The 70,775-nt window shown below is 44.9% G+C and overlaps 18 non-coding genes across 18 annotated transcripts; 4 read left to right on the top strand and 14 right to left on the bottom strand.

Moving 5' to 3' along the window:
* Nucleotides 1-12,181: 12,181 nt before the first annotated feature.
* LOC135032770 (U1 spliceosomal RNA) lies at nt 12,182-12,344 on the bottom strand. The gene has a single exon (XR_010228249.1). It is a non-coding gene; the product is annotated as a U1 spliceosomal RNA (small nuclear RNA).
* A 152-nt stretch (nt 12,345-12,496) lies between these two features.
* On the bottom strand, nt 12,497-12,658 carry LOC135032804 (U1 spliceosomal RNA). Its single transcript, XR_010228283.1, has one exon. It is a non-coding gene; the product is annotated as a U1 spliceosomal RNA (small nuclear RNA).
* Nucleotides 12,659-13,332: 674 nt separating this feature from the next.
* LOC135032772 (U1 spliceosomal RNA) lies at nt 13,333-13,495 on the bottom strand. The gene has a single exon (XR_010228251.1). It is a non-coding gene; the product is annotated as a U1 spliceosomal RNA (small nuclear RNA).
* Nucleotides 13,496-13,647: 152 nt separating this feature from the next.
* LOC135032807 (U1 spliceosomal RNA) lies at nt 13,648-13,809 on the bottom strand. Its single transcript, XR_010228286.1, has one exon. It is a non-coding gene; the product is annotated as a U1 spliceosomal RNA (small nuclear RNA).
* A 675-nt stretch (nt 13,810-14,484) lies between these two features.
* LOC135032775 (U1 spliceosomal RNA) lies at nt 14,485-14,647 on the bottom strand. The gene has a single exon (XR_010228254.1). It is a non-coding gene; the product is annotated as a U1 spliceosomal RNA (small nuclear RNA).
* Nucleotides 14,648-14,799: 152 nt separating this feature from the next.
* LOC135032802 (U1 spliceosomal RNA) lies at nt 14,800-14,963 on the bottom strand. The gene has a single exon (XR_010228281.1). It is a non-coding gene; the product is annotated as a U1 spliceosomal RNA (small nuclear RNA).
* A 674-nt stretch (nt 14,964-15,637) lies between these two features.
* LOC135032783 (U1 spliceosomal RNA) lies at nt 15,638-15,800 on the bottom strand. The gene has a single exon (XR_010228262.1). It is a non-coding gene; the product is annotated as a U1 spliceosomal RNA (small nuclear RNA).
* A 152-nt stretch (nt 15,801-15,952) lies between these two features.
* Nucleotides 15,953-16,116, bottom strand: LOC135032790 (U1 spliceosomal RNA). The gene has a single exon (XR_010228269.1). It is a non-coding gene; the product is annotated as a U1 spliceosomal RNA (small nuclear RNA).
* Nucleotides 16,117-16,788: 672 nt separating this feature from the next.
* LOC135032773 (U1 spliceosomal RNA) lies at nt 16,789-16,951 on the bottom strand. The gene has a single exon (XR_010228252.1). It is a non-coding gene; the product is annotated as a U1 spliceosomal RNA (small nuclear RNA).
* A 152-nt stretch (nt 16,952-17,103) lies between these two features.
* LOC135032811 (U1 spliceosomal RNA) lies at nt 17,104-17,265 on the bottom strand. Its single transcript, XR_010228290.1, has one exon. It is a non-coding gene; the product is annotated as a U1 spliceosomal RNA (small nuclear RNA).
* A 674-nt stretch (nt 17,266-17,939) lies between these two features.
* Nucleotides 17,940-18,102, bottom strand: LOC135032814 (U1 spliceosomal RNA). The gene has a single exon (XR_010228293.1). It is a non-coding gene; the product is annotated as a U1 spliceosomal RNA (small nuclear RNA).
* A 152-nt stretch (nt 18,103-18,254) lies between these two features.
* LOC135032788 (U1 spliceosomal RNA) lies at nt 18,255-18,418 on the bottom strand. The gene has a single exon (XR_010228267.1). It is a non-coding gene; the product is annotated as a U1 spliceosomal RNA (small nuclear RNA).
* Nucleotides 18,419-38,378: 19,960 nt separating this feature from the next.
* LOC135032786 (U1 spliceosomal RNA) lies at nt 38,379-38,541 on the bottom strand. The gene has a single exon (XR_010228265.1). It is a non-coding gene; the product is annotated as a U1 spliceosomal RNA (small nuclear RNA).
* A 152-nt stretch (nt 38,542-38,693) lies between these two features.
* Nucleotides 38,694-38,857, bottom strand: LOC135032793 (U1 spliceosomal RNA). The gene has a single exon (XR_010228272.1). It is a non-coding gene; the product is annotated as a U1 spliceosomal RNA (small nuclear RNA).
* A 3,115-nt stretch (nt 38,858-41,972) lies between these two features.
* On the top strand, nt 41,973-42,136 carry LOC135032809 (U1 spliceosomal RNA). Its single transcript, XR_010228288.1, has one exon. It is a non-coding gene; the product is annotated as a U1 spliceosomal RNA (small nuclear RNA).
* Nucleotides 42,137-42,288: 152 nt separating this feature from the next.
* On the top strand, nt 42,289-42,451 carry LOC135032780 (U1 spliceosomal RNA). The gene has a single exon (XR_010228259.1). It is a non-coding gene; the product is annotated as a U1 spliceosomal RNA (small nuclear RNA).
* Nucleotides 42,452-43,122: 671 nt separating this feature from the next.
* LOC135032796 (U1 spliceosomal RNA) lies at nt 43,123-43,286 on the top strand. The gene has a single exon (XR_010228275.1). It is a non-coding gene; the product is annotated as a U1 spliceosomal RNA (small nuclear RNA).
* A 152-nt stretch (nt 43,287-43,438) lies between these two features.
* Nucleotides 43,439-43,601, top strand: LOC135032816 (U1 spliceosomal RNA). The gene has a single exon (XR_010228295.1). It is a non-coding gene; the product is annotated as a U1 spliceosomal RNA (small nuclear RNA).
* Nucleotides 43,602-70,775: the final 27,174 nt, after the last annotated feature.

Here is a 70,775-nt window from a genome sequence, read left to right on the forward strand (position 1 = left end):
GTTCTCCATAGTCTGTCTCTGTGGCTCTGCTGCCTGGCATGCCTACTCTTTCGGAGACTGGCTCCTGTGATCTGAGCTGCCTGAAGGTTACTACTGTGCTACTGTGTGTGTGTCTCTCGGTATAAGTGTGTGTAATTATGTGTGTCTCAGTATGAGTCTGTGGGTGCCTCTGCCTCAGTATGTGTGTCAGTGCGTGTGTGTCTCTCAATATCAGTGTGTGCCTCAGTATGAGTGTGTGTGCCCCAGTGTGAGTGTGTATTTGTGTGCCTCAATGTGAGTGTACGTGTGCCTCTGACTAAGTATGAGTGTCAGTGTGTGTGTCTCAGTATCACTGTGTGTGTGTGTCTCAGTATGAGTGTGTGTGACTCTTCCTCAGTATGAGTGTCAGTGTGAGTGTGTCTCAGTCTCAGTTTGAGTGTGTGTGTGCCTCTGCCTCAGTATGAGTGTCAGTGTGTCTCAGTATCACTGTGCGTGTCTCAGTATCACTGTGTGTGTGTGTGTCTCAGTATGAGTGTGTGTATGCCTCTGCCTCAGTATGAGTGTCAGTGTGTCTCAGTCTCAGTATGAGTGTATGTGTGCCTCTGCCTCAGTATGAGTATCAGTGTGTGTATCAGTATCACTGTGTGTGTCTCAGTATGAGTGTGTGTGTCTCTCTGTCACTGTGTGTCTCAGTATGAGCGTGTGTGCCTCTGCCTCAGTATGTGTGTCAGTGCGTGTGTCTCTCAATATCAGTGTGTGCCTCAGTATGAGTGTGCCTCAGTGTGAGTGTGTGTTTGTGTGCCTCAATGTGAGTGTACATGTGCCTCTGACTCAGTATCACTGTGGGTCTCAGTATGAGTGTGTGTCTCTCTCTGTCACTTTGTGTGTCAGTGTGTGTCTCAGTATCACTGTGTGTCTCAGTATGAGTGTGTGTGTGTGTGTGTGTGTGTGTGTGTGTGTGTGTGTGTCTCAGTATGAGTGTGTGTGTATGTGTGTGCCTCTGCCTCAGTATGAGTGTCAGTGTGAGTGTGTCTCAGTCTCAGTTTGAGTGTGTGTGTGCCTCTGCCTCAGTATGAGTGTCAGCGTGTCTCAGTATCACTGTGTGTGTGTGTCTCAGTATGAGTGTGTGTATGCCTCTGCCTCAGTATGAGTGTGTCTCAGTCTCAGTATGAGTGTATGTGTGCCTCTGCCTCAGTATGAGTATCAGTGTGTGTCTCAGTATCACTGTGTGTGTCTCAGTATGAGTGTGTGTGTGTGTGTCTCTCTATCACTGTGGGTGTCTCAGTATGAGTGTGTGTGCCTCTGCCTCAGTATATGTGTCAGTGCGTGTGTGCCTCAGTATGAGTGTGTGTGCCTCAGAATGAGTGTGTGTGTGCCTCTGCCTCAGTATGAGTGTCAGTGTGTGTCTCAGTCTCAGTATGAGTGTATGTGTGCCTCTGCCTCAGTATGAGTATCAGTGTGTGTCTCAGTATCAGTGTGTGTGTGTGTGTGTGTGTGTGTGTCTGTCACTGTGGGTGTCTCAGTATGAGTGTGTGTGCCTCTGCCTTAGTATATGTGTCAGTGCGTGTGTGTCTCTCAATATCAGTGTGTGCCTCAGAATGAGTGTGTGTGTTCCTCAGTGTGAGTGTGTGTTTGTGTGCCTCAATGTGAGTGTACATGTGCCTCTGACTCAGTATCACTGTGGGTCTCAGTATGAGTGTGTGTCTCTGTCACTGTGTGTGTCTCTGTCACTGTGTGTGTCTCTGTCACTGTATGTGTCTCAGTATCACTGTGTGTGTCTCAGTATGAGTGTGTGTGTGTGTGTGTGTGTCTCTCTGTCACTGTGTGTGTCTCAGTATCACTGTGTGTGTCTCAGTATGAGTGTGTGTGTGTGTGTGTGTGTGTGTGTGTGTGTGTGTGTGTGTGTGTGTGTGTGTGTGTGTCTCTCTGTCACTGTGTGTATCTCAGTATCACTGTGTGTGTGTGTATCAGTATGAGTGTGTGTGTCTCCGTTTCACTGTGTGTGTGTCTCAGTATGAATGTATGTGTGTCTCTGCCTCAGTATGAGTGTCAGTGTGTATGTCTCAGTATCACTGTGTGTGTGTCTCAGTATGAGTGTGTGTGCCTCTGCCTCAGTATGAGCGTGTCTCAGTTTCAGTGTGTGTGTGTGCCTCTGCCTCAGTATGAGTGTCAGTGTGTGTGTGTGTGTATCAGTATGAGTGTGTGTGTGCCTCTGCCTCAGTGTGAGTGTGTCTCAGTCTCAGTATGAGCGTGTGTGCCTCTGCCTCAGTATGTGTGTCAGTGCGTGTGTGTCTCTCAATATCAGTGTGTGCCTCAGAATGAGTGTGTGTGTGTTCCTCAGTGTGAGTGTGTGTTTGTGTGCCTCAATGTGAGTGTACATGTGCCTCTGACTCAGTATCACTGTGGGTCTCAGTATGAGTGTGTGTCTCTCTCTGTCACTTTGTGTGTCAGTGTGTGTCTCAGTATCACTGTGTGTCTCAGTATGAGTGTGTGTGTGTGTGTGTGTGTGTGTGTGTGTGTGTGTCTCTCTGTCACTGTGTGTGTGTCTCAGTATGAGTGTGTGTGTATGTGTGTGCCTCTGCCTCAGTATGAGTGTCAGTGTGAGTGTGTCTCAGTCTCAGTTTGAGTGTGTGTATGCCTCTGCCTCAGTATGAGTGTGTCTCAGTCTCAGTATGAGTGTATGTGTGCCTCTGCCTCAGTATGAGTATCAGTGTGTGTCTCAGTATGAGTGTGTGTGTGTGTGTGTGTGTGTGTGTGTCTCTCTATCACTGTGGGTGTCTCAGTATGAGTGTGTGTGCCTCTGCCTCAGTATATGTGTCAGTGCGTGTGTGCCTCAGTATGAGTGTGTGTGCCTCAGAATGAGTGTGTGTGTGCCTCTGCCTCAGTATGAGTGTCAGTGTGTGTCTCAGTCTCAGTATGAGTGTATGTGTGCCTCTGCCTCAGTATGAGTATCAGTGTGTGTCTCAGTATCAGTGTGTGTGTGTGTGTGTGTGTCTGTCACTGTGTTTGTCTCAGTATGAGTGTGTGTGCCTCTGCCTTAGTATATGTGTCAGTGCGTGTGTGTCTCTCAATATCAGTGTGTGCCTCAGTATGAGTGTGTGTGCCCCAGTGTGAGTGTGTATTTGTGTGCCTCAATGTGAGTGTACGTGTGCCTCTGACTAAGTATGAGTGTCAGTGTGTGTGTCTCAGTATCACTGTGTGTGTGTGTCTCAGTATGAGTGTGTGTGACTCTTCCTCAGTATGAGTGTCAGTGTGAGTGTGTCTCAGTCTCAGTTTGAGTGTGTGTGTGCCTCTGCCTCAGTATGAGTGTCAGTGTGTCTCAGTATCACTGTGCGTGTCTCAGTATCACTGTGTGTGTGTGTGTGTGTCTCAGTATGAGTGTGTGTATGCCTCTGCCGCAGTATGAGTGTCAGTGTGTCTCAGTCTCAGTATGAGTGTATGTGTGCCTCTGCCTCAGTATGAGTATCAGTGTGTGTATCAGTATCACTGTGTGTGTCTCAGTATGAGTGTGTGTGTCTCTCTGTCACTGTGTGTCTCAGTATGAGCGTGTGTGCCTCTGCCTCAGTATGTGTGTCAGTGCGTGTGTCTCTCAATATCAGTGTGTGCCTCAGTATGAGTGTGCCTCAGTGTGAGTGTGTGTTTGTGTGCCTCAATGTGAGTGTACATGTGCCTCTGACTCAGTATCACTGTGGGTCTCAGTATGAGTGTGTGTCTCTCTCTGTCACTTTGTGTGTCAGTGTGTGTCTCAGTATCACTGTGTGTCTCAGTATGAGTGTGTGTGTGTGTGTGTGTGTGTGTGTGTGTGTGTGTCTCTGTCACTGTGTGTGTCTCAGTATGAGTGTGTGTGTATGTGTGTGCCTCTGCCTCAGTATGAGTGTCAGTGTGAGTGTGTCTCAGTCTCAGTTTGAGTGTGTGTGTGCCTCTGCCTCAGTATGAGTGTCAGCGTGTCTCAGTATCACTGTGTGTGTGTCTCAGTATGAGTGTGTGTATGCCTCTGCCTCAGTATGAGTGTGTCTCAGTCTCAGTATGAGTGTATGTGTGCCTCTGCCTCAGTATGAGTATCAGTGTGTGTCTCAGTATCACTGTGTGTGTCTCAGTATGAGTGTGTGTGTGTCTCTCTATCACTGTGGGTGTCTCAGTATGAGTGTGTGTGCCTCTGCCTCAGTATATGTGTCAGTGCGTGTGTGCCTCAGTATGAGTGTGTGTGCCTCAGAATGAGTGTGTGTGTGCCTCTGCCTCAGTATGAGTGTCAGTGTGTGTCTCAGTCTCAGTATGAGTGTATGTGTGCCTCTGCCTCAGTATGAGTATCAGTGTGTGTCTCAGTATCAGTGTGTGTGTGTGTGTGTGTGTGTGTGTGTGTGTGTGTGTCTGTCACTGTGGGTGTCTCAGTATGAGTGTGTGTGCCTCTGCCTTAGTATATGTGTCAGTGCGTGTGTGTCTCTCAATATCAGTGTGTGCCTCAGAATGAGTGTGTGTGTTCCTCAGTGTGAGTGTGTGTTTGTGTGCCTCAATGTGAGTGTACATGTGCCTCTGACTCAGTATCACTGTGTGTCTCAGTATGAGTGTGTGTCTCTGTCACTGTGTGTGTCTCTGTCACTGTGTGTGTCTCTGTCACTGTGTGTGTCTCAGTGTCACTGTGTGTGTCTCAGTATCACTGTGTGTGTCTCAGTATGAGTGTGTGTGTGTGTGTCTCTCTGTCACTGTGTGTCTCAGTATCACTGTGTGTGTCTCAGTATGAGTGTGTGTGTGTGTGTCTCTCTCTGTCACTGTGTGTCTCAGTATCACTGTGTGTGTCTCAGTATGAGTGTGTGTGTGTGTGTGTGTGTGTGTGTGTGTGTGTCTCTGTCACTGTGTGTATCTCAGTATCACTGTGTGTGTGTATCAGTATGAGTGTGTGTGTCTCCGTTTCACTGTGTGTGTGTCTCAGTATGAATGTATGTGTGTCTCTGCCTCAGTATGAGTGTCAGTGTGTATGTCTCAGTATCACTGTGTGTGTGTCTCAGTATGAGTGTGTGTGCCTCTGCCTCAGTATGAGCGTGTCTCAGTTTCAGTGTGTGTGTGTGCCTCTGCCTCAGTATGAGTGTCAGTATGTGTGTGTGTGTGTGTATCAGTATGAGTGTGTGTGTCTCAGTCTCAGTATGAGCGTGTGTGCCTCTGCCTCAGTATGTGTGTCAGTGCGTGTGTGTCTCTCAATATCAGTGTGTGCCTCAGAATGAGTGTGTGTGTTCCTCAGTGTGAGTGTGTGTTTGTGTGCCTCAATGTGAGTGTACATGTGCCTCTGACTCAGTATCACTGTGTGTCTCTCTCTGTCACTTTGTGTGTCAGTGTGTGTCTCAGTATCACTGTGTGTCTCAGTATGAGTGTGTGTGTGTGTGTGTGTGTGTGTGTGTGTGTGTGTGTGTGTCTCTCTGTCACTGTGTGTGTGTCTCAGTATGAGTGTGTGTGTATGTGTGTGCCTCTGCCTCAGTATGAGTGTCAGTGTGAGTGTGTCTCAGTCTCAGTTTGAGTGTGTGTATGCCTCTGCCTCAGTATGAGTGTGTCTCAGTCTCAGTATGAGTGTATGTGTGCCTCTGCCTCAGTATGAGTATCAGTGTGTGTCTCAGTATGAGTGTGTGTGTGTGTGTGTGTGTGTGTGTGTGTGTGTGTCTCTCTATCACTGTGGGTGTCTCAGTATGAGTGTGTGTGCCTCTGCCTCAGTATATGTGTCAGTGCGTGTGTGTCTCTCAATATCAGTGTGTGCCTCAGTATGAGTGTGTGTGCCTCAGAATGAGTGTGTGTGTGCCTCTGCCTCAGTATGAGTGTATGTGTGCCTCTGCCTCAGTATGAGTATCAGTGTGTGTCTCAGTATCAGTGTGTGTGTGTGTGTGTCTGTCACTGTGGGTGTCTCAGTATGAGTGTGTGTGCCTCTGCCTTAGTATATGTGTCAGTGCGTGTGTGTCTCTCAATATCAGTGTGTGCCTCAGAATGAGTGTGTGTGTTCCTCAGTGTGAGTGTGTGTTTGTGTGCCTCAATGTGAGTGTACATGTGCCTCTGACTCAGTATCACTGTGTGTCTCAGTATGAGTGTGTGTCTCTGTCACTGTGTGTCTCAGTATCACTGTGTGTGTCTCAGTATGAGTGTGTGTGTGTGTCTCTCTGTCACTGTGTGTGTCTCAGTATGAGTGTGTGTGTGTCTCTCTGTCACTGTGTGTGTGTCTCAGTATCACTGTGTGTGTGTATCAGTATGAGTGTGTGTGTCTCCGTTTCACTGTGTGTGTCTCAGTATGAATGTATGTGTGTCTCTGCCTCAGTATGAGTGTCAGTGTGTATGTCTCAGTATCACTGTGTGTGTGTCTCAGTATGAGTGTGTGTGCCTCTGCCTCAGTATGAGCGTGTCTCAGTTTCAGTGTGTGTGTGTGCCTCTGCCTCAGTATGAGTGTCAGTATGTGTGTGTGTGTGTGTGTGTGTGTGTGTGTGTGTGTGTGTGTATCAGTATGAGTGTGTGTGTGTGCCTCTGCCTCAGTGTGAGTGTGTCTCAGTCTCAGTATGAGTGTGTGTGCCTCTGCCTCAGTATGAGTGTATGTGTGCCTCTGCCTCAGTATAAGTGTCAGTGTGTGTGTGCTCCAGTATGAATGTCTGTGCCTCTGACTCCGTATGAGTGTCAGTGTGAGTGTGTCTCAGTCTCAGTATGAGTGTGTGTGCGTGTGCCTCTGCCTTAGTATGAGTGTCAGTGTGTGTGTGTCTCAGTATGAGTGTGTGTGTGTGTGTGTCTCTCAGTATGTCCTTTGTCGCCTCCTTTACAGAAAGTGCCCTAGTGGTCCAGTGGTTTATGTGTCTGCCGCCTAATCCCACTGTCACTGTGGGACCAGCACCAGCCTGTGATCCTACTACAGACTTTTTTTTACTTTGTCCTACAGAGCTACGGAACACCTGTAGGTCCATAGGCTGTGATGGATGCTGACTGATTGCTTCTCCATCTGATGGTTTCTCCTCCTTACAAGTAGGTAGTGGAGTTTTTTTTTCCATGTGTCATCTGTAGCTAATGTGAAACTACATTTCCCAGTATGACCTGCTTCTTTTTAGCAGGATATGCTGGGACTCGTATTTCCACATTGGCTGGGGGGGCACATTTCCCTATATTTGCAAATAAAAACTGTTTGTTAATGCACCAACATAGTATATCACCAGATATATAGTGTATGGCTGAACAAGACATCCGTACCTGTTGCTTAGAAAACGCATTTGTCAATTTGTCGTGTTCTATTTTTTTGCCATACAGTATATTAGTACTGAAATCTAACTGCACACACTAAAAAAAGGTGCTGCCCGACAACGCTCAGAATCCCGATGCCGGAATCACAAGAGTCAGCATACTGAATGTAAGTGTGCTGGGGAGGGTAGTTAGGTTGCAGGGGGGAAGTTAGGGTTAGGCTGCAGGAAGGGGAGGGAAGGGGAGAGGATTAGCATACTTTCCAACGAGGTGTTGGGATTCTAAGCGGCAGGATCCCTTTCCCAACCTGCTGTAGGGTGTATTCTCTATGCAGCCTGCAACATTTTTTATACGTTATAATCCAATCCGCGGGACAGTGGCATAGGGTAAGCATTACCGCCTCAGCACTCAGGTCATTAGTTCAATTCCTGGTCATGGCCTGAATGTGCGGAGTTTGCATTTTCTTTTTGTGTGGGTTTCCTCTGGGTATTCCTGTTTCCTCCCACACTCCAAAAACATATGGGAAGGTTATGTGGATTTGTCTGTGTGTGTTTTTATTTTAGGGAATATCACTCTCATTCCAGTGGGACAGGGAGTGATACGAATTCTGATGTTGTTATGTGTACAGCGCTGTGCAAATTAGTGGCACTATCTAAGTAAACAATAACAATAGTTTTGATACTTTAAGATAGGGCCTTGCACACATGTTGGAGAAGCCATCACATTTTCCCTTTGTACTTAGCAGGAGGACATTAATTTGCTGTTCTGTCAATAATAAAGGGGTAAATGCAAATTATGTACTGGGGAGCAAATGTGTATGTTTTTTTATTGTGTGGAGGCCAAAGTGTTTTTTTCCTGAAAGGGGCCAATGTATTTGTTATACATTTTCCTGTGGATGCCAATGTGTTTTATTTTTTCCTGTGGTGCCCAATGGGGGTGGTGGGGGGGGGTTGGGGTTTGGGGAGGGGGGCGGAGGGAGGGAGGCTGAAGTTTTGCCTAGGGTGCCGAGAAACCTTGCACCGGCCCTGACTACATCACTGACCTTTCTATAACCATCACTGCATTACTGACCCCTCTATACAGTACACTGACCTCTATATACCTGCTAGTACATCCCTGATGCCTATATTCCCTAAGCTAAATCCCTGACGCCTCTATTCCCTACGCTACATCCCTGACGCCTCTATTCCCTATGCTACATCCCTGACGCCTCTATACCCTACGCTACATCCCTGATGCCTCTATTCCCTACGCTACATTCCTGATGCCTCTATAACCTACGCTACATCCCTGACGCCTCTATACCCTACGCTACATCCCTGACGCCTCTATACAGTACAATGCATTACTGATCCCTCTAGACCATACATCCTCATTACATCAGAGAGATAGTGAAACACTGGAAAAAATAAGGATAAAGTGGACTACAGAAACTGATGCTCTAAACAAAGGAGAGAGAGAGAGAGAGAAAAGCACAAGGGAAAGTGGGCAATCGGAACACCATAGAGAGAGGAGAGATAGAAATGCCTGAAAAAGTAAAGGGGGTTGGGTATGGCATCCGGCGCTCTGGATTCCAGCAGTCACATGATACCTAATCCTAACCCTCTGGGGGGGTGGCGGATAGGGCTAACCATCAGGGGGTGGCAGCTAGGACTAACCCCCCCCCCTCCTAGTGCCTTCCCTAACACCCGCTCCCCCGGTCCTAACCCTCCCTCCAATACTCGCCTTCGGGATGTTGGCTGTCTGTGTGCCGGCACCAGTCTCCCAAGTGGTGTCAGGATTCCAACATCGGTCAAATGACCGCCGGTATACCGTCTGCCGGGATGGTAAATGTATCCTGAGGACAGGTAGTGAGTGTGGAGGGATAGGTGGTTCAGTAAAATGTAACAGCTCAAACTGCGATCATTCACTGATAAATTGATTTATAGCTCTCCCTTTTTAACCATTGCAGTCATAAAAGCAATGTTTTTTAAACTTTTAAATAAAGCTTGTTAGCATCCCCAGCACACTGTATATGCTGGGAGATGTAGTTCTCAATATGAAAACATTTAATTACTGTATGAACTCTAATTCCCCAACTGAAACCTCTCACAAACACACACTCCTAAATCTAGTACACACACACACACACACACACACACACACACACACACACACACACACACACACATTTCCCCAGTACTGACTCTCATCACTTCCACACACTGACAACTCCCTCCTGCTCCTCTCCCCACTGACACTGACAGCTCCCTCACAGTCACACACATCCTCCACCCCCCCACACACACACTGATGGCACACATGCACAAATCCCCCCCTCCTCGACACTAACTGTCACGGACTGCTTGGGCAGCAGGGGGCAGGCTCTGACTTGAAGTGCTGAAATTCAACAGCTCTCTCGAACTTGCAAGGCATGGCTGTGCAGCTGTCTCCAGCCATCTCCTTGCCCACTGTGTAATTTGTGGCGTTCTCTGATGTTCCCCGCTCTGCCTCTACAACCGGCACATAATGTACAGCAGTGGTGACTCCTGAGTATGGGCCTGGAGAACTCCGCCTACCGGGGGGTAGGGATTAATAATTTCAAAGGGGCAGAGCTAGGAGTGAAGCAGTGGACAGCAGTTGAGGGGCGTTTCAAACTGTAACAGGGTTGGGACAATTTCAGTATCCTTCCCTCACCGTCTAATTGGTCAGTCCCACGCTGATTGCCATAGCGCCCTTTCGAGACTGCAGAACTCTATCCCTTAGCCACGGTTGGCACAGCTGGATGGTGCCCCTGGCAAGTGCCATCCTGGCCAAGGGGTAGATACGCCCCTGAGGGTCAGGGCCAGCAACAGAAATCTCGGGGCCCAGTGCACTGATATCTCTGGGGCCCCCTCAACCCCCCCTTAACTTGGCAGAGGGATCTTTAAAAAAAATGGAGCCTTTGACTCGGACCGTCAGTGAGGCCGGCAGGTGGTTTTCATACTGGGCTATCCAGCTCTTCGGTGGCGGTGGCAGGGACATTCAGAAAAGGGCCAGCACAGCAACATGCATAATAATGGCAATACAGTATGGACCACAGGGACTGGACAAAGTGATGGGGTAAAAGGAGGGGGGAGGGTTTAGTTGGCCTGTTAATTGTTTTCCTGCTTAAATTGAGCAGTTGGTGGATACACTTTAAAAAGCAATATTGGCACTGTGGCCCCATTATTTCTGTTCTTAATACTTGGAGCCCTGAACAAGTGTCCCCTTTGTCCCCCCTGTCACCGGGCCTGTTCAGGCGTTACCTATGGAGAAGCTGCGACATGACATCCTAGGACACGATACTGCACCATGCATCACCATTATATTTCAGTGTGCCTTGTCAATATTTAAATCTTGTTCTGTGTGACGTGAGTTGTAAATGGTTGAAAATCTCTGTGCTACAGTATCGTCACCATGTAGTTATAACAACACCGCAAAACCACCAAAAGACGTGTTTTGGTAGAGGGACTGCTGGAGGGGCCCATTGGGGCCCCCAGTTTGCTACCCCACCCCAGTATACCTGTGCTGTAGCCAGTGGAAGGGGCACTATCTTCCCTGTGATCTCTTCGGGAAGATGGTGCCGCACATAGAAAGCAAAGACTCTGGCTGCACTCTCCTGCCCTCGCTCTAAGCAAGGTGATCGGGCCACAAAAGGACCCCTGTCGGACCCCGGCCTGTGGGCCACAAAAGGATGCATTGGGGGCGGCATGCGGCCCATGGGATTGACACCCCTGCCCTAGAGTATCAAAATTTGTTTCACGGCACCCCTAGGCCAAAGTTTTTTTTATTGAGAAATTCAGAAAAAAATATAAAATTAAGTAAATTGTGTTTATAGCATGTCATCCTCAGGTTCAGTTATGTTGTGAGGGAATGGTTTTGCCAATTTAATAAAGTATAAATAATTTTAATTGGTCCTGGACCACCAAACTATGCTACCAGTGCAAGAACCCCAGTTTGGAAACTACTGCCATAAAATAAACCTTTTTTGTTTTTTTTAAACTACATGTAATACACCTTAGATCTCAGTTCCTAAAAGGTTTTAAACCCGTGCATACAGTAAACTACACATATTTAAAAATCCTACACCGGGCACAAGTGCTCACGGGCCAATTTCATGGCAGTCTCGGATAGGAGGGCATTGTGGATTCACCAAGGGAATGCTGATGCTGACTCCAAGAAGAAAGGGAGTCTCTTCCCTATGAAGGTGAAGCCTTGTTTGGCGACGACCTAATTAATTTGGAAAACACAGGGGTCAGCATACCCAGAATGCAATGAATGAACCTCACCCTGGGAGAACAATCTTCATGACCATGGTATCTCCTATGCAAAATAAGTATGATTTGGGATAGGGCTGGGGAGGAACGCTGCTCAGGCACATCTCTGTCAAGTAAAGGAGATTCAACTGAGGCAGCACAAGGGAACTCTCATCTGGGGACAACAACTGCAGGGAGAACACATAATTTCAGATTAACATGGGAGGGCAGAAGGCTGCCTAATACTGAAGCACCCCCAAACAACAAACCAAATGCAACAACTAGTGCAAGCATTCCTGGGGGAAGGCCTGCAGCAGATGGATTTGCATATGGTGATGTCATCCAAGCAGTGGGTCAAAGTTGGCTTCAACCCTCGTCTGCATATGAAAAGAGAAAAGGGGCGTGCAGGGCATAGCGGCCTTTTGCGGTGCTTGGATGACCCCTAGTTCGCATTAAACACCCCCACCCTCCTTCGGTGTGGGGCTCATGTTGGCAATGCCCCAGCCCTTGAAGCATTCAAGCTGATTTCTTGCAGCAGCTTGGCACTGTAACAGCTCCAGAGCTGCTCTGTAAGGCAAGTAAAAGGGTGTGGGCCCTGCAACACTACCTGTAGTTCGCATTGTCCGTTGGAAGGCACAAAGTAAGCAGACAGGAGGAGAAGTCAGGATAGTGCACAAGGGTATAGAAGGGAGGGGCTCAAAAAAAAAGAAGTGGAAACAGACAGCAAACTAGGCTGGAGAGAGACCTGAGACAAAGAGATCTGAATTAAATGAAAGCCGACCAGGGGAAACACAAATTATGCAGTCAAGTGTCCCACATTTGGGGAAATCACAGGAGCAGCACACCCAGAGTGCAATGGGTGAGCCTTGCCCTGGGAGAAGCACCTTCCTGATCATAGTATCTCACCTGACAGGTAAGTAGGAGTTGCGCTAGAGCTGGGGAGGGTCGCTGCTCGGGCACCCCCCTGTCAAGTGAAGGAGATCCAACTGAGGAAGCACAAGGGAACTCTCGAAAGAAGAACAAGGCTAGAGGAGGATCTGAGACAAAGAAATCTGACTGTTACCAGAGCTGACCAAAGGAAAGCACAAACAGTCCCCCACTACCACAAATAATGCAGTCGAGTTTCCCACATTTGGGGAAATCACAGGGGTCAGTATACCCAGAATGCAATGAATGAACCTCACCCTGGGAGAACAATCTTCATGACCATGGTATCTCCTATGCAAAATAAGTATGATTTGGGATAGGGCTGGGGAGGGCCGCTGCTCAGGCACATCTCTGTCAAGTAAAGGAGATTCAACTGAGGCAGCACAAGGGAACTCTCATCTGGGGACAACAACTGCAGGGAGAACACATATTTTCAGATGAACATGGGAGGGCAGAAGGCTGCCTAATACTGAAGCACCCCCAAACAACAAACCAAATGCAACAACTAGTGCAAGCATTCCTGGGGGAAGGCCTGCAGCAGATGGATTTGCATATGGTGATGTCATCCAAGCAGTGGGTCAAAGTTGGCTTCAACCCTCGTCTGCATATGAAAAGAGAAAAGGGGCGTGCAGGGCATAGCGGCCTTTTGCGGCGCTTGGATGACCCCTAGTTCGCATTAAACACCTCCACCCTCCTTCGGTGTGGGGCTCATGTTGGCAATGCCCCAGCCCTTGAAGCATTCAAGCTGATTTCTTGCAGCAGCTTGGCACTGTAACAGCTCCAGAGCTGCTCTGTAAGGCAAGTAAAAGGGTGTGGGCCCTGCAGCACTACCTGTAGTTCGCATTGTCCGTTGGAAGGCACAAAGTAAGCAGACAGGAGGAGAAGTCAGGATAGTGCACAAGGGTATAGAAGGGAGGGGCTCAAAAAAAAAGAAGTGGAAACAGACAGCAAACTAGGCTGGAGAGAGACCTGAGACAAAGAGATCTGAATTAAATGAAAGCCGACCAGGGGAAACACAAATTATGCAGTCAAGTGTCCCACATTTGGGGAAATCACAGGAGCAGCACACCCAGAGTGCAATGGGTGAGCCTTGCCCTGGGAGAAGCACCTTCCTGATCATAGTATCTCACCTGGCAGGTAAGTAGGAGTTGCGCTAGAGCTGGGGAGGGTCGCTGCTCGGGCACCCCCCTGTCAAGTGAAGGAGATCCAACTGAGGAAGCACAAGGGAACTCTCGAAAGAAGAACAAGGCTAGAGGAGGATCTGAGACAAAGAAATCTGACTGTTACCAGAGCTGACCAAAGGAAAGCACAAACAGTCCCCCACTACCACAAATAATGCAGTCGAGTTTCCCACATTTGGGGAAATCACAGGGGTCAGCATACCCAGAATGCAATGAATGAACCTCACCCTGGGAGAACAATCTTCATGACCATGGTATCTCCTATGCAAAATAAGTATGATTTGGGATAGGGCTGGGGAGGGCCGCTGCTCAGGCATATCTCTGTCAAGTAAAGGAGATTCAACTAAGGCAGCACAAGGGAACTCTCATCTGGGGACAACAACTGCAGGGAGAACACATATTTTCAAATGAACATGGGAGGGCAGAAGGCTGCCTAATACTGAAGCACCCCCAAACAACAAACCAAATGCAACAACTAGTACAAGCATTTCTGGGGGAAGGTCTGCAGAAGACGGATTTGCATACAGTGATGTCATCCAAGCAGTGGGCCAAAGTTGGCTGGAACCCTCATCTGCATATGAAAAGAGATTAGGGATATGCAGGGCATGGCGGCCTTTTGCGGCGCTTGGATGACCCTTCGTTCGCATTAAACACCCCCACCCTCCTTCGGTGTGGGGCTCATGTTGGCAATGCCCCAGCCCCTGAAGCATTCAAGCTGATTTCTTGCAGCAGCTTGGCACTGTAACAGCTCCAGAGCTGCTCTGTTATGCAAGTAAAAGGGTGTGGGCCCTGCAGCACTACCTGTCGTTTGCATTGTGCATTGGAAGGCACAAAGTAAGCAGACAGGAGGAGAAGTCAGGATAGTGCACAAGGGTATAGAAGGGAGGGGCTCATAAAAAAAAGAAGTGGAAACAGACAGCAAACTAGGCTGGAGAAAGACCTGAGACAAAGAGATCTGAATTATATGAAAGCCGACCAGTGGAAACACAAATTATGCAGTCAAGTTTCCCACATTTGGGGAAATCACAGGGGCAGCACACCCAGAGTGCAATGGGTGAGCCTTGCCCTGGGAGAAGCACCTTCATGATCATAGTATCTTACCTGGCAGGTAAGTAGGAGTTGGGCTAGAGCTGGGGAGGGTCGCTGCTCAAGCACCCCCCTGTCAAGTGAAGGAGATCCAACTGAGGCAGCACAAGGGAACTCTCGAAAGAGGAACAAGGCTAGAGGAAGATCTGAGACAAAGAAATCTGACTTTTACCAGAGGTGACCAGAGGAAAGCACAAACACAGTCCCCCACTACCACAAATAATGCAGTAGAGTTTCCCACATTTGGGGAAATGACAGGGGTCAGCATACCCAGAATGCAATGAATGAACCTCACCCTGGGAGAACAATCTTCATGACCATGGTATCTCCTATGCAAAATAAGTATGATTTGGGATAGGGCTGGGGAGGGCCGCTGCTCAGGCACATCTCTGTCAAGTAAAGGAGATTCAACTGAGGCAGCACAAGGGAACTCTCATCTGGGGACAACAACTGCAGGGAGAACACATATTTTCAGATGAACATGGGAGGGCAGAAGGCTGCCTAATACTGAAGCACCCCCAAACAACAAACCAAATGCAAGAACTAGTGCAAGCATTCCTGGGGGAAGGCCTGCAGCAGATGGATTTGCATATGGTGATGTCATCCAAGCAGTGGGTCAAAGTTGGCTTCAACCCTCGTCTGCATATGAAAAGAGAAAAGGGGCGTGCAGGGCATAGCAGCCTTTTGCGGCGCTTGGATGACCCCTAGTTCGCATTAAACACCTCCACCCTCCTTCGGTGTGGGGCTCATGTTGGCAATGCCCCAGCCCTTGAAGCATTCAAGCTGATTTCTTGCAGCAGCTTGGCACTGTAACAGCTCCAGAGCTGCTCTGTAAGGCAAGTAAAAGGGTGTGGGCCCGGCAGCACTACCTGTAGTTCGCATTGTCCGTTGGAAGGCACAAAGTAAGCAGATAGGAGGAGAAGTCAGGATAGTGCACAAGGGTATAGAAGGGAGGGGCTCAAAAAAAAAGAAGTGGAAACAGACAGCAAACTAGGCTGGAGAGAGACCTGAGACAAAGAGATCTGAATTAAATGAAAGCCGACCAGGGGAAACACAAATTATGCAGTCAAGTGTCCCACATTTGGGGAAATCACAGGAGCAGCACACCCAGAGTGCAATGGGTGAGCCTTGCCCTGGGAGAAGCACCTTCATGATCATAGTATCTTACCTGGCAGGTAAGTAGGAGTTGGGCTAGAGCTGGGGATGGTCGCTGCTCAAGCACCCCCCTGTCAAGTGAAGGAGATCCAACTGAGGCAGCACAAGGGAACTCTCAAAAGAGGAACAAGGCTAGAGGAAGATCTGAGACAAAGAAATCTGACTTTTACCAGAGGTGACCAGAGGAAAGCACAAACACAGTCCCCCACTACCACAAATAATGCAGTCGAGTTTCCCACATTTGGGGAAATCACAGGGGTCAGCATACCCAGAATGCAATGAATGAACCTCACCCTGGGAGAACAATCTTCATGACCATGGTATCTCCTATGCAAAATAAGTATGATTTGGGATAGGGCTGGGGAGGGCCGCTGCTCAGGCACATCTCTGTCAAGTAAAGGAGATTCAACTGAGGCAGCACAAGGGAACTCTCATCTGGGGACAACAACTGCAGGGAGAACACATATTTTCAGATGAACATGGGAGGGCAGAAGGCTGCCTAATACTGAAGCACCCCCAAACAACAAACCAAATGCAACAACTAGTGCAAGCATTCCTGGGGGAAGGCCTGCAGCAGATGGATTTGCATATGGTGATGTCATCCAAGCAGTGGGTCAAAGTTGGCTTCAACCCTCGTCTGCATCTGAAAAGAGAAAAGGGGTATGCAGGGCATGGCGGCCTTTTGCGGCTTGGATGACCCCTAGTTCGCATTAAACACCTCCACCCTCCTTCGGTGTGGGGCTCATGTTGGCAATGCCCCAGCCCTTGAAGCATTCAAGCTGATTTCTTGCAGCAGCTTGGCACTGTAACAGCTCCAGAGCTGCTCTGTAAGGCAAGTAAAAGGGTGTGGGCCCTGCAGCACTACCTGTAGTTCGCATTGTCCGTTGGAAGGCACAAAGTAAACAGACATGAGGAGAAGTCAGGATAGTGCACAAGGGTATAGAAGGGAGGGGCTCAAAAAAAAAGAAGTGGAAACAGACAGCAAACTAGGCTGGAGAGAGACCTGAGACAAAGAGATCTGAATTAAATGAAAGCCGACCAGGGGAAACACAAATTATGCAGTCAAGTGTCCCACATTTGGGGAAATCACAGGAGCAGCACACCCAGAGTGCAATGGGTGAGCCTTGCCCTGGGAGAAGCACCTTCCTGATCATAGTATCTCACCTGGCAGGTAAGTAGGAGTTGCGCTAGAGCTGGGGAGGGTCGCTGCTCGGGCACCCCCCTGTCAAGTGAAGGAGATCCAACTGAGGCAGCACAAGGGAACTCTCGAAAGAAGAACAAGGCTAGAGGAGGATCTGAGACAAAGAAATCTGACTGTTACCAGAGCTGACCAGAGGAAAGCACAAACAGTCCCCCACTACCACAAATAATGCAGTCGAGTTTCCCACATTTGGGGAAATCACAGGGGTCAGCATACCCAGAATGCAATGAATGAACCTCACCCTGGGAGAACAATCTTCATGACCATGGTATATCCTATGCAAAATAAGTATGATTTGGGATAGGGCTGGGGAGGGCCGCTGCTCAGGCATATCTCTGTCAAGTAAAGGAGATTCAACTGAGGCAGCACAAGGGAACTCTCATCTGGGGACAACAACTGCAGGGAGAACACATATTTTCAAATGAACATGGGAGGGCAGAAGGCTGCCTAATACTGAAGCACCCCCAAACAACAAACCAAATGCAACAACTAGTACAAGCATTCCAGGGGGAAGGTCTGCAGAAGACGGATTTGCATACAGTGATGTCATCCAAGCAGTGGGCCAAAGTTGGCGGGAACCCTCATCTGCATATGAAAAGAGAATAGGGGTATGCAGGGCATGGCGGTCTTTTGCGGCGCTTGGATGACCCTTAGTTCGCATTAAACACCCCCACCCTCCTTCGGTGTGGGGCTCATGTTGGCAATGCCCCAGCCCCTGAAGCATTCAAGCTGATTTCTTGCAGCAGCTTGGCACTGTAACAGCTCCAGAGCTGCTCTGTAAGGCAAGTAAAAGGGTGTGGGCCCTGCAGCACTGCCTGTAGTTTGCATTGTGCATTGGAAGGCACAAAGTAAGCAGACAGGAGGAGAAGTCAGGATAGTGCACAAGGGTATAGAAGGGAGTGGCTCAAAAAAAAAGAAGTGGAAACAGACAGCAAACTAGGCTGGAGAGAGACCTGAGACAAAGAGATCTGAATTATACGAGAGCCGACCAGGGGAAACACAAATTATGCAGTCAAGTTTCCCACATTTGGGGAAATCGCAGGAGCAACACACCCAGAGTGCAATGGGTGAGCCTTGCCCTGGGAGAAGCACCTTCATGATCATAGTATCTCACCTGGCAGGTAAGTAGGAGTTGGGCTAGAGCTGGGGAGGGTCGCTGCTCGGGCACCCCCCTGTCAAGTGAAGGAGATCCAACTGAGGCAGCACAAGGGAACTCTCGAAAGAAGAACAAGGCTAGAGGAAGATCTGAGACAAAGAAATCTGACTTTTACCAGAGCTGACTAGAGGAAAGCACAAACACAGTCCCCCACTACCACAAATAATGCAGTCGAGTTTCCCACATTTGGGGAAATCACAGGGGTCAGCATACCCAGAATGCAATGAATGAACCTCACCCTGGGAGAACAACCTTCATGACCATGGTATCTCCTATGCAAAATAAGTATGATTAGGGATAGGGCTGGGGAGGGCCGCTGCTCAGGCACATCTCTGTCAAGTAAAGGAGATTCAACTGAGGCAGCACAAGGGAACTCTCATCTGGGGACAACAACTGCAGGGAGAACACATATTTTCAGATGAACATGGGAGGGCAGAAGGCTGCCTAATACTGAAGCACCCCCAAACAACAAACCAAATGCAACAACTAGTGCAAGCATTCCTGGGGGAAGGCCTGCAGCAGATGGATTTGCATATGGTGATGTCATCCAAGCAGTGGGTCAAAGTTGGCTTCAACCCTCGTCTGCATATGAAAAGAGAAAAGGGGCGTGCAGGGCATGGCGGCCTTTTGCGGCGCTTGGATGACCCCTAGTTCGCATTAAACACCTCCACCCTCCTTCGGTGTAGGGCTCATGTTGGCTATGCCCCAGCCCCTTAAGCATTCAAGCTTATTTCTTGCAGCAGCTGGGCACTGTAACAGCTCCAGAGCTGCTCTGTAAGTGCTAAAACACACGAGGCGGCTGTCGCCGCCCGGCAAACACACGGCCGGCTTTTAACTGCTGCCGTGATGTAAAGACACATGCAGCGCAATGTGTCCTTACACACGGCACGGTGCCGGCCCAGCTGCCGGGTAACAGCCGGGACTCACCACTGAATAGTCCGGCTGCCGGCCCGTGCTCCTGCCGTCTGTCTGATTCAGTGTATAAGCACTGTCAATGAGTGCTTACACACACAACAGCTATTCGCCGGGAACGATGTGTTTCCTCACCCATACATCACATGGTTTATTGATAAAAACACTACAACCCGCCCACATCAGTGCACTCACTGCAGGCGTAGTTTGGAGAAAATGGCAGAGCTAGATATTGACACTGAGAGACTGATTTCCTTGGTAGAAATCAGACCAGTTTTGTGGGATAAAACTCTTGAAGTTTATAAAGACAGAAATGCCACCAGAAAGGCTTGGCACGAGCTTTGCTGTGATTTGAAAGCTGATTTCAATGAGCTTGCTGAGAATGATAAAGAACTGTTTGGTTAGTATTTGATTTATTGTTTCGATTTATAATACAGTTGTGTCATTTATATATATATATGTCTATGTATATGTGTGTGTTTGTGTTCTTTTCGGACTCAGTACATTTTTCTAATCAACTTTCTATTGGGCCAAACTGGGAATACTTTTTTGTTGTAGTTTTCTGTGTCAAGCAACTGTGCACCAGTGCCGTAACTAGACATTTTAGCGCTGTGTGCAAAAAACAGCATCAGCGGCCCCCACACTTATGTAATATAAGGGCAGTGTGCGCCGCAGCCGTTCCAAAAAATATAGGGTCATGGCTTCATGGGGAAGGTGTGTGGCCACAAAAGAATCCCAATTCATACTACGGTGCACAGTAGTCTCTATTATTTAAATTACACCGCACAGTAGCGCCACTACACCAGGTAGAGCCCCTTTTACACAGTACGGCTGATAGATTCCCCTTTTTACACATTACGGCAGACAGAGGGGGGTCATTCGGATTTGATCGCTCACTAGCAACTTTTGGGTGCGCTGCGATCATAGAGTCGCCGCCTATGGGGGAGTGTATTTTCACTTGGCAAGTGTGGGAACGCCTTTGCAGCTGAGTGGCCCCAAAACAGTTTTTGCAGTTTCTGAGTAGCTCTGGACTTACTCAGCCACTGCGATCACTTTAGTCTTTTTGGTCGTGGAATTGACGTCAGACACCCGCCTTGCAAACGCTTGGACACGCCTGCGTTTTTGCAAACACTCCCAGAAAACGGACAGTTGCCAACCATAAACACCCTCTTCCTGGCAATCACCTTGCGATCGACTGTGCGAATGGATTCTTCGTAAAATCTATCGGCCAGCACCGATCCTCTTTGTACCCGTAGGACGCGCCTGCGCATTGCAGTGCATATGCATGCACAGTTTGGCCAAGTTTTAACATGATCACAGCGCTGCAAAAATTTCCTAGCGATCGAACAACTTGTAATGACCCCTAGAGTCCCCCCTTTTACACATTACGGAAGACAATCCCTGTTTAAGCACATTACGGCAGCCAGTCCCCCTTTTCACACATTCTGGCACACAGGATTTCCCTTTTTCCACATTACGGCAGCCAGTCCACCTTTCATACATTAGGTAAACAGGAGAGAGAGAGAGATAGATAGATAGATAGATAGATAGATAGATAGATAGATAGATAGATAGATAGATAGATAGAAAGATAGATAGATAGACAGACAAATAGCAGCGCTATGTAATTGGTGGCAGCGTCACATGCAGCTGTCCCTCTCCTTCCGCATTGGCTGGCCGCCGCCGCTGTGAATGCTGGGATGAGGGAGGCGCATCCCAGCATTCACAGCGGCGGCGTCCAGACAATGCAGAAGGAGAGGGACAACTGCAGCAGCGCCACCAACAATTACACTGCGCTGCTGCAGCTCCAGAGTCCCCCTACTCCTCCCCTGCCCCCGGAGCTGCTCCTCTCCGGCGGCAGCACACGCACACAGGCGGCTTGTAGTGACTCATTACAATGCCGCTGATGACTTACCGACGCCGGAATCCCAACAACACAATGCCGACAGGGGTGGCGAGCGGAACGCAGCCCCTTGCGGGCTAGCTTCGCTCGCCACACTGCGGGCACGGTGCCTCGCTACGCTCGGCACACTATTATATTCTCCCTCTATGGGTGTCCTGGACACCCACGGAGGGAGAATATGTTGGGATTGTGGCAGTTGGGATTCCGTCGGCGGTATCTTGACCGCATCCTACATATATATATATATATATATATATATATACACACACACCAGGGCCGTAACTACGTGTGTGCCAAGGGGGCTTGGCACACAGCGCAGTTGCCCTGAGGGCGCAACGGCCAGCGGCATGTAATGAGTCAAATTGACTCATTACATGCCGCCGAAGTCTGCGCCGTGCGCCCCGCTGTGTAGGGAGAAGAGGACCAGCGCCGGGCAGCGGAGAGAAGGAGGAGGAAGGAGGGGGAGCAGTGAGCCGCAGCAGCGCTATTTGATTGGTAGTAAGCGCCGCTGCAGCATCCCCCTCTCCTCCTGTATTGGCTACCCGGCGCTGCTAAGGATGCTGGGATGCGGTTTCCCAGCATCCACAGCAGCGCCAGGCAACCAATACAGGAGGAGAGGGGGATGCTGCAGCGGCGCTTACTACCAATCAAATAGCGCTGCTGCGGCTCCCTGCTCCCCCTCTTTCCTCCTCCTTCTCATCTCACACAGCCTGCACCGAGAGGAAGCTGCACGAGGAGCCTGTCAGCGGGGAGAAAGTAAGTATATTCTCTCTCTCTCTCTCTCTCTCTCTTGGTCACCGTCTGCCGCAATGTGTAAAAAGGGGTCCCGTCTGCCGCAATGTGTAAAAATGGGGACTGGCTGCCGCAATGTGTAAAAAGGGGGCCTGGATGCCGCAATGTGTAAAAAGGGGGCCTGGCTGCCGCAATGTGTAAAAAGGGGGACTGGCTGCCGCAATGTGTAAAAAGGGGGACTGGCTGCTGTAATGTGTAAAAAGGGGGACGCTGTCTATTGTAATGTATAAAAGGGGCGCTACTGTGCAGCGAAATTTGAATAATGTAGATTACTGTGCACCGTAGTATGAATTGCTATTATTTTGTGGCCACGCACCCTTCCCCTTTAAGCCACGCCCCTATAAATTTTTTGCGCACGTTAGGCGTGCACTGCCCCTATCTTACATTGGGGGGGGCGCCACTATCGTTTCTTGCACACAGCGCTAAAATGCCTAGTTACGGCACTGACACACACATACACACACACACACACAATGTACATCCACCGTTACTCCCACTAAAGTCCGTACCGGCCAGGTGCTCACCCAGGTAAGATACCTCACAAATACACTACGAACTCGGGTGCCACTCAAGGGTCTCTGCAGTTAGTACAACAGACAGTGGATCTTGTAAATCAACGTTTTGATTTAATGACTAAATCGTCATCAGGATGTGAAACTGAGGCCGATTTAGACATGAAATGGAAACGTTGATCTACAAGATCTACTGTCTGTCGGACTAACTGTGCAGACCCTTTAGTGGCACCAGACTTCGTTGTGTGTGTGTGTATATATATATATATATATATATATATATATATATACATACATACACACACTTACAGGTAGTTCGGTACTCAGATGCACGCAAGTTACCCTGATATCCTGGCCTGGTCCAGCATGTACTAGGCTTGAAAAGTGATCAATTGTAGAAGTGATGGCACTCAGAGGCTTTTGGGAACACAAAGGAATTTATTCACAAAGTAACATGAGGCAGCACATCTACGTTTAGGTGCACAACGCAACATCTTCGTGATTTATTAAACAAAAGCACAACACAGATGAGCGACATTAGTATGGCAACTTAAACAATTTTAAGGTGCGCACAAATTGTGCATAAAAAAACGCACATGTAGAACAGTGACTTTGCGGGTATATAAGGTATATATGCAATACTCAGTTTGCACACATATCACTTGTTGCTGACATTGTGCATAACCAAAACCAAAACTGGGGAGCACCACGGGTCATTGATGTGACAGGTGAACGTCATCAAACAAGGTGCGGGAGGACTGTGCGAAACACGACTGGGGCCCAGCTGACCATAAATCTCCTGTTGTGTTTACATTTTTAGCACAGTTTAATGAAAATGACTACAGTCAGATTTTTGACATTTGCCAGGACACAGCTCCAATGTTTGTTACAAAGTATTTGGCAAATATTTGTCTGACGTTGTTTGCGGTCATGCCTCCTCGTGCTGTGGGTTCACGTTGCCAATCTTCCAAGCCTGTTATTGATGTAGTGTCCTCAATCTGAAACCCATCTCTAGCCCTAACAAAATTATGGAGAATTATACAAGTCTTGACAATGTCAACGGCAAAATCGGGATTGACATTAATTGGTCTATGGAAAATTCTCCACTTATTAGTTAGAATGCCAAATGAGCATTCCACATATCTACGGGCTCGACTCAGGCGGTAGTTAAAAATTCTTTTGTCTTGCGTCAGGTTTGGCCCACCATAAGGTCGGAGTAGATGCTTATGAAGTGCAAATGCTTCGTCACCCACAAACACATATGGCACTTTAGGACTTTCTGTTCCTGGTAGACATTTCTCGTCTGGAAGTTGGTGTGTGTTTGTTATAATTGACCTCCACAGACTAGATCTTTTCCAGATAGCAGAGTCGCAGTCTTTACCAAAACTTCCTATATTCACGTAGACAAAGCGGTATTTGGAGTCTGCAATGGCCATTAACACTACAGAATAGTAATCTTTGTAATTGAAGTACATTGAGCCGCTGCTGGATGGACAAATTAGTCGGATATGTTTGCCATCTAATGCCCCTATGCAATGTGGGAAGTTTGCGTTTTTCTCAAAATCAGCTGCTATCGATTGCCAGTGTTCTTTTGTAGGTGTAGGTAGGCATTCTGATTGCATGACTGACCAAATGGCTCGGCAAACTTCTTTAATTATCTGATTTACAGTTGAAATTCCAATTCGATAACTATAGTGTAGATCAGTAAAAGTGCACCCACTTGCCAGATATCTGAAAAGAACAAATGCAAACTATGAGTAATTGGTCAGTAGGTCTTTGGTAAACATTACAAAATGTAAAACATTTATATTGTTATTGAATGATATTGTTCTAGGTAAAGAAGTCATGAGAAGATGGAGCAATATTCGAGACTCCTTTGCAAAGTCTTTCAAAAAAATCGAAGAAAGCAAGAGATCTGGAGCTGGGGCAGTGAAGCATAGGAAATATGTGTTTCATGACCAGATGCAATTCTTAAAAAAATTGTATGTGTGTCGGGATACTGAAGAAAATTCACTCTGGAGGATGTCATACCAGATAACCCAGTTGAAGATGCTGTGAGGGAAAACTCAGTTCCTGAAAATGAGCCCAAAAATACAACAGAGACTCTACTAACACCAGCAGCCAGTGCCACACATGGTGGTTTTTCGACCACAAACACGCCGCCGTAAGCCAGATGAAGTAGAATTAAAACTGCTAAAGGCTCTGGAACCTGAAAAGCCAAATCGTCATATATCTTTCTTTCAGGGGATCATGCCTGCTTTAGAGAAATTAGACGAAGATGAAATATTACAGTTCCAAATGGGGGTTCTTCAACTGATTTCTAATATAAATCAGCAGAAGCGGAGATCCTTGCAGCCTTCGCCCCTGCCTTATCAGTCTATGCCAATGCACCAAACACTATTGCAAGCAATGCCTCTACAACAACCTTATGGCCAAAATCCTATGCAACAAGCCCAACCTCCGCTAACATCTCAATTGTACCCACATTTTGGAAACATGCCTCCAATAAATAGCCCTCAAAGTTGTCCCTCTCAAACTCCATCCCCTGCACCGTCTTCTGGTTCATACAGTTCCGTGGACTTTTCATCACTGCACCCATTATAAATACCAATCTAGCCCTGATTCAACCAAATTTGTTACAAATCACACACATGGTGCATAACACATGCAATTTAATTTCCACCGTTGGCTGTTTGTTACATTTGTTACCTAATGTTTTGGATATAAGTTAATTGCAAATATTGCTCATACTTTAAATATGTCCATTTTCAGTGTGAAATAAAAACATTGTACTTTCAAATGTCTTTGATTTACTTACCTCAGTGTAACTGCTAACATTTGAACAGGTGGAATACAATTTTGCATTGTAGTGTTCTCATGTTGAATATGGGCTCTCAGCCGCATATGTAATTCGTCAAAAGATGACAAGGACATGCGGAAATAATTGAAGAATTTATTCTCATCTGCTCTTAGGTCTTCAAATAGTGAGTTGAATGTATTCAGTTCATCTCTTCTTAAGTTTATTGGGTGAACCTGATAAAGCTAAATATTTATCTTATTTAAAACCCTTTAAGAGGTCTAAGAACACTGTACGCTATTGACGTATGGAGTACCGTAAGGGTACGCACGTTGCGTAACAATCGCTTAGCCGTAGTCGAGACGCTCAAGCGTCACGTTCGCTTACGGCCAAGAGATCACAGGCAGGCACGCTATTGGCTGCCGACTAACGTAATGATTCGCTATAGCGATGCGAACGCTCGGGACCACGAGGAGATCACCAGCGGCGCAAACGCTCACAATGTTAAACCCTTATAACTATACCATAAAACAGTGTATTATGCAGTAAACCTTGGTGTAGAGATAGAGTGTGGATGCAACACAGTGTAACCTTATTAACTAAAAAGCGCTCTGAGAATACTTAACACTATAAGAAATACACAGATACCGTGCTTAGGGTCTAACGCCTTATATGAATGTTATACTTGAAAAAAGAATAATACAATACAAGTCATACACTACAATATAACATAGACTAACTAACCAGATAACTACACAGTAAAATACAATACAATACAATTACGTTTTAAGGGAAAATGAGAGAAAAAGGAGAAGAGAGAGAGAGAGAGATATGGCCCATAATAACGAGAAAGACAATATGATTGCGGAGAAAACTTACGCACAAAGGGAACGATCGCATGCGCCTCTGGACATCCAGCTCCCGATTATCAGCAATGAGAACCGTTGAAGAGTGAGAGCTGGATGTGGTCGGCTTGTCTATTTATGCCTCACACACAATACAATTCAATGGTCCCTACAATCTCATTGTTCATTGGACACAGGAATTCCTCTTCGCATTATAACAAAAGGTCATAGGTTGATTCATACAGGTGGGCTGTGACAATTTCCAACTGCTCAGGTGGGTGGGAAACTAGGTTTCCCGCCGCATGGATAAGTAAGTGCAAATAATAGTAAATGGACATAAACTTCTTATGTCCATAACTATTCGCACGAGCGATTAATCTGTTTCAAACCAACACCGGAATATTGCTAATTAAATACTCTTCCGATGGATACTAAACACCACTGTATTACTCCTGTCTGACCCTTCGTATCAAACAAAGAGGGATCTCTCTGTCCATGAACATGCTACATTAACCAAACTTTCAGATTCTATCAAAGGGACCATTATCTACAAAATACATTATATAGTTAAAATATGTTATGAACGAGTCGCCCGCTAGACGCACACGAACTCTACCGTAAATGCGCATACCGTGCGCCTGCGGGTGCCCGCAACAGCGAGTATGCGCACGCACGGGAGAGCGCACGCATGCGCAGCAGGGACACATATGAGGTGCAAATATGGCAGTGTGCATCGTGATATTTTTCTGACTTTGACAGTCCACCCTTTGGCAGTCAGCAATAACTGCCACTTCCTAAAACATTTCAAAAAGAGAAAAATATATGTCATGTGTAAATATTTCTATGGTTGGGTAGGGGAGGAGAGGAGGAGGTGAGAAAAGGGTATGACCTAGTGAGATAGCAGAAGCATGTGTGTATGAATCCGTGTTTTGGGGGGTCATGTATCATCGTGCCGTACGTGTTTTAAATCAAGCTACGAGGTATTGCGAAGTATACATTTGAATTCCTTCTTATCCCGTGGTACGGGTCTGTGGATGGGCTGTCAAACTTTACCGAGCTCTCTTCGGCTTTTGGTTGCAACAAAATGGGGAGCACATTTTAGTTGATGATACATGAATGGGGGGGATATGTGATTGCTGGTATCTGTGCCTGTATTCCCTATCGACTATGTGTGTCATTACCTGAAGGTTGTAGAGATGAAGATAAGACATAATTATGGTAAATGCAGTGGTATTCTATGTCAGGTTAATGAACATTTGTCGGTTGAAGTCTTGTTCGGTGTCTGTTGAATGCAGTCTTCTTTGTGCTTTTGCCAAAAGGCGTGGGCAAAAAGCTTTGTCAATGTCCATAGACTTACAAAAAGTGTTGGGCTAGCGTAATTTTAAAATTTCTAGGGAAACTGGGGGTCTATGGCATAGTTCATCAAATCTCTGTGTATAAGGTTGTCAAAACTTCTTCTTTAATCCACCAGTTGTCTGTATACAGGATCATCAAATTCCTCGTCAAACGTAGGTCTTTTTACCTTGGAGAAACCGGAAAAACAGGTGAAAGAAACGGACCGTATAATCGCATTTTCATCACATCATTGTTTCTACAGTTGGGTCATAAATCAAATCCATTGGAATTACAATTTCCTCACTCCTTAGACTCATTACCCTGGTACTACGTTTGCACTTCATTAAAGCCTGACCGCATCTAAATATCAAACCAATCGTTATGACAACACCTAAGATACATAGGAGAAACTTCCCTACATCCATTATGACTCCTTGAGCCCATTCTCCTAAACCAGAGAACCAATTTTGCGGGTTCAACCATGACACCCAACTAGTCAGCTCATTACTCACAGCAGCAAGGGTGAGATTGTGTCTCCTGCGGAATTCCCATTTTAATTGGAGAATGTCGTCCATCTTTTGGTCTATGACCTCGACCGGGTCCTCGGTACTATTTGTAATATATGTGCAACATTTCACGCCGTACTGCGTTGCCAGTGTGACACAATATCCACCTGTTACTGCTGTGAGATAATTGAGAACCATTCTATGCTGAACTAGTTCTGTTTTATAAGCTTGAAGTTCTCTTCCAGTATACCTAAACGTGTCATCATACATTTCTGTGATATTATCTAACAAATTTGCAAGCGCAGAGATGTATCTATAGTTCAGCACTCCTCTAGCGGTGCGAGTGATATCTAACGCGATTAGAAACTGAATCCCGGTGGATTCATGGATCATGTCAGAGGCCGGATGCTCTGTTCTTTCTATCAGGTGCCGTTTAACTACGTGCTCATAATGAGTATGAGTATAAGGAGTTTGGGCACCACGGTGAATATCTTTCATTTTGGCATGTGATACAGTCATTACTTCAGGCAGTACTTTTCCAATATAACACAATCCTTCAGAGTTTGGGGCAAGCCACTTATACGCCTTCCTCCCGCATATGAAATATGCATCATCGGGGAGAACATATGGGACGGAGTAGGACATAACCATATTACACATCTTCCATGTGAAATCTCCTAACCCTAATTCTCCCATCTGTCTAGTACACGTACCAGTTTGTACGATATGTGCACAGTATCCTGGTGATACCTCTCCAACTCTCGTAATCCTATTTCCTAGGGTATACCTATATCGGAAAGACTTTTCTCTACTGGCTATGTGGCGTATAAGCTCTGTATCTGTAGGCATTCTATCTGCCCTATATGAAAGGGTCATGGTTTGGTTACTCCATGACACTTCCCAATTTCCCGGCTTTCGGGGATTGGTAATGTTAAAACATATTAGGGATCTATCCACATGATATTGGTGGAGCTTCAAACTAGGAGGACTGGAGATATTAAACCTCCTATCCACCGGTCTCCCACCCTTTAGCTCAAGTACCTCCCCTACCGTTAAAGGAAATGGTACTAGTCCTGATTTGCTATGACCTTGAGGTACTTGAGAGCATACCCAACAATCTGTTTGATTTAACACACTACCCACTAAGGAGTGATAGTCACTCAAGGGATGCCGGTCCATGTGGATATTAAAACTGGATTGGCATTTCTTGATGCACCCATCCTCAACTACATTGTCACAGAGCCTACAGATACAGTTTTCTTCAGCTAACAATCCTTCACAATTCCTTCTATTGTCAATGCTATCGGATCGTTTTCTGATACTCGCCTTTACTTGTTGGTTAAGTTGTTCTTGGAAAACTACGCCTCCATCTCTGTCATCAGAACCCATTCCAGAACCTCTCTCGACCTCCATGGTACTCTCGCCGGAACAGACTGCTCTGGTCAACATCATGGTCAACAGGAAAATCCGGATCACAGTCTCTTGAGGCAAGTCCATCTTAGGAGGAAACGAAGAAGAATGAGAAGGGGGAAAAATAATTTGAGGGAGAGGGGATGGGAAGTGGAGAAAAACAATAAAAGGGAACAGGGAATCGACAACTGCTTTTGATCTTGTGATTCTCGATGCTCAGGTGCCGCCTCAGTCCTCCTGGAACAGACACTCCAGTGATACAACTTCCTCTACCGTCTGTTCCTTATCACGGGACCTCTCTGGATCAGCAACCTTCTTACAATGGGACAAATGAACCCAAGTCTCTCTCTCGGCAACTTTCAATGCTGTAGTGCTAGTCAATAAGACCTGGTATGGTCCTTCCCATCTGTCAATAAGGCAACCTGAGCGTAGAAAATTTCGTATCATTACATAATCCCCAGGTTCAATGTCATGACAATTACTATCTGGCAAATCAGGAATCACTAACTTCAAATTATCATTTTGATTCCTTAGCTGTTTACTCATGTTAACCAGGTACTTTACAGTCACTTCATTGTTACACTTCAAATCATCCTGAGGGTTAATCATAACATGCGGTTGTCGACCAAACAAGATTTCAAAGGGAGACAGATTAAGAGGGGACCTGGGAGTGGTTCTGATGCTGTACAGTACAATGGGTAAAGCTTCTGGCCATGTCAATCCTGTCTCTGCCATAACTTTGCTCAGTTTATTTTTAATAGTGCTGTTCACTCTTTCCACCTTCGCACTCGCCTGTGGACGGTATGGAGTGTGCAGCTTGCTATCAATTCCCATCAACTTACACATTCCTTGAAAGACATCACCTGTAAAATGGGTACCCCTATCACTTTCGATTATTCTAGGGATACCATATCTACATACAAATTCCTGCACAATTTTCTTAGCAGTAAACATAGCGGTATTTGTGGCCGCAGAAAATGCTTCGACCCAATTTGAGAATACATCTATACAAACAAGTACATATTTCGAATTTCGACAAGGGGGTAATTGAATAAAGTCAATCTGTATTACCTGAAAAGGACCGCCTGTAGGTGGGATATGAGATGGTTCTGTTGGTATTGCCTTTCCGATATTCTTTCTCAGACAGGTAAGGCATGACATTGCTCTCTTACTTGCATGAGATGAAAATCCTGGGGCGCACCAATATGCTCTTACCAACTTGCACATTCCTTCCTTGCCCAGATGAGTCAGCCCGTGAGCTGCCTCAGCTAAACATGGAAGATATGCTCTGGGGGCCACCGGTTTACCTTGTCCATCTGTCCAGAGTCCTGAGGACTCCTGGCCATATCCCTTTGCCTTCCAGACTGCCTTTTCCTGTGTGGAACACAAATTTTGCATCTCACACAACTTCTGTGTGTTGATGGTATTAAATACCATCAGTTGTGTGGTGTCTGTCTGTCTGGGGGTACCAGCTGCTAATTTAGCAGCTTCGTCTGCTCGGCTGTTACCAAGTGATACTGGGTCTTGGCTATATGTGTGTGCTTTACACTTGATAACAGCCACTCTGTCGGGTTCCTGTATCGCTGTTAGAAGCCTTTTGATGTGAGCTGCATGCGCTACCGGTGTACCAGCTGCCGTCATGAAGTTTCTGAGGCGCCATAGGGCTCCGAAATCATGGACTACCCCGAATGCGTATCTAGAGTCGGTGTAGATATTGGCTGATTTGCCCTTAGCCAATTCACATGCTCTGGTTAGGGCGACCAGTTCAGCAACCTGGGCTGAGTGAGGTGGGCCTAGCGGTTCCGCTTCTATGGTGCCTTGGTCATCTACGACTGCGTATCCAGTACACAAGTCTCCCGAGTCTGACTGTCTGTGACAACTACCGTCCGTGTAGAAAGTTAGATCTACATCTTCCAGTGGGTTGTCACTGATGTCAGGCCTTGCGGTAAAATTTTGGGTCAAATATTCCATACAATCATGTGTGTCCTCCTTTGTATTAAATTCTCCTTCCCCACCACTCTCATCCTCCACCCTTTGTGCCTGTCCAGGCACACCTGGGAGATATGTTGCAGGATTTAATGCACTGCATCTCCTTATGGTGATGTTTACGGGGGCCATTAGTGCCAATTCCCATCTTGTAAACCGCGCTGATGAGACGTGCCTGGTTTGGGCAGAATTTAGCAAGGCTGACACTGCATGTGGTGTATGAATTGTGAGGTTGTGACATAGCACTACATCTTCGCTTTTCGTTACTAGCAATGCTATCGCAGCAACGCTTCGCAAGCATGTGGGGAGGGATCGCGCTACCGTGTCTAGCTGAGCGCTGTAGTATGCTACTGGTCTGCTGGCATCACCGTGCTTTTGGGTTAGGACGCCTGCTGCGCAACCAGCGCTTTCTGTTCCGTACAGCTCAAAGGGTTTCCCATAGTCTGGCATACCTAATGCTGGTGCCTGCGTTAGGCACTGTTTAAGTCTCTCAAATGCCATCTCAGACTCGTCTGTATGCGAAATCCGATCAGGCTTGTTTGAGGAAACCATCTCCTGCAAAGGTAATGCTAGAATGGAAAATCCTGGGATCCAGTTACGGCAATACCCACACATTCCTAAAAACGTTCTGATCTGTTGCTGGGTTTGTGGCAGAGTCATGTCTCTAATTGCTTGAATTCTATCAGCGGTCAGGTGTCTCAGTCCTTGTGTTAGACAGTGTCCCAAATACTTTACCTTAGTTTGGCATAATTGCAACTTGTCTTTGGAAACCTTGTGTCCAGTGTCTGAAAGATGAAACAGGAGCTGTTTCGTATCCTTCAGGGATGCTTCCAATGAATCAGAACACAGTAGTAGATCATCCACGTACTGTATTAATACTGATCCACTCTCTGGTTGGAAAGACTGTAAACAATCATGCAAAGCCTGGGAAAATATACTTGGACTGTCTATGAAACCTTGTGGTAATCGGGTCCATGTGTATTGGACTCCTCTGTATGTAAATGCAAACAAATACTGGCTGTCAGGGTGCAGAGGTACCGAAAAGAAAGCGGAGCAGAGGTCAATAACAATGAAAAATTTCGCAGTGGGAGGGATTTGCATAAGGATGACAGCTGGATTTGGCACTACGGGGAACTGACTCTCAACTATTTTGTTAATCCCCCTTAGATCCTGCACTAGCCTGTAACCCCTCCCCCCACTCTTTTTAACAGGGAAGATGGGACTGTTGGCAGTGCTGGACGTTCTTACCAGGATGCCCTGTTGTAGCAAGCGCTCTATTACTGGGTAAACTCCTAACTCCACCTCTGGCTTCAGAGGGTACTGTGGGATTTTTGGAGCTATCCTACCATCTTTTACTTGCACAACTACTGGAGCTACGTTTGCCATCAATCCAGTGTCTTGTCCGTCTTTAGTCCACAGTGACTCTGGTATCTGGGATGTCATTTCTTCTACTTGGGATGGAGTCCTATTTGTCATAATGGTATGTGACATTAATTTTGATGGGGAGTCTAACATGTCTCGCACTTCCTGAGCGTGATTCTCAGGTATGTCCAAGAATACACCTTCAGGAGTACAATAAATGACGCACCCCATTTTACACAATAAGTCTCTTCCCAGGAGATTAGTCGGTGCCGATGCAGCCAGCAAAAAGGAATGCTTGGTATGTAAAGGCCCTACTGTGATCTCGGCTGGTTTGCTAACAGGGTAGTGCTGGACTACTCCCGTTACTCCCATGGCTGGAATTGTCTTACCAGTGGTTCTCATGCCCACTGTCGAATTTATCACTGATTTGGCCGCCCCCGTATCTACAAGGAAGTTTAATGTTTTACCAGCTACATTAATTGCAATTTCGGGTTCACTCCCAAGACTTGCAATCAATTTTACTGGCTGCAGATTACAGGTATGGCCACACCCCTATTGGGTATGGTGACCTCCCTGAATCCCGCTGGCAGCAACTACTTGTGAAGGGGTTAAATGGGAACTACCAGAGGCTTGCCAGTCTCTGTTCGGGGGGTATCTTTTTGTTTCCCCTGCATGTGGCTCATAACTCCGTTTCTGCGGACTCTGCTCCCAATGTCGTGTGTCGTGTCGTTGTCTAGGGGGTTGATATGAGTTTTGTGAATGTTTCACTCTACAGCAGGCATTCCCAACCACTCTCCTCAAGGCACACCAACAGTGCAGGTTTTAGTGATATCCAGGCTGCAGCACAGATGGTTAAATCAAAATAACTGAGCTACTAATTAAGTCACCTGTGCTGAGGCCTGGATATCACTAAAACATGCACTGTTAGTGTGCCTTGAGGACCGTGGTTGGGAATGCCTGCTCTACAGTCTCGTGCCATGTGTCCCTGTCTATGACAAGAAAAACAAGTTACCACATTTGACTTACCCACAGGGTTTGGTGATTTATACAAAGGCTGCCTTGTGGTCAGGGCCTGTATACTTACGGCCATTAACTTATCACCTTGTGATTCCCTGTGTCTGGTGATATTCCGATCGTGATCCACAGCTGCCTCTCTCAAAGTAGCCACCGACAGACCTCGCCAACATGGTTGCGTGGTCTGTACCCTTGTCTTTAATGTCTCTTTTAAACCATCCATCAGTACAGATACTGCTACTTCTCGATGGTTTATGTTTGTTTTAATGTCCTCTATACCTGTGTATTTTGCCATATCTAGTAATGCCCTGTGAAAATAGTCTGCAGCAGTTTCTGACTCTTTCTGTTTAATGGAGAAAATCTTGTTCCATTTAACTACTGCTGAAAAATACTCCTTTAATTGTAAATTTATTCTTTTTACATTATCTTTGTTGTACACATCTGTAAGAGGTACATCCTGATCCAATCCACAGTCAGCTAAAAATTGAGCTGCGTCGACATTGGAGGGTAAACATGCCCTCAGCAATATCTGCCAGTCTTTGTTATTGGGCTCTAAAGTGTTCCCTAGGTCTCTGATGTATTTCTGGCAGGCAACTAAATCTTTCCTAGGGTCAGGGAATTCGGACACTATGGTTCTTAATTCCATTCGGGAAAATGGGCTGTACATGGCAATGTTCCTAACAGGAGTGATTCCTGTTGTGTCAGTTTTCCCATTTGGCACTGCTATTACCCTAACAGGATTAAGTCTACTAACATCATTCTGTGTAGATTCTACAGCCTGTGGTGAAATGGTTTCAGCATAGTGTATGGTGCCGTACTTACCCGTAGATACGACCTCACCTGTCCCTCCGCTAGGGGCCTTTGTTACTAATCTTAAGGGTTGGGCCGTGCCTACTGTTGTTTCTGATATGGTGGCTGCTAGAGAGAGCGCTGATATTGTTGCCGATTCGTCCTCTTGATCACACTCCTGGGGAAAGTTCAAAACAGGGTACAACTTGCACGGGTTAGTACTTGCATTGGTTAACTTATTAACATTTACGCAGTTGCTAAGTGTTTGTTTGTTACACCCTAATGCGTCATTCTCCGCAACCAATTTCTCTCCCGATATGTATGGTGGCGGCGGGGCCGTGGCTATCAATTTCTTGACAGGATTAGATCCCGCCGCCAGAGCCAATCCTCTCTGTATTTCACCCTCCTGTTGCCATAACTGCAAATAATCATAATGTTGGATTCGTCTCTTTGTTGATTTAATGAGACATATCCTCCTCCTTAAATTTTGTAACACTTCTGGGCTAAAGCTACCTACTCTTGGGAATTTCTCCCCGTCATGCACAGTCATTCTCTCCCATTCATCACATAAAACCTCTGTGTGTGAACCATATTTTTCACACATTACGTACCTTGCCGACCCGACTGGTCGGTTTACTGAATCAACCCGAACCGAGGTTGATCGCCCCCTTCCTGAACAATTGGCCCCCATAACTTGCAGGCGTTGCTTTCACCACCTCTGACCTTCAATCAGGGTCTTCAGCGAACCCTTACAATAACCAAAATGTTCACGATAGGCTGACGGTGGCGGTTTACCGAGTACCCCACTCACTCGCCCACGCCGACCAATACGACCTACACACTGCCCTAGTGCTGGCGTACTCGACCCAGGGCCCCTATGAACCTTCGTTTACTGGAACATGTGAGTGTGTTCCGCAGAGCATTGACCCTTTCCAGTAACTGTTGGTTGTTGGACAATTCCTGAGTGACCAGCGAACTTCCCTTCAGAAAATAAAAAATTACACAAATCACGTCAGAATGTACAAATAGTTTTATAACCGGTTGCGTACACAAATGGTACTGGTCAGATTAACTAATGCACACAATTACGTGCGGTACAATCGTTCAGCACATAAGCAACTAATCTTATGTACTGAGCGACCAGTGGAATCGAAAATTTCGGCTGCGAATTCCTTCAGCCAGAGCTTTATTGGCCTATATGGGTTTTGCACCAACCCCCTGGGTTGTGCCCTTTTCTCTTATTTATAGCGGACTTCTTTGTCTGCTGTACCTGGACCTCCTGGTCTGTTCTGGACCTCCTGGTCTGTGCTACAGTATGACCTCCTGGTCTGCTATACTCTACTGCTCAAATTTTATATTTAACAAGGGATGCCTCCCTCGCCACCATGTACGACACTTACATGCATGTACCTCTGCGAGAACTCGACTTCTTGTGGTTCAACCTTGAAAATTGTATAAACTTATATATACAAAAACACTCACTCACCACATATATACTTTTGTTTCTATTTCTATTTCTGCGCAGAAATTTTCTTTAAACCAGATGTGTTGTGAATTTGGAGAAGGATCTGTTAGTCTAAATTTCGGACACTAAAATAAACTTGCGCCATTTATCGCGTTCCCACCTTTTCGCCTGTTAAAATAACACTACCGTGTGATTTGAGTTACGTGAGCGTGCCCGGATGCTCCGTTTGCGTAATATACGCTGCGTGCGTCGGCCTTTGAGTTGCGTACGCGAGTCTCACCCTTTGTTAGAGACACGTGTACGCAAAGCAAATCTCCACCGTAACACAACTAACACGTTTATCAATGTAGATGATCCTCGATCGTCTACCACGCACCACACCAATCTCTCCTTGTACCTTTAGGTAGAGTTGCGTGTGTGCTTTTACACTTTATCCCTTAATATATTACTTTTACACTTTAACTATGAAATAGCGACAAATCTCTCTTAGCACGTTTTATCAATTATAAAATGGCAAACAGGAGAGTGATATGAAAATACACGAATGAAAAAGAAATGCAGATATGTGCGTGCGTACGCAAGACAGAAATAAACAGTTTTAAAAGACACTAGCTTTTGTTCTTACCTCCGGTTCCGGATTCCTTCAGCACCCTTTACTAAGCGAAGCAGACGCTTAGCCAGACAGCACTACGGGGAATATGATCTCCCGCCCTTTGCTGATGGATAATGTCTGCTGAAATTACCTAGCAGAGATATGTGAAGGACGGACGAGCCGCCAATTGATAAAGCTAAATATTTATCTTATTTAAAACCCTTTAAGAGGTCTAAGAACACTGTACGCTATTGACGTATGGAGTACCGTAAGGGTACGCACGTTGCGTAACAATCGCTTAGCCGTAGTCGAGACGCTCAAGCGTCACGTTCGCTTACGGCCAAGAGATCACAGGCAGGCACGCTATTGGCTGCCGACTAACGTAATGATTCGCTATAGCGATGCGAACGCTCAGGACCACGAGGAGATCACCAGCGGCGCAAACGCTCACAATGTTAAACCCTTATAACTATACCATAAAACAGTGTATTATGCAGTAAACCTTGGTGTAGAGATAGAGTGTGGATGCAACACAGTGTAACCTTATTAACTAAAAAGCGCTCTGAGAATACTTAACACTATAAGAAATACACAGATACCGTGCTTAGGGTCTAACGCCTTATATGAATGTTATACTTGAAAAAAGAATAATACAATACAAGTCATACACTACAATATAACATAGACTAACTAACCAGATAACTACACAGTAAAATACAATACAATACAATTACGTTTTAAGGGAAAATGAGAGAAAAAGGAGAAGAGAGAGAGAGAGAGAGATATGGCCCATAATAACGAGAAAGACAATATGATTGCGGAGAAAACTTACGCACAAAGGGAACGATCGCATGCGCCTCTGGACATCCAGCTCCCGATTATCAGCAATGAGAACCGTTGAAGAGTGAGAGCTGGATGTGGTCGGCTTGTCTATTTATGCCTCACACACAATACAATTCAATGGTCCCTACAATCTCATTGTTCATTGGACACAGGAATTCCTCTTCGCATTATAACAAAAGGTCATAGGTTGATTCATACAGGTGGGCTGTGACAATTTCCAACTGCTCAGGTGGGTGGGAAACTAGGTTTCCCGCCGCATGGATAAGTAAGTGCAAATAATAGTAAATGGACATAAACTTCTTATGTCCATAACTATTCGCACAAGCGATTAATCTGTTTCAAACCAACACCGGAATATTGCTAATTAAATACTCTTCCGATGGATACTAAACACCACTGTATTACTCCTGTCTGACCCTTCGTATCAAACAAAGAGGGATCTCTCTGTCCATGAACATGCTAAATTAACCAAACTTTCAGATTCTATCAAAGGGACCATTATCTACAAAATACATTATATAGTTAAAATATGTTATGAACGAGTCGCCCGCTAGACGCACACAAACTCTACCGTAAATGCGCATACCGTGCGCCTGCGGGTGCCCGCAACAGCGAGTATGCGCACGCACGGGAGAGCGCACGCATGCGCAGCAGGGACACATATGAGGTGCAAATATGGCAGTGTGCATCGTGATATTTTTCTGACTTTGACAAACCCAATAAAGAGGCTTATGCCTCTGTGCTCGTCGGCGACGATATAACAACCACAACGCAATAATACGTTTGCGATCCATGTGATAATGCTGCTCAGTCACACACACACTGTGAAATGCTGCTGCTGCTGCTGCTGCACATGCCTACTTCATCCCAATTTAGAACCACAGCATTAAAACCGGCTAAAAGCTGTTGCATGTGAAAGGCTCAGCCGGCCGGCAAAAAACCGGACAGCTTTTGTCCGGCTTATTGCCGTCCGGCCAAAACCGGGTAGTGTGTTACAGCCCTTAGGCAAGTAAAAGGGTGTGGGCCCTGCAGCTCTACCTGTAGTTCGCATTGTGCGTTGGAAGGCACAAAGTAAGCAGACGGGAGAAGTCAGGATAGTGCGCAAGGGCATAGAAGGGAGCGGCTCAAGAAAAGAGAAGTGGAAACAGACAGCAAACTAGGCTGGAGAGAGACCTGAGACAAAGAGATCTGAATTATACGAGAGCCGACCAGGGGAAACACAAATTATGCAGTCAAGTTTCCCACATTTGGAGAAATCACAGGAGCAGCACACCCAGAGTGCAATGGGTGAGCCTTGCCCTGGGAGAAGCACCTTCATGATCATAGTATCTCACGTGGCAGGTAAGCAGGAGTTGGGCAAGAGCTGAGGAGGGTCGCTGCTCGGGCACCCCCCTGTCAAGTGAAGGAGATCCAACTGAGGCAGCACAAGAGAACTCTCGAAAGAAGAACAAAGCTAGAGGAAGATCTGAGACAAAGAAATCTGGCTTTTACCAGAGCTGACCAGAGGAAAGCACAAACACAGTCCCCCACTACCACAAATAATGCAGTCGAGTTTCCCACATTTGGGGAAATCACAGGGGTCAGCATACCCAGAATGCAATGTATGAACCTCACCCTGGGAGAACAATCTTCATGACCATGGTATCTCCTATGCAAAATAAGTATGATTTGGGATAGGGCTGGGGAGGGCCGCTGCTCAGGCACATCTCTGTCAAGTAAAGGAGATTCAACTGAGGCAGCACAAGGGAACTCTCATCTGGGGACAATAACTGCAGGTAGAACACATATTTTCAGATGAACATGGGAGGGCAGAAGGCTGCCTAATACTGAAGCACCCCCAAACAACAAACCAAATGCAACAACTAGTACAAGCATTCCTGGGGGAAGGCCTGCAGCAGATGGATTTGCATATGGTGATGTCAGCCAAGCAGTGGGCCAAAGTTGGCTGGAACCCTCATCTGCATATGAAAAGAGAAAAGGGGTATGCTGGGCATGGCGGCCTTTTGCGGCGCTTGGATGACCCCTAGTTCGCATTAAACACCCCCACCCTCCTTCGGTGTGGGGCTCATGTTGGCCATGCCCCAGCCCCTGAAGCATTCAAGCTGATTTCTTGCAGCAGCTGGGCACTGTAACAGCTCCAGAGCTGCTCTGTAAGGCAACTAAAAGGGTGTGGGCCCTGCAGCACTACCTGTAGTTCGCATTGTGCGTTGGAAGGCACAAAGTACGCAGACGGGAGAAGTCAGGATAGTGCGCAAGGGCATAGAAGGGAGCAGCTCAAGAAAAGAGAAGTGGAAACAGACAGCAAACTAGGCTGGAGAGAGACCTGAGACAAAGAGATCTGAATTCTACGAGAGCCGACCAGGGGAAACACAAATTATGCAGTCAACTTTCCCACATTTGGGGAAATCGCAGGAGCAGCACACCCAGAGTGCAATGGATGAGCCTTGCCCTGGGAGAAGCACCTTCATGATCATCCAAGCGCCGCAAAAGGCCGCCATGCCCTGCATACCCCTTTTCTCTTTTCATATGCAGATGAGGGTTCCAGCCAACTTTGGCCCACTGCTTGGCTGACATCACCGTATGCAAATCCATCTTCTGCAGACCTTCCCCGAGGAATGCTTGCACTAGTTGATGCATTTGGTTTGTTGTTTTGGGGGTGCTTCAGTATTAGGCAGCATTCTGCCCTCCCATGTTCATCTGAAAATATGTGTTCTCCCTGCAGTTGTTGTCCCCAGATGAGAGTTCCCTTGTGCTGCCTCAGTTGAATCTCCTTTACTTGACAAGGGAGGCATTTTGGATTTTTTCTTTGGGTACCCTTACACCTGATGGTCTGAATGAGAGCATCGAACTTAACAACATTGGCAGTCTCTGAAGATTTTATCTATTGATTTACCTAATATATTATTTATTGAATATCCATTTATTGTATGTTTAATAAATAAACAAAATTATTAGAAGTAGCTATTTTGGGAACAGCTTTCCTCTTAGGATGAAACTGTATAATCCTGTTGTGTGTGTTCCTTTAAAGTTCTTTAGTAAAATCCACTAGTAATGATGAACATCAGATTTCTTCCTCCATCCTCTTTTTACACTTTCTCTTGGTTCTATATATATATATTTTTATTTTTATTTTTTTCCCCTCCTTCTCCCAAAAGGCCCCCCTCCCTTCCCCCCCCCCTCCCTGTTTTAAATTTTAAAATCTTTAAATCTTTAAATCTTCGAATCCTTAAATTGTCTGTTTAATATTTATTTTTTATTCAATTCTTTTTGTTGTTTAAGCAGCAATGTAATTATTCCAGGGGTTAAAATAATGAAATATAGAAATAATATTAACAAAAATTAAAGGTAAAAATGAATTGATAGAATGATCCCATTAAAAGTAAATAAATAATATGGATGTTAAGCTGAGCCGGTTGGATTCTAACATGGGACTCGCTGCATAGAGTGCAGGTGATGTTTCCCCTGCGCCACAAGAGCAGCTTTAGTAGTGGCCTGGATTTATGTTACCCTAAAAGGTTTTATATAAGTAAATGGGGATCCTTAGTGCTGAGTCTCTGAATTATGTATATGTGATTATAGATATGAGGTATTGATTGAAAGATTAGAGGTTAATCTGTATATAGATTATATATTTTCTGTTATTTTTTAAACCACCTTGTTGCTTATTTTATTATTATTTTTAATCACCATGTTGCTTATTTTTATATTATGAAATGCCTTTATATGTGCAATTGCTATTAGAAAGTTGTTCCATATATGAGTCATTACATGTATGCATCCAATTAGTATATGTATGTATCCAATCAACTAATTAGTAATGCTATTGGTCCGGTGCATTTTAAAAAGAGCCTGCTAGGCTGCTGATGTATCCTCTGACGAAACCGCTCTTGGATAACAGCGGAGAAACGCGTAAGGAAGGTGACTACCGGACACTCTGATTGCTGAGATATAAGCCCGTTCATGAACGAGGTACATCACGGCGGACGTCTGATGCAAAGACAGCGGTGAAGGGGAAAAAGCAATTTGAGAGCGAGCAAAAGGAGGTCTCTACCCCACGGCAGGGAGGAATATCCCGACCGCAAGTGCCAATAAGATCCAGCCACGGTTAACGGGGGTCGTAGCATACCGCTGTGTTTCACCAACCATCACAGCGCTCTCCCCCTGTTTTCTTTCATTACTCACGTGAATTACATATGAACTTTAACTGCAGTAAATAAGAGGCGTTGGTTACAACTGTTGCTGTTCATCCACAAGAAGGAATTTAATGTATCAATTACAATTGGAAAGTAACGATTAAATTACAACAGCTGTATCCAGGAGGATTTTTTGGACACTTTAATAGACATTCCGTTGTCATCAAGGGCAATATGAAATAGATACTGATTACATTTAGATATGGATAGTGGTGCCTATATATGTTGACTCCATTGTATTTTATTGAATGTAGGTTTCTTCTGTCTATATATATTTTTTAAAAATAAAGAGCTTGTATATTTTATTTTTTGCGCTCCCTTGATAACAAGTGTGATTATCTTTAAAATTTGGTTTATTATTGGTAGAACAGTACTACCTATGGGAGCAGCATTTTATAATATATGGTGAAAATTAATAGATGTATAAAGATGAAATAAGCAACAAATTGGTGAAATAGATACGTTTTGATAGGAGCGCTGGGTTCTATATATATATATTGACATTTGGTTATATATATGTATAGACTTTATAAATTCTTGACAGAGATGTGCCTGAGCAGCGGCCCTCCCCAGCCCTATCCCAAATCATACTTATTTTGCATAGGAGATACCATGGTCATGAAGATTGTTCTCCCAGGGTGAGGCTCATTCATTGCATTCTGTGTATGCTGATCCCTGTGATTTCCCCAAATGTGGGAAACTGGACTGCATTATTTGTGGTAGTGAGGGACTGTGTTTGTGCTTTCCTCTGGTCAGCTCTGGTAAAAGTCAGATTTCTTTGTCTCAGATCTTCCTCTAGCCTTGTTCTTCTTTCGAGAGTTCCCTTGTGCTGCCTCTGTTGGATCTCCTTCACTTGACAGGGGGGTGCCCGAGCAGCGACCCTCCCCAGCTCTAGCCCAACTCCTACTTACCTGCCAGGTGAGATACTATGATCATGAAGGTGCTTCTCCCAGGGTAAGGCTCACCCATTGCACTCTGGGTGTGCTGCTCCTGCGGTTTTCCCAAATGTTGGACACTTGACTGCATAATTTGTGTTTCCCCTGGTCGGCTCTCGTATAATTCAGATCTCTTTGTCTCAGGTCTCTCTCCAGCCTAGTTTGCTGTCTGTTTCCACTTCTCTTTTCTTGAGCCGCTCCCTTCTATGCCCTTGCGCACTATCCTGACTTCTCCCGTCTGCTTACTTTGTGCCTTCCAATGCACAATGCAAACTACAGGTAGTGTTGCAGGGCCCATGCCTTTTTACTTGCCTTACAGAGCAGCTCTGGAGCTGTTACAGTGCCCAGCTGCTGCAAGAAATCAGCTTGAATGCTTCAGGGGTTGGGGCATAGCCAACATGAGCCCCACACCGAAGGAGGGTGGAGGTGTTTAATGCGAACTAGGGGTCATCCAAGCGCCGCAAAAGGCCGCCATGCCCTGCACGCCCCTTTTCTCTTTTCATATGCAGACGAGGGTTGAAGCCAACTTTGACCCACTGCTTGGATGACATCACCATATGCAAATCCATCTGCTGCATGCCTTCCCCCGGGAATGCTTGCACTAGTTGTTGCATTTGGTTTGTTGTTTGGGGGTGCTTCAGTATTTGGCAGCCTTCTGCCCTACCATGTTCATCTGAAAATATGTGTTCTACCTGCAGTTGTTGTCCCCAGATGAGAGTTCCCTTGTGCTGCCTCAGTTGAATCTCCTTTACTTGACAGAGATGTGCCTGAGCAGCGGCCCTCCCCAGCCCTATCCCAAATCATACTTATTTTGCATAGGAGATACCATTTTCATGAAGATTGTTCTCCCAGGGTGAGGTTCATTCATTGCATTCTGGGTATGCTGACCCCTGTGATTTCCCCAAATGTGGGAAACTCGACTGCATTATTTGTGGTAGTGGGGGACTGTGTTTGTGCTTTCCTCTGGTCAGCTCTGGTAAAAGTCAGATTTATTTGTCTCAGATCTTCCTCTAGCCTTGTTCTTCTTTCGAGAGTTTCCTTGTGCTGCCTCAGTTGGATCTCCTTCACTTGACAGGGGGGTGCCCGAGCAGCGACCCTCCCCAGCTCTATCCCAAATCCTACTTACCTGCCAGGTGAGATACTATGATCATGAAGGTGCGTCTCCCAGGGCAAGGCTCTCCCATTGCACTCTGGGTGTGCTGCTCCTGCGATTTCCCCAAATGTGGGAAACTTGACTGCATAATTTGTGTTTCCCCTGGTCGGCTTTCGTATAATTCAGATCTCTTTGTCTCAGGTCTCTCTCCAGCCTAGTTTGCTGTCTGTTTCCACTTCTCTTTTCTTGAGCCGCTCCCTTCTATGCCCTTGCGCACTATCCTGACTTCTCCCGTCTGCTTACTTTGTGCCTTCCAACGCACAAAGGCTTGAATGGCCTTTTGCTGCTCCTCCATCCTCTGAAGCATATAGAGGGTTGAATTCCACCTCGTTACCACCTCTTGCTTCAGAGGATGGCAGGGCAGGTTCAGGAATGTTTGGTGGTGCTCCAGTCTTTGGCACGCGGTGGCTGAATGCAGAAAGTGGACCGCAATTCTTCGGGCCACCGACAGCATCTCTTGCACGCCCCTGTCGTTTTTTTAAATAATTCTGCACCACCAAATTCAATGTATGTGCAAAACATGGGACGTGCTGGAATTTGCCCAGATGTAATGCACGCACCATATTGGTGGCATTGTCCGATGTCACAAATCCCCAGGAGAGTCCAATTGGGGTAAGCCATTCTGCGATGATGTTCCTCAGTTTCCGTAAGAGGTTGTCAGCTGTGTGCCTCTTATGGAAAGCGGTGATACAAAGCGTAGTCTGCCTAGGAACGAGTTGACATTTGCGAGATGCTGCTACTGGGGCCGCCGCTGCTGTTCTTGCTGCGGGAGGCAATACATCTACCCAGTGGGCTGTCACAGTCATATAGTCCTGAGTCTGCCCTGCTCCACTTAACCACGGACATGTGGACTAGTGGACCTTGGGTACAACTGCATTTTTTAGGACACTGGTGACTCTTTTTCTGAGGTCTGTGTACATTTTCGGTATCGCCTGCCTAGAGAAATGGAACCTAGATGGCATTTGGTACCGGGGACACAGTACCTCAATCAAGTCTCTAGTTGCCTCTGAATTAACGATGGATACCGGAACCACGTTTCTCACCACCCAGGCTGACAAGACCTGAGTTATCCGCTTTGCAGCAGGATGACTGCTGTGATATTTCATCTTCCTCGCAAAGGACTGTTGGACAGTCAATTGCCTACTGGAAGTAGTACAAGTGGTCTTCCAACTTCCCCTCTGGGATGACGATCGACTCCCAGCAGCAACAACAGCAGCGCCAGCAGCAGTAGGCGTTACACTCAAGGATGCATCGGAGGAATCCCAGGCAGGAGAGGATTCGTCAGACTTGCCAGTGACATGGCCTGCAGGACTATTGGCTTTCCTGTCTAAGGAGGAAATTGACACTAAGGGAGTTGGTGGTGTGGTTTGCAGGAGCTTGGTTACAAGAGGAAGGGATTTAGTGGTCAGTGGACTGCTTCCGCTGTCATCCAAAGTTTTTGAACTTGTCACTGACTTATGATTAATGCGCTGCAGGTGACGTATAAGTGAGGATGTTCTGAGGTGGTTAACGTCCTTACCCCTACTTATTACAGCTTGACAAAGGCAACACACGGCTTGACACCTGTTGTCCGCATTTATGTACAGGATGCATACCTTCATGTCCCCATTTATCCATCTCATCAGGCGTACCTCAGATTTGCGGTACAGGACTGTCATTGCCAATTTCAGACGTTGCTGTTTGGTCTCTCCACGGCCCAGAGAATTTTCACCAAGGTAATGGCGGAAATGATGGTTCTCCTGCGTAAGCAAGGTGTCACAATTATCCCGTACTTGAGCGATCTCATAAAAGCGAGATCAAGAGAGCAGTTGCTGAACAGCGTATCACTTTCACTGAAAGTGTTACAGCAACACGGCTGGATTTTCAATATCCCAAAGTCGCAGTTGGTTTCTACGACTCGTCTGTCTTTCTTGGGCATGATTCCGGACACAGACCAGAAGAGAGTTTATCTCCCGATAGGAAAGGCCAAGGAACTCATGACTCTTGTCAGGAACCTATTGAAACCAAAACTTGTGTCAGTGCATCACTGCACTTGAGTCCTGGGAAAGATGGTGGCATCATACGAAGCCATTCCATTCGGCAGGTTCCATGCGAGGACTTTCCAATGGGACCTACTGGACAAGTGGTCTGGGTCACATTTACAGATGCATTGGTTGATCACCCTGTCCCCCAGGGTCAGGGTATCGATCCTGTGGTGGCTGCAGAGTGCTCACCTTCTCGAGTGACGCAGATTCGGCATTCAGGACTGGATCCTGGTGACCACAGAGGCAAGCCTCCAAGGTTGGGGAGCAGTCACACAGGGAAGAAATATCCAAGGTCTTTGGTCAAGTCAAGAGACTTGTCTTCACATCAACATCCTGAAACTAGAGGCCATATACAATGCTCCGTCATGCGGAGACCTTACTTCGGGACCAACCGGTTCTGATCCAGTCAGACAACGTCACCGCAGTGGCTCATGTAAACCGCCAAGGCGGCACAAGGAGCAGAGTGGCGATGGCACAAGCCACAAGAATTCTTCGCTGGGTGGAGAATCACGCAAGCGCACTGTCAGCAGTGTTCATTCTGGGAGTGGACAACTGGGAAGCAGACTTCCTCAGCAGACACGACCTACATCCGGGAGAGTGGGGACTTCATCAGGAAGTCTTTGCACAGATTACAAGTCGGTGGGAACTGCCACAGATAGACATGATGGCGTCCCGGCTCAACAAAAAGCTACAGAGGTATTGCGCAAGGTCAAGAGACCCTCAGGCAGTAGCTGTAGACACCCTAGTGACACCGTGGGTGTTCCGGCCGGTCTATGTATTTCCTCCTCTTCCTCTCATATCCAAGGTGTTAAGGATAATAAGACAAAGAGGAGTGAGAACTATCCTCATTGTTCCAGATTGGCCACGGAGGACCTGGTATCCGGATCTGCAGGAAATGCTCACAGAAGATCCGTGGCCTCTTCCTCTAAGACAGGACCTGTTGCATCAGGGGCCCTGTCTGTTCCAAGACTTACCGCAGCTGCGTTTGACGGCATGGCGGTTGAATGCCGGATCCTAGCAGTGAAAGGCACTCCGGTTGAGGTCATCCCTACGCTGATAAAGACTAGGAAGGATGTAACGTCAAAACATTACACCGAATATGGCGAAATTATATTTCTTGGTGTGAGGCCAGGAATGCTCCTACGGAAGAATTCCATCTGGGCCGTTTCCTTCACTTCCTACAAACTGGAGTGAATTTGGGCCTAAAATTAGGCTCTATTAAGGTCCAGATTTCGGCCTTATCCATTTTCTTTCAAAAAGAATTGGTTTCTCTTCCAGAAGTTCAGACTTTTGTAAAAGGAGTGCTGCATATTTAGCCTCCTTTTGTGCCTCCGGTGGCACCTTGGGACCTTAACGTGGTGTTAAGTTTTCTAAACTCACACTGGTTTGAACCACTTAAAACGGTGGAGTTAAAATATCTCACATGGAAGGTGGTCATGTTATTAGCCTTGGCTTCGGCTAGGCGAGTGTCGGAATTAGCGGCTTTGTCACATAAAAGCCCATATTTGGTGTACCATGTGGATAGAGCGGAATTGCGGACCCGTCCTCAATTCCTACCAAAAGTGGTCTCATCTTTTCATATGAACCAACCTATTGTGGTGCCTTTGGCTACGCGTGACTTGGAGGATTCCGAGTTACTTGATGTGGTTAGGGCTTTGAAAATTTACGTAGCCAGGACGGCTAGAGTCAGGAAAACTGAAGCGCTGTTTGTCCTGTATGCAACCAACAAGATTGGTGCCCCTGCTTCAAAGCAGGCTATTGCTCGCCGGATTTGTAACACGATTCAGCAAGCGCATTCTATGGCTGGATTGCAGTTACTGAAATCGGTCAAGGCCCATTCCACGAGGAAAGTGGGCTCTTCTTGGGCGGCTGCCCGAGGGGTCTCGGCACTACAGCTGTGTCGAGCTGCTACTTTGTCAGGTTCAAACACCTTTTCAAAATACTATAAGTTTGATACCCTGGCTGAGGAGGAACTCATGTTTGCTCAATCGGTGCTGCAGAGTCATCCGCACTCTCCCGCCCGTTTTGGAGCTTTAGTAAAATCCCCATGGTCCTTACGGAGTCCCCAGCATCCTCTAGGACGTTAGAGAAAATAAGATTTTAAACCTACCGGTAAATCTTTTTCTCGTAGTTCGTAGAGGATGCTGGGCGCCCGTCCCAAGTGCGGACTACTTCTGCAATACTTGTATATAGTTATTGCTTCAATAAGGGTTATGTTATAGTTGCATCGGTCCTGCACTGATGCTACAGTATGTTGTTTTTTCGTACTCATAACTGGGTAGTTTATCACAAGTTATACGGTGTGATTGGTGTGGCTGGTATGAATCTTGCCCTGGATTAACAAAATCCTTTCCTCATACTGTCAGTCTCCTCTGGGCACAGTTTCTCTAACTGTGGCATAGAGGGGCATAGAGGGAGGAGCCAGTGCACACCCAGAACTAAAGTCTTTCTTAAAGTGCCCATGTCTCCTGCGGAGCCCGTCTATCCCCATGGTCCTTACGGAGTCCCCAGCATCCTCTACGGACTACGAGAAAAAGATTTACCGGTAGGTTTAAAATCTTATTTTCTACTTTATTATTTTCTATCCTAGTTTATTACGACCAACTTTCATCCAAGGAGTTTGATATTCTACTACCTGCGTGCAATTTAAATTGCTTAAATTGTTTATATGGTTGATTTGTCCTTCACAATCCATAATCTGCAACTTGGATGTACTTGTGTCATTGAAAATCTTATAATAAAAATGTTTATATATTGAAAAAAAAAGTTATAAGACATATGCCTACCTACTAAATGGGGTAAAATTAGGGGATTCTGTACTGGAAAAGGACTTAGGTGTCCTCATAGATAGCAAGCTAAGCAGTAGTACCCAAAGTAGGACTGCAGCAAAGAAGGCTAATAAGATATTAGCATGCATAAAACGGGGTATTGATGCTAGGGACGAGAGTATTATACTCCCGTTATATAAATCACTAGTGAGGCCACACCTTGAATACTGTGTACAGTTCTGGGCACCGTACTACAAAAAGGATATCCTGGAGCTTGAAAAGGTACAGAGGAGGGCGACCAAACTAATTAAGGGCATGGAGATGATGGAATACAAGGAAAGGCTTGAAAGACTAGGCATGTTTACATTGGAAAAGCGGAGACTAAGAGGGGATATGATCAACATCTACAAATATGTAAGGGGACAATACACAGAGCTTGCGCTGGACCTGTTTCTGGTTAGATCAACACAGAGGACTCGTGGACACTCGCTCAGTTTTTGTAAGATGTTTCTTCCATCAACCAACGAAGAAACACATTGGTACTTTCCCATGATGAGTGAGTGCTTCAGGATCTCTTGCACTTACATGTGCAGCAGAGTACAGCAATGGAAGCATGCTGGGCCCATAACCCAGAGGTAGGCAGATTGAAACTATCCTTTGCTATATGCATTTTTTTTGTTAATTAAAGTAATCCAAAACTGGCATTGATATTTTGGCTCTTTTATTTTTACTTAAAGTACAATAACTTTTACCATTTTAATTTGTTTTGATAGTATATTGACAGTATTGTTTTCTTTCAAAAATCCACTTAATTTTCTTTACCCTATTATTAAAATGGTAATTGACAAAAACAAACTACATTGTCACCAGAAGAGCAATACAAAATGTACAAGTGATATATTAAAATCATCTTTCCAGCTTGAATTTCAATGATGCATTGGGGCAACGATTTTGTGAGAAACATCTTCACCCTTAAATAAAGATTTTCTTAATTCCTTACCTGTGTGCTAATTAGATATCACCTTGTTTTCACATTAAACAGACTTCCACATGAGAAAGCAGCAAGGATGCAGTGGCGTTAATGTTTCCTGGTGTCAACCTGTATTATTTCAGTAGACATTGAAATGAGGATGCATCTTGCTGCCTTTCCAATGAAGCAAGTTTAATTTAGTAATAGGTGAAAAACCATCCCTACAAAGGTGTTAATCAGAGACTTGGTTTTGTGGACACTTTTCAGAGAACAAATTTGTTAGCATAAAAATAAAGCCAGAAAATGAAGAGCTGTTTAATCACTCAATTGTATTTTTTTGCCAGCATATTTTTTTTATCTGCAACCCACTGCTAAATTGTGCTTCCTAGCTGTTTTTATAAAATCACTGAATCAAATCTAACTCTGATTACATCAGAGAAGGCCAGGTACCCTACACAATAAGAGGGGGTTTGAAATTTTGACTTGTCTACTTAAATATCACCAAAATCTGATCACAAGGTCAATTACATTCCTGGGTCGGATTGAACCACCAACCTTTTGGTTAATAGCCTTACACACTAACCAATTGCGCCACAGAGACACTTTGCAAAAGTACATACTGACAAAGGCTAATAAGCATTCATCTAGAACGTTTCCTAGAAAAACTTTAAAAAGTCAATAATCTGGAGAGTTTTTGTAAGATGTTTCTTCCATCAACCAACGAAGAAACACATTGGTACTTTCCCATGATGAGTGAGTGCTTCAGGATCTCCTGCACTTACATGTGCAGCAGAGTACTGCAATGGAAGCATGCTGGGCCCATAACCCAGAGGTAGGCAGATTGAAACTATCCTTTGCTATATGCATTTTTTTTGTTAATTAAAGTAATCCATAACTGGGATTGATATTTTTGCTCTTTTATTTTTACTTAAAGTACAATAACTTTTACCATTTTAATTTGTTTTAATAGTATATTGACAGTATTGTTTTCTTTCAAAAATCCACTTAATTTTCTTTACCCTATTATTAAAATGGTAATTGACAAAAACAAACTACATTGTCACCAGAAGAGCAATACAAAATGTACAAGTGATATATTAAAATCATCTTTCCAGCTTGAATTTCAATGATGCATTGGGGCAACGATTTTGTGAGAAACATCTTCACCCTTAAATAAAGATTTTCTTAATTCCTTACCTGTGTGCTAATTAGATATCACCTTGTTTTCACATTAAACAGACTTCCACATGAGAAAGCAGCAAGGATGCAGTGGCGTTAATGTTTCCTGGTGTCAACCTGTATTATTTCAGTAGACATTGAAATGAGGATGCATCTTGCTGCCTTTCCAATGAAGCAAGTTTAATTTAGTAATAGGTGAAAAACCATCCCTACAAAGGTGTTAATCAGAGACTTGGCTTTGTGGACACTTTTCAGAGAACAAATTTGTTAGCATAAAAATAAAGCCAGAAAATGAAGAGCTGTTTAATCACTCAATTGGATTTTTTTGCCAGCATATTTCTTTTTCTCTGCATCCCACTGCTAAATTGTGCTTCCTAGCTGTTTTTATAAAATCACTGAATCAAATCTAACTCTGATTACATCAGAGAAGGCCAGGTACCCTAAACCATAACAGGGGGTTTGAAATTTTGACTTGTCTACTTAAAGATCACCAAAATCTGATCACAAGGTCAATTACGTTCCTGGGTGTGATTGAACCACCAACCTTTTGGTTAGTAGCCGTACACACTAACTGATTGCGCCACAGAGACACTTTGCAGAAGTAATTACTGACAAAGGCTAATAAGCATTCATCTAAAACGTTTCCTAGAAAAACTTTAAAAAGTCAATAATCTGGAGAGTTTTTGTAAGATGTTTCTTCCATCAACCAACGAAGAAACACATTGGTACTTTCCCATGATGAGTGAGTGCTTCAGGATCTCTTGCACTTACATGTGCAGCAGAGTACAGCAATGGAAGCATGCTGGGCCCATAACCCAGAGGTAGGCAGATTGAAACTATCCTTTGCTATATGCATTTTTTTTTGTTAATTAAAGTAATCCAAAACTGGGATTGATATTTTGGCTCTTTTATTTTTACTTAAAGTACAATAACTTTTACCATTTTAATTTGTTTTAATAGTATATTGACAGTATTGTTTTCTTTCAAAAATCCACTTAATTTTCTTTACCCTATTATTAAAATGGTAATTGACAAAAACAAACTACATTGTCACCAGAAGAGCAATACAAAATGTACAAGTGATATATTAAAATCATCTTTCCAGCTTGAATTTCAATGATGCATTGGGGCAACGATTTTGTGAGAAACATCTTCACCCTTAAATAAAGATTTTCTTAATTCCTTACTTGTGTGCTAATTAGATTTCACCTTGTTTTCACATTAAACAGACTTCCACATGAGAAAGCAGCAAGGATGCAGTGGCGTTAATGTTTCCTGGTGTCAACTTGTATTATTTCAGTAGACATTGAAATGAGGATGCATCTTGCTGCCTTTCCAATGAAGCAAGTTTAATTTAGTAATATGTGAAAAACCATCCCTACAAAGGTGTTAATCAGAGACTTGGCTTTGTGGACACTTTTCAGAGAACAAATTTGTTAGCATAAAAATAAAGCCAGAAATGAAGAGCTGTTTAATCACTCAATTGGATTTTTTTGCCAGCATATTTCTTTTTCTCTGCAACCCACTGCTAAATTGTGCTTTCTAGCTGTTTTTATAAAATCACTGAATCAAATCTAACTCTGATTACATCAGAGAAGGCTAGGTACCCTACACAATAAGAGGGGGTTTGAAATTTTGACTTGTCTACTTAAATATCACCAAAATCTGATCACAAGGTCAATTACGTCCCTAGGTAGGATTTAACCACCAACCTTTTGGTTAATAGCCGTACACACTAACCAATTGCGCCACAGAGACACTTTGCAAAAAGTACATACTGACAAAGGCTAATAAGCATTCATCTAGAACGTTTCCTAGAAAAACTTTAAAAAGTCAATAATCTGGAGAGTTTTTGTAAGATGTTTCTTCCATCAACCAACGAAGAAACACATTGGTACTTTCCCATGATGAGTGAGTGCTTCAGGAACTCTTGCACTTACATGTGCAGCAGAGTACTGCAATGGAAGCATGCTGGGCCCATAACCCAGAGGTAGGCAGATTGAAACTATCCTTTGCTATATGCATTTTTTTTGTTAATTAAAGTAATCCAAAACTGGGATGGATATTTTTGCTCTTTTATTTTTACTTAAAGTACAATAACTTTTACCATTTTAATTTGTTTTAATAGTATATTGACAGTATTGTTTTCTTTCAAAAATCCACTTAATTTTCTTTACCCTATTATTAAAATGGTAATTGACAAAAACAAACTACATTGTCACCAGAAGAGCAATACAAAATGTACAAGTGATATATTAAAATCATCTTTCCAGGTTGAATTTCAATGATGCATTGGGGCAACGATTTTGTGAGAAACATCTTCACCCTTAAATAAAGATTTTCTTAATTCCTTACCTGTGTGCTAATTAGATATCACCTTGTTTTCACATTAAACAGACTTCCACATGAGAAAGCAGCAAGGATGCAGTGGCGTTAATGTTTCCTGGTGTCAACCTGTATTATTTCAGTAGACATTGAAATGAGGATGCATCTTGCTGCCTTTCCAATGAAGCAAGTTTAATTTAGTAATAGGTGAAAAAATATCCTTACAAAGGTGTTAATCAGAGACTTGGCTTTGTGGACACTTTTCAGAGAACAAATTTGTTAGCATAAAAATAAAGCCAGAAAATGAAGAGCTGTTTAATCACTCAATTGGATTTTTCTGCCAGCATATTTTTTTTCTCTGCAACCTACTGCTAAATTGTGCTTCCTAGCTGTTTTTATAAAATCACTGAATCAAATCTAACTCTGATTACATCAGGGAAGGCCAGGTACCCACACCATAACAGGGCGTTTGAAATTTTGACTTGTCTACTTAAATATCACCAAAATCCAATCACAAGGTCAATTACATCCCTGGGTGGGATTGAACCACCAACCTTTTGGTTAATAGCCGAACACACTAACCGATTGCGCCACAGAGACACTTTGCAAAAAGTACATACTGACAAAGGCTAATAAGCATTCATCTAGAACGTTTCCTAGAAAAACTTTAAAAAGTCAATAATCTGGAGAGTTTTTGTAAGATGTTTCTTCCATCAACCAACGAAGAAACACATTGGTACTTTCCCATGATGAGTGAGTGCTTCAGGATCTCTTGCACTTACATGTGCAGCAGAGTACTGCAATGGAAGCATGCTGGGCCGATAACCCAGAGGTAGGCAGATTGAAACTATCCTCTGCTATATGCATTTTTTTTTAATTAAAGTAATCCAAAATTGGGATTGATATTTTAGCTCTTTTAATTTTACTTAAAGTACAATAACTTTTACCATTTTAATTTGTTTAATAGTATATTGACAGTATTGTTTTCTTTCAAAAATCCACTTAATTTTCTTTACCCTATTATTAAAATGGTAATTGACAAAAACAAACTACATTGTCACCAGAAGAGCAATACAAAATGTACAAGTGATATATTAAAATCATCTTTCCAGGTTGAATTTCAATGATGCATTGGGGCAACGATTTTGTGAGAAACATCTTCACCCTTAAATAAAGATTTTCTTAATTCCTTACCTGTGTGCTAATTAGATATCACCTTGTTTTCACATTAAACAGACTTCCACATGAGAAAGCAGCAAGGATGCAGTGGCGTTAATGTTTCCTGGTGTCAACCTGTATTATTTCAGTAGACATTGAAATGAGGATGCATCTTGCTGCCTTTCCAATGAAGCAAGTTTAATTTAGTAATAGGTGAAAAACCATCCCTACAAAGGTGTTAATCAGAGACTTGGTTTTGTGGACACTTTTCAGAGAACAAATTTGTTAGCATAAAAATAAAGCCAGAAAATGAAGAGCTGTTTAATCACTCAATTGTATTTTTTTGCCAGCATATTTTTTTTATCTGCAACCCACTGCTAAATTGTGCTTCCTAGCTGTTTTTTTATAAAATCACTGAATCAAATCTAACTCTGATTACATCAGAGAAGGCCAGGTACCCTACACAATAAGAGGGGGTTTGAAATTTTGACTTGTCTACTTAAATATCACCAAAATCTGATCACAAGGTCAATTACATTCCTGGGTGGGATTGAACCACCAACCTTTTGGTTAATAGCCTTACACACTAACCAATTGCGCCACAGAGACACTTTGCAAAAGTACATACTGACAAAGGCTAATAAGCATTCATCTAGAACGTTTCCTAGAAAAACTTTAAAAAGTCAATAATCTGGAGAGTTTTTGTAAGATGTTTCTTCCATCAACCAACGAAGAAACACATTGGTACTTTCCCATGATGAGTGAGTGCTTCAGGATCTCTTGCACTTACATGTGCAGCAGAGTACTGCAATGGAAGCATGCTGGGCCCATAACCCAGAGGTAGGCAGATTGAAACTATCCTTTGCTATATGCATTTTTTTTGTTAATTAAAGTAATCCAAAACTGGGATTGATATTTTTGCTCTTTTATTTTTACTTAAAGTACAATAACTTTTACCATTTTAATTTGTTTTAATAGTATATTGACAGTATTGTTTTCTTTCAAAAATCCACTTAATTTTCTTTACCCTATTATTAAAATGGTAATTGACAAAAACAAACTACATTGTCACCAGAAGAGCAATACAAAATGTACAAGTGATATATTAAAATCATCTTTCCAGCTTGAATTTCAATGATGCATTGGGGCAACGATTTTGTGAGAAACATCTTCACCCTTAAATAAAGATTTTCTTAATTCCTTACCTGTGTGCTAATTAGATATCACCTTGTTTTCACATTAAACAGACTTCCACATGAGAAAGCAGCAAGGATGCAGTGGCGTTAATGTTTCCTGGTGTCAACCTGTATTATTTCAGTAGACATTGAAATGAGGATGCATCTTGCTGCCTTTCCAATGAAGCAAGTTTAATTTAGTAATAGGTGAAAAACCATCCCTACAAAGGTGTTAATCAGAGACTTGGCTTTGTGGACACTTTTCAGAGAACAAATTTGTTAGCATAAAAATAAAGCCAGAAAATGAAGAGCTGTTTAATCACTCAATTGGATTTTTTTGCCAGCATATTTCTTTTTCTCTGCAACCCACTGCTAAATTGTGCTTCCTAGCTGTTTTTATAAAATCACTGAATCAAATCTAACTCTGATTACATCAGAGAAGGCCAGGTACCCTAAACCATAACAGGGGGTTTGAAATTTTGACTTGTCTACTTAAAGATCACCAAAATCTGATCACAAGGTCAATTACGTTCCTGGGTGTGATTGAACCACCAACCTTTTGGTTAGTAGCCGTACACACTAACTGATTGCGCCACAGAGACACTTTGCAGAAGTAATTACTGACAAAGGCTAATAAGCATTCATCTAAAACGTTTCCTAGAAAAACTTTAAAAAGTCAATAATCTGGAGAGTTTTTGTAAGATGTTTCTTCCATCAACCAACGAAGAAACACATTGGTACTTTCCCATGATGAGTGAGTGCTTCAGGATCTCTTGCACTTACATGTGCAGCAGAGTACAGCAATGGAAGCATGCTGGGTCCATAACCCAGAGGTAGGCAGATTGAAACTATCCTTTGCTATATGCATTTTTTTTTGTTAATTAAAGTAATCCAAAACTGGGATTGATAATTTGGCTCTTTTATTTTTACTTAAAGTACAATAACTTTTACTATTTTAATTTGTTTTAATAGTATATTGACAGTATTGTTTTCTTTCAAAAATCCACTTAATTTTCTTTACCCTATTATTAAAATGGTAATTGACAAAAACAAACTACATTGTCACCAGAAGAGCAATACAAAATGTACAAGTGATATATTAAAATCATCTTTCCAGCTTGAATTTCAATGATGCATTGGGGCAACGATTTTGTGAGAAACATCTTCACCCTTAAATAAAGATTTTCTTAATTCCTTACTTGTGTGCTAATTAGATTTCACCTTGTTTTCACATTAAACAGACTTCCACATGAGAAAGCAGCAAGGATGCAGTGGCGTTAATGTTTCCTGGTGTCAACTTGTATTATTTCAGTAGACATTGAAATGAGGATGCATCTTGCTGCCTTTCCAATGAAGCAAGTTTAATTTAGTAATATGTGAAAAACCATCCCTACAAAGGTGTTAATCAGAGACTTGGCTTTGTGGACACTTTTCAGAGAACAAATTTGTTAGCATAAAAATAAAGCCAGAAATGAAGAGCTGTTTAATCACTCAATTGGATTTTTTTGCCAGCATATTTCTTTTTCTCTGCAACCCACTGCTAAATTGTGCTTCCTAGCTGTTTTTATAAAATCACTGAATCAAATCTAACTCTGATTACATCAGAGAAGGCTAGGTACCCTACACAATAAGAGGGGGTTTGAAATTTTGACTTGTCTACTTAAATATCACCAAAATCTGATCACAAGGTCAATTACGTCCCTAGGTAGGATTTAACCACCAACCTTTTGGTTAATAGCCGTACACACTAACCAATTGCGCCACAGAGACACTTTGCAAAAAGTACATACTGACAAAGGCTAATAAGCATTCATCTAGAACGTTTCCTAGAAAAACTTTAAAAAGTCAATAATCTGGAGAGTTTTTGTAAGATGTTTCTTCCATCAACCAACGAAGAAACACATTGGTACTTTCCCATGATGAGTGAGTGCTTCAGGAACTCTTGCACTTACATGTGCAGCAGAGTACTGCAATGGAAGCATGCTGGGCCCATAACCCAGAGGTAGGCAGATTGAAACTATCCTTTGCTATATGCATTTTTTTTGTTAATTAAAGTAATCCAAAACTGGGATGGATATTTTTGCTCTTTTATTTTTACTTAAAGTACAATAACTTTTACCATTTTAATTTGTTTTAATAGTATATTGACAGTATTGTTTTCTTTCAAAAATCCACTTAATTTTCTTTACCCTATTATTAAAATGGTAATTGACAAAAACAAACTACATTGTCACCAGAAGAGCAATACAAAATGTACAAGTGATATATTAAAATCATCTTTCCAGGTTGAATTTCAATGATGCATTGGGGCAACGATTTTGTGAGAAACATCTTCACCCTTAAATAAAGATTTTCTTAATTCCTTACCTGTGTGCTAATTAGATATCACCTTGTTTTCACATTAAACAGACTTCCACATGAGAAAGCAGCAAGGATGCAGTGGCGTTAATGTTTCCTGGTGTCAACCTGTATTATTTCAGTAGACATTGAAATGAGGATGCATCTTGCTGCCTTTCCAATGAAGCAAGTTTAATTTAGTAATAGGTGAAAAAATATCCTTACAAAGGTGTTAATCAGAGACTTGGCTTTGTGGACACTTTTCAGAGAACAAATTTGTTAGCATAAAAATAAAGCCAGAAAATGAAGAGCTGTTTAATCACTCAATTGGATTTTTCTGCCAGCATATTTTTTTTCTCTGCAACCTACTGCTAAATTGTGCTTCCTAGCTGTTTTTATAAAATCACTGAATCAAATCTAACTCTGATTACATCAGGGAAGGCCAGGTACCCACACCATAACAGGGCGTTTGAAATTTTGACTTGTCTACTTAAATATCACCAAAATCCGATCACAAGGTCAATTACATCCCTGGGTGGGATTGAACCACCAACCTTTTGGTTAATAGCCGAACACACTAACCGATTGCGCCACAGAGACACTTTGCAAAAAGTACATACTGACAAAGGCTAATAAGCATTCATCTAGAACGTTTCCTAGAAAAACTTTAAAAAGTCAATAATCTGGAGAGTTTTTGTAAGATGTTTCTTCCATCAACCAACGAAGAAACACATTGGTACTTTCCCATGATGAGTGAGTGCTTCAGGATCTCTTGCACTTACATGTGCAGCAGAGTACTGCAATGGAAGCATGCTGGGCCGATAACCCAGAGGTAGGCAGATTGAAACTATCCTCTGCTATATGCATTTTTTTTTAATTAAAGTAATCCAAAATTGGGATTGATATTTTAGCTCTTTTAATTTTACTTAAAGTACAATAACTTTTACCATTTTAATTTGTTTAATAGTATATTGACAGTATTGTTTTCTTTCAAAAATCCACTTAATTTTCTTTACCCTATTATTAAAATGGTAATTGACAAAAACAAACTACATTGTCACCAGAAGAGCAATACAAAATGTACAAGTGATATATTAAAATCATCTTTCCAGGTTGAATTTCAATGATGCATTGGGGCAACGATTTTGTGAGAAACATCTTCACCCTTAAATAAAGATTTTCTTAATTCCTTACCTGTGTGCTAATTAGATATCACCTTGTTTTCACATTAAACAGACTTCCACATGAGAAAGCAGCAAGGATGCAGTGGCGTTAATGTTTCCTGGTGTCAACCTGTATTATTTCAGTAGACATTGAAATGAGGATGCATCTTGCTGCCTTTCCAATGAAGCAAGTTTAATTTAGTAATAGGTGAAAAACCATCCTTACAAAGGTGTTAATCAGAGACTTGGCTTTGTGGACACTTTTCAGAGAACAAATTTGTTAGCATAAAAATAAAGCCAGAAAATGAAGAGCTGTTTAATCACTCAATTGGATTTTTCTGCCAGCATATTTTTTTTCTCTGCAACCTACTGCTAAATTGTGCTTCCTAGCTGTTTTTATAAAATCACTGAATCAAATCTAACTCTGATTACATCAGGGAAGGCCAGGTACCCACACCATAACAGGGCGTTTGAAATTTTGACTTGTCTACTTAAATATCACCAAAATCCAATCACAAGGTCAATTACATCCCTGGGTGGGATTGAACCACCAACCTTTTGGTTAATAGCCGAACACACTAACCGATTGCGCCACAGAGACACTTTGCAAAAAGTACATACTGACAAAGGCTAATAAGCATTCATCTAGAACGTTTCCTAGAAAAACTTTAAAAAGTCAATAATCTGGAGAGTTTTTGTAAGATGTTTCTTCCATCAACCAACGAAGAAACACATTGGTACTTTCCCATGATGAGTGAGTGCTTCAGGATCTCTTGCACTTACATGTGCAGCAGAGTACTGTAATGGAAGCATGCTGGGCCGATAACCCAGAGGTAGGCAGATTGAAACTATCCTCTGCTATATGCATTTTTTTTTAATTAAAGTAATCCAAAATTGGGATTGATATTTTAGCTCTTTTAATTTTACTTAAAGTACAATAACTTTTACCATTTTAATTTGTTTAATAGTATATTGACAGTATTGTTTTCTTTCAAAAATCCACTTAATTTTCTTTACCCTATTATTAAAATGGTAATTGACAAAAACAAACTACATTGTCACCAGAAGAGCAATACAAAATGTACAAGTGATATATTAAAATCATCTTTCCAGGTTGAATTTCAATGATGCATTGGGGCAACGATTTTGTGAGAAACATCTTCACCCTTAAATAAAGATTTTCTTAATTCCTTACCTGTGTGCTAATTAGATATCACCTTGTTTTCACATTAAACAGACTTCCACATGAGAAAGCAGCAAGGATGCAGTGGCGTTAATGTTTCCTGGTGTCAACCTGTATTATTTCAGTAGACATTGAAATGAGGATGCATCTTGCTGCCTTTCCAATGAAGCAAGTTTAATTTAGTAATAGGTGAAAAAATATCCTTACAAAGGTGTTAATCAGAGACTTGGCTTTGTGGACACTTTTCAGAGAACAAATTTGTTAGCATAAAAATAAAGCCAGAAAATGAAGAGCTGTTTAATCACTCAATTGGATTTTTCTGCCAGCATATTTTTTTTCTCTGCAACCTACTGCTAAATTGTGCTTCCTAGCTGTTTTTATAAAATCACTGAATCAAATCTAACTCTGATTACATCAGGGAAGGCCAGGTACCCACACCATAACAGGGCGTTTGAAATTTTGACTTGTCTACTTAAATATCACCAAAATCCGATCACAAGGTCAATTACATCCCTGGGTGGGATTGAACCACCAACCTTTTGGTTAATAGCCGAACACACTAACCGATTGCGCCACAGAGACACTTTGCATGTCAACTGAGGAAGCACAAGGGAACTGCAGGGAGACCACATATTTTCAGATGAACATGAGAGGGCGGAAGGCTGCCTAATACTGAAGCACCCTCAAACATCAAACCATATGCAACAACTAGTACAAGCATTCCTGGGGAAAGGTCTGCAGCAGACGGATTTGCATACGGTGATGTCATCCAAGCAATGGGCATAGTTGGCTGCAACCCTCGTCTGCATATGAAAAGAGAAAATGGTCACGCAGGGCATGGCGGCCTTTGTGGGGTTGCGCTTGGATGACCCCTAGATCGCTTTATACACCCCCATCAGTGTGGGGCTCATGTTGGCCATGCCCAAGCCCCTGAAGCATTCAAGCTGATTTCTTGCAGCAGCTGGACCCAGTAACAGCTCCAGAGTTGCTCTACAAGACAAGTAAAAGGGTGTGAGCCCTGCAGCACCACCTGTAGTTTGCATACACACATATATAGGACAGCATCTCTTATATGCCCCAGGGGCAATAAAATAGTAGCCTTATCTAGGGTATCCGTCCATGCCGCTACAGCACTACACACCCAGGCCGACGCAATTGCCGGTCTGAGTAAGGTACCTGAATGTGTATAAATGGACTTCAGGGTAATCTCCTGTTTGCGGTCAGCAGACTCTTTGAGGGTAGCCGTATCCTGGGACGGGAGGGCTACCTTCTTGGATAAGCGTGTTAATGCTTTGTCCACCCAAGGGGAGGATTCCCATCGTAACCTATCCGTTGATGGGAAAGGGGAATCCTTTTGGAAATCTGCAGGAGATTCCCAAGCTTTTTCACATAACTCGTTCAGCTCGTGTGAGGGGGGAAAGGTTACCTCAGGCTTCTTTCCCTTGTACATATGTACCCTCTTGTCAGGGATAGGGGGCTCCTCTGTGATGTGCAAAACATCTTTTATTGCCATAATCATATATCAAATGTATTTTGCCAATTTTGGCTGTAACTTTGCATCATCGTAATCGACACTGGAGTCAGAATCCGTGTCGGTATCTGTGTCAACAATCTGGATAGTGGGCGCTTATGAGACCCTGACAGTCCCTGCGACATAGGATTAGGCATTGGTTGAGACCCTGACTGTCCCAAAGCTTCTGCCTTGTCTAATCTTTTGTGCAATGAGTTTACACTAGCATTTAAAACATTCCACATATCCATCCAATCAGGTGTCGGCGGAGACACCACGTTCATTTGCTCCCGCTCCTCTCTAATATAGCCTTCTTCCTCAGACATGTCGACACACGCGTACCGACACACCACACACACAGGGAATACTTTTACTGAAGACATTTCCCCCACAAGGCCCTTTGGAGAGACAGAGAGAGAGTATGCCAGCACATACCCCAGCGCTATATAACCCAGGAATAGCACAGTAACTTAATGTTTGAACAATCGGTGAGGGGGAACATCTTGAAACCCCAGTTTGTACCCTTGGGACACTATTTGTAAAACACACGAGTCCATGTCCGAATGAATCCAGAACTGACTGAAGAGTTTTAGACGTGCCCCCACTGGTGCGGGCTCCTGCAAGAGAGCCCCAGCGTCATGCAGTGGATTTGGCAGAAGCAGAGGATGATCTCTGCTCCTGCGATCTTGAAGAGGATGCAGACCTCTTCTCTCTTCTCCTTCCTCTACCTGCAAAGAAAGGGGAATCTTAACTTCTTGCATATCTATTGGGCCGAAATGACTGCATCAGATAATGATGCGTCTTCATCCGTTGGGAGGGAACATAGGGCAAGAAGGTTGACTTACCTGCGGGAGCTGCCGAGATCAAATTAACTAGGCAGTCACCAAACAAGGCTTCACCTTCATAGGGAAGAGACTCCCTTTCTTCTTGGAGTCAGCATCAGCATTCTCTTGGTGAATCCACAATGCCCTCCTATCCGACACTGCCATGAAATTGGCCCGTGAACTCAAGAGTCCTATATCCCTTGCAGTCTCACGTAAGTATGCTGAAGTGTCCTTGATATGATACAACGTAAGGAGTATCCCATCTCTCCAGGGTATCTATATCGGATGACAAGGTATTCGACCAATTCTTGAATACTACTACTCACCCATGCACATGTAATGGCAGGTCTAAGTAATGTACCCGTGGTTACATAACTAGAAATAATGTAGCTTCCAGCATACGATCCGCTGGATTTGTGACAGGGCCCCGTGCAGAACAGGGGGTGACTCCCACTTTATTCTGTCCGCGGCGGGAAATGAATAAACAACCAGAATCCTTTTGGGGATTTGAAACCATCTTGTCGAGCTGGCCCAGACTTTCTCAAACAGAGATGGAGGAACGTTACATCAGCTTTCATTATATATCTATATATACATACATATAGACCCCTTTGTCAGGAACTGCAGGGTCTTCAGTGATTTTAATATGTCCTTAATATCCACAATCATGTACTGAATGCTCCTTGCCAATATTGGATCTAATCAGGAAACATTATGGTCGACATAAGTATCAGTATCCGTGTCAGTATCAGTGTGTAGTAACTGGGCAAAATAACATTTTTGCGACCCAGCGGGGCCTGAGGGAAAAGAAACATAGCCATGAATATCACATCTATTCTCTAAGTCTGTGTCTGGGACACAGATTTATCCAACCTTACTCTGATATTACTGAAACATTTACCCAGTCAGTTATTGGTGGTGCCAACAGGGCCACCATCATATGTCTGCATTCCTAATATAGTTTCCTCTTGGGAAAAACATTCAGCCACCGACATGTTGACACACATATACCAAGTACCCACAGACACACCGGCTTATGGGGGACAGACCGTCAGTAAATCTGTCAGAGGGACACAGAGGATTTTTCAGCTCACAATCCAGCGCCAAAAGTACACAGTCTGGGAAATAATAAACTCTATAGTGATAGACTTGTAATGCTCTAAAGATGTTCTGGTGAGGTGAGGAAGAAGCCCCGCCGCTGTAATGGCGCGTATCTGTCCCGCTCAGAAATAATTAATTACGCTAGCGGGGTAAGGACAGTGCCCAGGCACTAATGTCCACTTTTTCCAGCCTTTTGTGAGGAATTTATGCTGCCCAGGGTGCCCCCCCCCCCCCCCGTGCCCTGCACCCTGCAGTGCCTGTGTTTGTGTGGGAGCATGGCGCGCAGCGTTCCGCTCGCTGCTCGGTACCTCAGAATGCCGTCACTGGAGAAGAAGTCTTCTGTTCTTCTGCTACTCACCTGTCTTCTGGCTCTGTAAGGGGGTGACGGCAGGCTGCGGGAGTGTGCATCTAGGCGTACCCAGCGATCAGCACCCTCAGGAGCTAATGGTGTCCTGTCAGCCTGAAGCAGAGCCATTGAACTCACTAGAAGTTGGTCATACTTCTCTCCCCTAAGTCCCACGAAGCAGGGAGACTGTTGCCAGCAGCCTCCCTGAAAATAAAAAAAACTAACAAGTCTTTTCAGAGAAACTCAGTAGAGCTCCCCTGTAGTGCATCCAGTATCACTGCGCACAATACTAAAACTGGAGTCTGGAGGAGGGGCATAGAGGGAGGAGACAGTTCACACCCTTTGAAAGTCTTAAAGTGCCCATGTCTCCTGCGGATCCCGTCTATACCCCATGGTTCTTAATGTGACCCCAGCATCCTCTAGGACGTATGAGAAAACAAATAACGCACACACGAGGAGGAGAGAACTAAGGAAGCTATAAGGAGAAGAGGGGAGGGAGGGGGGGTTGAAAGGTAAGGTAGTAAAGGCATATTGGATAAACTACAACCTTATACATATTCATTAATGTACCAGTAGTTAGAAGTAGAAGAGCTCTAACAGAAACCACAAAGCTTATCTAAAGCCACACCACACTGGATATGCCCAATCTCATTTGATTTTTGAAGCAAAGCAGTATTGGACTTTGTTAATACATGGATGGGAGACTGCTTGGTAGTATCAGATTCTTTAGGTGTTTTTAAACTACCAACACCATTTTCTTGGTACATTTAATTTTTACATGTATTCTTTTATGTACCAGAAGTTAGAAGTAGAAGAGCTGTAACAGAAACCACCAGCTCATCTACAGCCACAGCACACTGGATTTGCCCAATCTCTCCTGATCATGGAAGCTGAGCAGTGTTGGTCCTGGTTTTAGTACTTGGATGGGAGACCACAAGGAAATACCAGGAGCTGTGTGTATTTTTACAATACTAACACCGTTCTCTTGATGCATTCCATTTTGAAACATTGGGGCAGATCTATTAAGCCTGGTGAACTGATAAAGTGCAAGGTGATAAAGTACCAGCCAGTCAGCTCCTAACTGTCATTTTTCAAACCCAGCCTGTGACATGGCAATTAGGAGCTGATTGGCTGGTACTTTATCACCATACAAATGATCATTTCACCAGGTTTAATAAATCGGCTGCTTACTCATTTATGTACGAGTAGTTAGAAGTAGAAGAACTCTAACAGAAACCACTAAGCTCATCTACAGCCACACCACACTGTATATGCCCAATATCACCTGATTTTAGGCCTGGTTTGTTCTTGGATGTGAGACCACCTGGGAATACCAGGTGCTGTAGGTAGTTTTATACTACCAACACCGTTCTCTTGATGCATTCCATTTTGAAACATTGGGGCAGATCTATTAAGCCTGGTGAACTGATAAAGTGCAAGGTGATAAAGTACCAGCCAGTCAGCTCCTAACTGTCATTTTTCAAACCCAGCCTGTGACATGGCAATTAGGAGCTGATTGGCTGGTACTTTATCACCATGCAAATTATCATTTCACCAGGTTTAATAAATCGGCTGCTTACTCATTTATGTACGAGTAGTTAGAAGTAGAAGAACTCTAACAGAAACCACTAAGCTCATCTACAGCCACACCACACTGTATATGCCCAATATCACCTGATTTTAGGCCTGGTTTGTTCTTGGATGTGAGACCACCTGGGAATACCAGGTGCTGTAGGTAGTTTTATACTACCAACACCGTTCTCTTGATGCATTATATTTTGAAACTTATTCATTGATGTACCAGTAGTTAGAAGTAGAAGTTAGAAACAGCAAAAATCATCTACAGCCGCATCACACTGGATATGTCCAATCTCATCTGATGTTGGAAGCTAAGCAGTGTTGTGCCTGGTTAGTTTTTGGATTTCAGGTCCTGCCTTCTGGTTTGGCCACGGCACCTCGGAATTTCACCAAGGTCATGGCCGTGATGACGACCCTTCACCATCGGTGGACCAGGGAGGAATCTCTCCTCCCGATAAACATTCTGGAATTGCGGGCAGTGTTCAATTCATTGACACTGGCCCTGCCTCTAGTACAGAACAGGCCTGTTCAAGTACAATCGGACAACGACACCACGGTAGTGTACAAAAATCATCAAGGCGGCACTCGAAATTGCATGGCAAAGCTGGAAGTATCAAAAATCCTCAGTTGGGTAGAACGTCATCTGCCAGCAATATCGGCAGTGTTCATTCCCGGAGTCCTCAACTGGGAAGCGGATTTCCTCAGTCGTCAGTACGTTCACGCTGGAGAGTGGAGAGGCCGCAGCAGAAATGTCTGCACTGGTGTCAGTAGGTGACTGAGGCAGGGATGACTGGGAGATAGTGGGTGACTGAAGCATGTATGACTGGGAGATAGTGGGTGACTGAGGCCGGGGTGACTGGGAAATAGTCAGTGACTAAGGCAGGGGTGATAGGGATATAGTGGATGACTGTGGCAGGGGTGACAGGGACAGTAGGAGACTGAGGCAGGGGTGACAGGGATAGTGGGTGACTGAGGCAGGGGTGATAGGGTGACAGTGGGTGACTGAGGCAGAGGTGACAGGGATAGTGGGTGACTGAGGTAGGGGTGATATGGAGATAGTGGTTGACTGAGGCAGGGGTGACAGAGATAGTGGGTGACTAAAGCAGGGGTGACTGGTATAGTGGGTGACTGAGGCAGGGGTCGCAGGTATAGTGGTTAACTGAGGCAGCGGTGACTGGGAGATAGTGGGTAACTGGGGCAGGGGTGACAGGGAAAGTGTGTGACTCAGGCAGGGGTGATAGGGAGATAGTGGGCAGCAGATCACTGCCTCGCTGACAGCAGCACATCCCTGCTTCACTGACAGCAGCACATCCCTGCCTCATTGACAGCAGCACATACCTGCCTCACTTATAGCAGCACATCCCTGCCTCACTGGCAGCAGCAGATCCCTGCCTCACTGGCAGCAGCAGATCACTGCTTCACTGACAGCAGCACATCCCTGCCTCACTGGCAGCAGCAGATCCCTGCCTTACTGACAGCTGTATATAGGGCCTAATTCAGACCTGATCTCTGCTGTGCATATTCACACAACAGGAGATCAGGTCTGAAGTGTGTGTGTGTGTGTGTGTGCGTGCTGGTGCCGCAGTGCGATCAGCATCTCTGCCCAGTGAGCGCCTCTGCCAACACATACTTATCTTGCATATGAGATCTCTTGATCATGAAGATAGTTCTCACAGGGTGAGGTTCATCCATTACATTTTAAAGTAGGAAGGTACAAATTACATATTCAAATTACATATATGTGCTGGATTCAAATGTTTTCCCCCCTTCCTTTCTCAATTGTGCCCATCAGCAGCTATTCTAATGTTGCTGCCAATGGGTGTGACACATTCATTTCTTCTGTGGGGTACACTGGACTCCACAAGGATTCACATTGGGGTGTAGAGTAGGATCTTGATCTGAGGCACCAACAGGCTCAAAGCTTTTGACTGTTCCCAAGATGCTCAGCGCCCCCTGCTCTATAACCTCGCTTCCATGAACAGGGAGCTCAGTTTGTAGTTGGTGCCTTCAGTAGCAGGACACTTAACAGGGGGCTGCCTCAGGCAGCCTATACTTAGCTATTAATTTTGACAAGAAAAGAAGAACTTTTTTTATAAGAATGTACAAGGGCTGCAGCAGGCTAGGTCTAATAGACATCTTTACTGCAGCTCCATCACTCCCAGCGGCGCAGTATACTCCCGTGCCCTGGTTGCTGGGTCACTGCAGCGGAGGCTCCGGTTTCTTCCTAAGGTCAGTCACACACACACCGCCCTCCGGGATCACGAGGCCGCTGATGAAAGGGAGGTAAGGGGCTTCTGTGCCCACACTATACCGTGATCCAGCGTGGCAGTAGGGGGCGGGCCGTGTGCGCACTGGCGTGGACACTGATTACTGGGCAGCCGCTCCACTAGCCACCAGGGACAGTTAAGGAGCACAGCTCTGGGGGTTTTTCTCCTATATTAACCCCATTTTGTACTACCTGCAGTGCATTGTGATAGGTAATAGAGCCTGATTCAGGTTGGATTGCAATCACAATAAGCAATCCAACTGCAAAAATTGCTAAGAGCATACGCATGCGCCTGCATTTTCTGTGACTGTCAATCGGTGCGGGGGGGGGGTCAGCAACACTCCATTTCAAAGTCGGAGATGGAGCGGTGCGGGGGCAGGGCTTCAACGGAGAAACAGGAGGCGTGGTCAGAGCGGCTGCATGACATCACATGCAGCCGTTGCGATCACAAAAATGGTGGCGGCTTCCTGCGCACACGTACAGTCTGCACCAACAGGAGGCTAACCCATTTTTTATGATCACGCTGAACTGCACTGAGACTGCAATTTCAGCGTGGTCAAGAAGGGAGGCGGCATGCTGGGTGGCCATGCCCTGTGATGGGTGGCCCCAGCATGCGAACCAAAGGATTGCAAATTCTGTTACTTAGCAGAATTTGCAATCCTTACTGAATTAGGCCATTGATTACAAAATTGTAAACAATATTTGAAGTTTTTCTTCAGGGACTAACACAAAAGATGCTTGGGGCTACTAACACATGGGTAAGCCACGTAAAGCTTCCCATGGGTCAGTGGCATCACAACGGGGTTGCGGCACACACCCGAGTGTCACCCGCCAAGTGGGGTGACACCAAAGTGCCGGCTCTTCTTCAGTGACAGAATATGGGTGTTTCACTGTGACATTACGTGCAACACCCAGTTTCTGTCACTGTGCAGGAGCCAGCACCACTCACACACTAGTCCCCGGGTACAGCCCCCAACCCCCGGGATACCCGCAGCAACAAAATGGTGATTCAGGCCACGCCCCTACCTATGAGACCATGCCTCCTTTTTACCATTGCGCTGCTTATCTGCGCGCACTGCATTACAATCTCCCTCGCCGCCTCTCTGGGTGTCACCAGTGATAGTGACACCTCTGCCATGCTTGTAGCAGCTGGTCCTAAGATCTACGCCTCCAGCCCTGAGTGTTTTCCCTTGTGACTTGTTGATCATCATAGCGAAGCAGATGCTTACAGAAAACTGCAGGGGCTTAGATTGAAAAGAAAAACATTGACGAACCCATCATTTCAGCGACAGGGTCTGCCACTCGACTGACTGAAATGACTGGTTGGTTTGGGCCCCCACCAAAAAAGAATCAATCAATCTCTCCTTGCACAAACTGGCTCTACAGAGGCAAGATGTCCACCTCATCATCCTCCGATTCCTCACCCCTTTCACTGTGTACATCCCCCTCCTCACAGATTATTAATTCGTCCCCACTGGAATCCACCATCTCAGATCCCTGTGTACTTTCTGGAGGCAATTGCTGGTGAATGTCTCCACGGAGGAATTGATTATAATTAATTTTGATGATCATCATCTTCTCCACATTTTCTGGAAGTAACCTTGTACGCCGATTGCTGACAAGGTGAGCGGCCGCACTAAACACTCTTTCGGAGTACACACTGGAGGGAGGGCAACTTAGGTAGAATAAAGCCAGTTTGTGCAAGGGCCTCCAAATTGCCTCTTTTTCTCCACCATTCTTTCAAAGGTGACAGAATCATATGCAGTGACAGTAGACGACATGTCAGTAATCGTTGCCAGGTCCTTCAGTCTGGACCAGATGTCAGCACTCACTCCAGACTGCCCTGCATCACCGCCAGCGGGTGGGCTCGGAATTCTTAGCCTTTTCCTCGCACCCCCAGTTGCGGGAGAATGTGAAGGAGGAGCTGTTGACGGGTCACGTTCCGCTTGACTTGACAATTTTCTCACCAGCAGGTCTTTGAACCTCTGCAGACTTGTGTCTGCCGGAAAGAAAGATACAATGTAGGTTTTAAATCTAGGATCGAGCACGGCGGCCAAAATGTAGTGCTCTGATTTCAACAGATTGAATCCTGGTTAAGCAAATTAAGGGCTCCATCCACAAGTCCCACATGCCTAGTTGAATCGCTCTGTTTTAGCTCCTCCTTCAATGTCTCCAGCTTCTTCTGCAAAAGCCTGATGAGGGGAATGACCTGACTCAGGCTGGCAGTGTCTGAACTGACTTCACGTGTGGAAAGTTCAAAGGGTTGCAGAACCTTGCACAACGTTGAAATCATTCTCCACTGCGCTTGAGTCAGGTGCATTCCCCCTCCTTTGCCTATATCATGGGCAGATGTATAGGCTTGAATGGCCTTTTGCTGCTCCTCCATCCTCTGAAGCATATAGAGGGTTGAATTCCACCTCGTTACCACCTCTTGCTTCAGATGATGGCAGGGCAGGTTCAGGAATGTTTGGTGGTGCTCCAGTCTTCGGCATGCGGTGGCTGAAGGCAGAAAGTGGCCCGCAATTCTTCGGGCCACCGACAGCATCTCTTGCACGCCCCTGTCGTTTTTTAAATAATTCTGCACCACCAAGTTTAATGTATGTGCAAAACATGGGACGTGCTGGAATTTGCCCAGATGTAATGCACGCACAATATTGGTGGCGTTGTCCGATGTCACAAATCCCCAGGAGAGTTCAATTGGGGTAAGCCATTCTGCGATGATGTTCCTCAGTTTCCGTAAGAGGTTGTCAGCTGTGTGCCTCTTATGGAAAGCGGTGATACAAAGCGTAGCCTGCCTAGGAACGAGTTGGCAATTGCGAGATGCTGCTACTGGTGCCGCCGCTGCTGTTCTTGCTGCGGGAGGCAATACATCTACCCAGTGGGCTGTCACAGTCATATAGTCCTGAGTCTGCCCTGCTCCACTTAACCACAGACAAGTGGACATTGGGTACAACTGCATTTTTTAGGACACTGGTGACTCTTTTTCTGAGGTCTGTGTACATTTTCGGTATCGCCTGCCTAGAGAAATGGAACCTAGAGGGTATTTGGTACCGGGGACACAGTACCTCAATCAAGTCTCTAGTTGCCTCTAAATTAACGATGGATACCGGAACCACGTTTCTCACCACCCAAACCTGAGTTATCCGCTTTGCAGCAGGATGACTGCTGTGATATTTCATCTTCCTCGCAAAGGACTGTTGGACAGTCAATTGCTTACTGGAAGAAGTACAAGTGGTCTTCCGACTTCCCCTCTGGGATGACGATCGACTCCCAGCAGCAACAACAGCAGCGCCAGCAGCAGTAGGCGTTACACTCAAGGATGCATCGGAGGAATCCCAGGCAGGAGAGGACTCGTCAGACTTGCCAGTGACATGGCCTGCAGGACTATTGGCTCT

The sequence above is a fragment of the Pseudophryne corroboree genome, unplaced genomic scaffold (assembly GCF_028390025.1).
Source record: "Pseudophryne corroboree isolate aPseCor3 unplaced genomic scaffold, aPseCor3.hap2 scaffold_553, whole genome shotgun sequence".
In the NCBI taxonomy this organism is placed as follows: Eukaryota; Metazoa; Chordata; class Amphibia; order Anura; family Myobatrachidae; genus Pseudophryne; species Pseudophryne corroboree.